The following is a 69,436-nucleotide window of genomic DNA, read 5'->3' on the forward strand; positions in this document are numbered from 1 at the left end:
TCCACGTGGGAATTCCTGGGTGTCGTGTTTGGAGTCCGTCAGTCAGACCCACATCTGGGAACACCAGCCAGCCGCCGCTCTGGAGGTCGTCCACGTGGGAATTCCTGGGTGTCGTGTTTGGAGTCCGTCAGTCAGACCCACGTTCTGGGAACACCAGCCGGCCGCCATCCTGGAGGTCGTCCACGTGGGAATTCCTGGGTGTCGTGTTTGGAGTATGTGCTCCAGTGTGAGAAAAACTGGTGACTTTGTCTCTCTGGGATTGTAAAGGTGCTTGTATTTGGGGACTGAGAAACTAGAAATTGAAAACTAATTGGAGATGCCCGTTCTGGTCACTGGGGGGACTGGGGAGCCATTGATGGCCACAGGGAGCTCAGTAAAGGAGGGGCATGCTGTCCCTCCCATCATGCGCCTATGGGATTAGAGGTGGAGAAGTCCACCTCCTAGAGCCCAGCCAGTCTGAGTGGAGAAGAGAAAGCCTAACATGGCACTGGGTTTGCCGGTTTCTAACCGTGTGGCCTTTGTGAAATGACATTACTCTTTAGAGGCTCAGTCTCCACATCCGTGGGATGGGGGCAGGACTGCCACCTCTGAGGACTGCTGTGGAGATGGGATGAAGTTGTGCACCTGAGATACTGAGCATGGCGCTGGCCCCTTGCTAGACTCATTCGTGGGTAGCTCTTGTTACTGAGGCTCTCTCCCTTGGCAAAGCAGCCAGACCTCAGCGGCTGGCTGGTGGATTCAGAAATCCCTGTCCTGAGCACCCGGCTTGCTGACCTCTGTCAGCGGGGCGGGCACACGCCAGAGCACAGCTTGTGCAGCCTGACGGGCGCACGCACTTCCTGCCCAAATTCTGTTCCGGTTCATTTTCAGAGGCGCCAGGCTGCTTCCTCAGCCCCGGGGCCCCAAGGCGGGAGGCAGGGCCGCACCAGACTTCTCCATCAGCCTCTGACCCGCCCTGCGCCTTTCTCTTCTGAGTCAGCTGTCCTCTCTGCAGACAGGTCCGGCCAGACGGCCGGCCTCGGTCTTGACCTCATTCTCCGTTATCATTGTGTTCTGGGCGGGAATTCAGGCTCAGGAGACCACCCACTTGGTCATTTAGGACCTCTCCCTGAGTACAGAGAGGCCTGGTGCCTGGCTTGTGTGTGCCTGTCCCCTTCAGGGCAGAGCCCAGGGCTGGCACAGGCAGAAAGCCTCAGTAAACGCTGATGGCAATTGTGTTAGTCTTGGCTTGGCCGTAGAGCCATCATTCTGCCCCGACTCACGCTTGACTGTGACCTTGAGTAAGATACTTAATCCCTCCGAGCCCCCATGTCATGCACTTGCCATGTCATGCACTTGCAAAACGAGGGAAATAGCAGTGCGCCTGCCACAGGACCGCTGTGCGGCGTGCCCGGGGCTTTGAGCACACGCAGCTTGGTTTGGCAGAGTGCTAGTGAGCCCTCAGAAGTGGCACCTGCGCCTGGTACCGCTCGTTCCACCTGGTGATGATGCCAAGTGCTTCCACGGTGTTCTGTTCACGTCCTGTTCAGTACAGCAGCTCCGCCAGGGACCGAAGCGGCTACGGCTTCCCCTGAAGCACTCGGAGAGAGGCTGTTTTCCTGCAGCCACGCAGCTGGACTTGACCGGCCTCCCCCCATCGTGCACCTCGCCGCAGGCCACCAGATTTGGAACACGGCATGGCCACAGGCCTCTGAGGAGAGTTCCGGTCATTTAAAAGCCCCGCAGCCTCCTGCAGCCAGGCCCCGCGGGAACAGTTAGGTGTTCAGGTGGTCACTTCTCGCTCGGGGGGAACTCGGAGGGAAAAAGCAATAATTTGTTAGGCGTGCTGGCTGTGCCCCTCCGGGACTGAGGGAGGGTCCCCTGCTCGACCCCGGGAGGAAATAAAACCGGGGAGCAAAATCCCCCGTGAGATTTATTGTGTCATGCTGCAGGGGAGCAACGAGCTTCGGGTGCCACGGTGGAGGGTGGGCATGAGGGTGGGGGCACTAACAGGGCAGAGAAGGGATGATTGGAGACCCGGAACAGGGGGAGAGAGAACAGAGCTGCGATTTTTAAAAAATTATTATTATTATTATTTTTTTTACTGGTGCCAGTGTAAGAAACATCCAGATCAGTAAGAATTTTTATGAGTTTGAGCCAAACTGATGACAGTTGCCAGGAAGCAAAGTTTCAAGGGACTGAGAAAGAGGTCCAGAGAATGAGGGATTTTTGCCCCTTATTTTGTCCATCAGAATCAAAGGAGGAGGCCTGAGGGGCTTGCAGGAAACCCCTCGGTGATGGGCTGGGGGAGGGGAGCACAGTGGGGGAGGTCCCTGGGGTTAGATAACAGGTGGAACTCACAGACCCCTCCTGCCTGGTGGGTATAGGACAGTGAGCAGTCAATGAACATAACAGTGAGGGATTTTCAGTCTTTACTCTGGAGAAAAGGGAATTACTTCAATATTGCGAAGGCATGTTATCAAGTGTGTTATTCTAGATGCCAAAAAGGACAAAGGGTTGGCTCAGGTAGGTAAGTACTGACCTCTGTTCGGGAAAAACACCAGCCTAGGACATGACGCTGCCATGAGCTGCCTTCAGTTAGAACGTTTTCATATCGGACCATCCTGTGTGGTGACTTGTGGCCTCTGAATTTGTAAGGCTGCCACATGGGCTTCCCCTGCGCTTGTCAGGTCTAGGCTGTGGCCCCTTTTGTGTCCACACTGGCATTGTCCTCATCCTCCGTGCACTCGGGCTGCTGGACGTCCTGGCCTCCGAGGCCCCTGGCTTGGGTGGTCTGGGTGGGTTCCTGATGGCGGGCAGTTTGGATGGGTGGGCATGAAGGCCTGGGTGGGCCGGGACAGGACGAGAGGGTGTCAGTGTGGCAGCGGGGACCAAGCCCTGAGCCCGAGCCAGGAGTCTGGGCCCAGGGCCCTGACCTCCAGCCCTGTGACCCCTAAGCCTGCCACTCTGGGCCTCCCTGAACATGGGGAGTTTGTCTGACTTGTCTTCCTTGGAGGGTCTATGTGTATAAACACACTTCATCTGTTTCTTTCATGTTTTTCCCTATATTTCTTTTTTCTTACATTTATTTTTTAATTGAATTTTTTGGGGGTACAGGTTCAGGTGTGAAAGTCAATAAGACATCATCTGCACATGGCATCGTGTGCCCATCGCCCCAGCCAAGCCTGTCATCCCCGTCCCCCTTTGCCCACCTCCACCCACTCCCCACCCCCGTCCCTCTGGCCAGCAGCGCACTGTGGTCTGTGTCTGCAGGAAGGGGCGAAGCCAAACAGACAGACAGACAGACAGACAGAAGAACTTGATCTGTTTTATCTAAGTGTTGTTCTGAACTGGAAGTGACCATGGAAGGGTGGGGAAGCGGGAGGAGTAGAGGGACCCGGACGGATGGCAGGGTGTGGCGGGCAGAGCTGCAACGTGGTTTTCAGGTGCCGTGTTATAAAAGCAAAGGGCCCAGGGAAGGTCGTGAGTGGGATGATGACCTTCTCTGTGTGTTCAGTGTCCCAGGGCCCTGCCAGGAGCTGAGAACCTGAGGGTGGGCGACCCTGGGTACAGGCTGGTCTTCAACCCGAGGGTGGGCGACCCTGGGTACAGGCTGGTCTTCAACCCGAGGGTGGGCGACCCTGGGTACAGGCTGGTCTTCAACCCGAGGGTGGGCGACCCTGGGTACAGGCTGGTCTTCAACCCGAGGGTGGGCGACCCTGGGTACAGGCTGGCCTCCAACCCGAGGGTGGGCGACCCTGGGTACAGGCTGGTCTTCAACCCGAGGGTGGGCGACCCTGGGTACAGGCTGGTCTTCAACCCGAGGGTGGGCGACCCTGGGTACAGGCTGGCCTCCAACCCGAGGGTGGGCGACCCTGGGTACAGGCTGGTCTTCAACCCGAGGGTGGGCAACCCTGGGTACAGGCTGGTCTTCAACCCGAGGGTGGGCGACCCTGGGTACAGGCTGGTCTTCCAAAGCCCCGTGGGGGCAAGCTCACCGGTTGGGGCCAGGGGTCCATCCGACAGGATCTTCAAAGGGATGGAGGACGGTGTTCGGGGTCAATGGTGATTCGGGGAGACTTGTCTTGGGGGCGGTGAGCACACAGTATGACATACAGAGATGAGCTGTGGAATTGTGCACCTGAAACCTGTATACTTTTGTTAGCTAGTGCCACCCCAATGCATTTAGTTAAAAAATAACAATAATAAAAGTTTAAAAATGACTATAAGAAATAAACAAAAGCCGAGAAGACTAGTGACAGATGCTCCAGGTTTCTGTTTTGCTCCAAGGTGAGTCTTAGGCTCCAACCAAAGGTCACAGGTGGCCGCAAGGGCCAGGCAGGGGAGTCCGACAGCTGAGGCTCAGTGGGGAGCTGGGATCCATGTGTAATTTAATTGACAGATTTCCCCCTTACATCTGATGGTACGGAACAATCGTAACCTGTGCCCATAGATGTACATGTGTGCATGTAGGCTTTCATGCTATGGTGATTGTTAATGTTCAGTAATCCATCACATACATAACACTCAGCTGCAAGCTCCTGCTAGTGATAAATCAGCCACATCCTAATGACACTCAGGGATTCATCCATTCACTCATTCATTCATTCACTATTATTGAGTGTCTTCTGTGTCCGTATACTGTCCAGTGGGGGTCGGGATGGAGAAATCTAGTGCTAAGTAGAATCCTGCCCTCTCCCTCACCTCTAAGGGACTCAGTCTAGTAAGAGTATCAGGTAATAGGGTGAAGGTATGTCTGACGCCAAGTAAATTCTTGGTAAATGAAAGAATGGATAGACAGATAAATGAAGATAAGCAAAGGAGTAAAGAAAGCTCTACTATCCCACAGTAGTAAGGTCCCTTAACCCATCCCAGAGTGTGGAAGGCCCTGTCTCGGAGAAATCATCCTGGTGGTGTGACACATTCTCTCACGTGGGAAAGAGTGATTGACTTTCTCCCTTGTGACAGACAGTGTGCTGGGTGGTGATGGGACAGTGGTGAGTCAGGCAGACATGCACTTGTCCCCATGGAGTTATTGGGCTCTTGGCAGATGTTCTACAGGACAACAGGAACATAGAGGAACCTTCCAGGAACGTGTAGTGGCCATGCCTAGCCGTGCCAGCTGGGTGGTCAGCAAAGATATCCCTGGGAGGTGCCATTGATCCTGAAATCAAAAACCAAGTAAAGGTCAAGGGGGGGGAGAGCGGTGTGAGCCTGTGATGGGAGGGGCGGTCTGGGTTACAATTCACAAGGACCCCTTGGTGACTGCTAAGAGATGGGTCTGACATTGGAGGGGGCAATAACGGCAAGCCAGGTGAGGGGGCTGGGACAGGGAGCACCCACCCTGGTTCTTTCAAACAACAGGGGCTGGAAAGAAAGGTTCATTCCCAGAGCTTCCCTTCCCTGGAAACTCAGCCGGGACTGCGCTATCTCCGGCCACTTTGTGTCTCCTCTGTGTAAACACCCCGCCTCCACCAGTGAGCTCTAAATAGAATCTGTTTATAGTCAACACCAGCGGCTTTTAGACAAATCTGGGGTCAGTCTGTAGCTAGATCCTGTTGGTTTTACTTCTATAATAGCTCTAAATCTCTCACTCCTCCCTTTGCGCGCAGCCCTACCGTCTTTCTGGTTCTCGTCAAATCCTGACCATCTCCAGCGTGGGCGGACCTTTCCTTCTAACTTGCGAGTTTACGGTGTTGCATCATTGCTGGCACGGTACGGATAACTTGCGGTTGTATCAGTTAGCTTTCTCTGCCTAACAAAGAGCTCCAAACTTTAGTGCCTCAAACATTTGGTATTTCTCCTGAGTCTGGGCATTTCTTTTAGTCTGAGCAGCTTGGCTGGGGCTTCCCGGACCAGCGTGTGGGCTCAGCTGGGATGGCTGGAATGCTATGGGCTTCCCTCCATTTAATTTCTCATCCTCGGGGCAGGATTGGGGGTGGAGTTGCTCAGGTCTGTTAATGGGGCAGCAGCATGATTCCTTTCCAGCAGCAAGTGAGGGGAAATTCTGAGCATAGCAGCTTGTGAGTCTTATTCAGGTCACATTTGTTAATGACTCATTGGCCAAGGCGAGCAATGTGACCAAGCTCAGAGTCAAAGGGTAGAGAAGTCAACTCTGACTTGCAAAAGGGTGTGCCTAGACCTTTCTGCCATCTTCTGACCCCGTGGCTAAGATGAGGACTCGAACCGGACAGAATGGGGGCGTCCTGTTTCGGTCTGTTCTCTACCACTAACCACCTTCGTCATCCTGGGCGGGTGACTCAGGCAAACCCTCCCAGCCTCAGCTGCCTGTCCACCATCCGGGAATGATCTGGGCGGCCCCTCTGGGATTTCGTGAGCGGAACAGATGAGAAAGCACGCGGTCTGCACACTTCTCCGTGCCTGGGACACAGTCAGAGCCCCGCTGGGAGGCTTATTACTCCCAGAGAAGGTCTTCACAAGCTGTCTCCTGCCCGGGATTTATCTCAGCCCTGATTTCACACCCGGTTTTCACCACTTTCTGCATCCTGTTCCTCGGAGGCTCTGCTCCCAAGCCTTCTCTCTTAGCTAAACTGCATCTCACTGGTACTTTGATGAGGAAACAAGCTAATAAAGACCAACTCCTCTTCAAATTCCTTTCCCTAGTTTGTCATCGTTCCCCAGTTCTCCCAAGCGGCACTTGGGACCCTGGACTCTTGCCTGCAAGGGCGTGCCTCTCTGTCTGTCCTCCTCACCAGGCGGAGCTCCCTGCGGGAACGGATTATGACTTATTCACCCTTTCTGTCTCTGGCCCTTGGTGTTTACTTAAAACATTTGATGTGTAAATTATTGCGGACATGGAGAAACAAGGTGAATGCCTGTTTAATTCTCCAGTCATGTTCGAAAGGCAAGGGGTGAATGAAACGGAGAAAGGAACTTAAACTTCTCTTCTCTTCCCTTCCAGCTGGCACTGTCAGACGCCACCTTTCTGACCTGGAAATGCCCACAGAAGCCGCTCGTGTCACCAGGTGCTGTGCTGGGAAGGCACTTTGAGTTCTGTGGCCAGGACAGTGCCAGCTGAGGACCAGAGGTGGACGGTCCCTCAGCCTCCTGAGGTATGTGATGCACTCACCTTCCCTGCAGGAGCCAGAGGTGTTCTTCTTTCTGGTTCCTCCCTGGATTATGCTGGGTAGGGACAGGAATGTGCGCCTTTGTCTTTTGGCCTCTTTGTAACGCGACCTGTTCTCCTGGGCTAGTCCATAAAGACAGTTCTCTCTCCCTCAGGGAGGAATGCGGCCTCTGAGAGTATGGAGCAACCACTCTTTTTCTTAAAAGGAAAGCCTGAGATTTTGTGAAAACCAGGGAGTCAAACCCTGGATTGGGAACAGTCTAGGGCCTATGACAAGGGCCTGCCGTCCCGAAGGAGCTCTGAAATGACCCTCTGGTGTGTCCTGGAGTGACAGTCAGCAGACAGCTATGACCCACAGGACCAACATGGCCTGGACATTTTGTATAAATAAGATTTTACTGGTGCCTGGACATGCTAATTTAGTTCAGGCATGTCTGTGGCATTGTCACACGCACGGCAGTTATGTGGATACAAAGCCCGCAATACTTACAGTTTGGTCCTCAATAGGAAATGTGTGCCAGCCCCTGGTCTGGAGCTGAGCTGTCCACATGTAGCAGCGACTCTGTGTGTGGCCATTTGAATTTTAATTCCTGGAGTGAAACAAAATGAATAATTGAGTCCTCAGCTGCACTAGCCACTTTTCAAGTACAAATAGCCATGTGGTCCGTGGCTGCACCATTGTGGACAGTGCTGGTTTGAAACCAGGAACTATCGGAGTTCGTGCGGTCTGTTACCAATTCAGAGACAGAGACTGAGTCTTTACAGGGACTTTATTCAGGTGGCTGGCAATCTGGAGACACAGGGGTTACGTTCCCAAATCATCTCAACCCCTCTCTCTGCAGCCAACCTTTTTATAAAGGGGAGAAAAGGATAGGTAGTTGATCAGATTACAGTCGAAGTTAATTGTTGGTTGGTAGTCAGAGGGTGTTCTGTCCTTGGAATGCAAAGGTTTTGCTTGCAGCCCCCTGGGGCACAAAGGGGGGGTGCTCACAGGTATTGACAGGTGTTGGGCAGATAAAATGTATTGTGCTCACTTTGTTAAGATGGCGCTGCCCATGTGGAAGCCTGTCTCCCAGGTGATATTAATGTGTGTTGGGGGTGGGCTTTGGGCAGACAGGATCCTTGTAGCCTGGGGCTTGGTTTTAGGACTAAGCCTTTCCCACCCCTTTTTGTTTGTTTGTTTGTTTGTTTGTTTTTGTGGCAGAGAGACAGAGAGAGGGACAGAGAGGAACAGACAGACAGGAAGGGAGAGAGATGAGAAACATAAATTCTTCATTGCTGTTCCTTAGTTGTTCATTGATTGATTCTCATATGTGCCTTGACCAGGGGGGCTACAGCAGACTGAGTGACCCCTTGCTCGAGCCAGCGACCTTGGGTCCAAGCTGGTGAGCCTTGCTCAAACCAGATGAGCCCGCGCTCAAGTTGGCAACCTTGGGGTCTCGAACCTGGGTCTTCCACATCCCAGTCTGACGCTCTATCCCAGGGGTCCCCAAACTACGGCCCGCGGGCCACATGCGGCCCCCTGAGGCCATTTATCCGGCCCCCGCCACACTTCCGGAAGGGGCACCTCTTTCATTGGTGGTCAGTGAGAGGAGCACATTGACCATCTCATTAGCCAAAAGCAGGCCCATAGTTCCCATTGAAATACTGGTCAGTTTGTTGATTTAAATTTACTTGTTCTTTATTTTAAATATTGTATTTGTTCCCATTTTGTTTTTTTACTTTAAAATAAGATATGTGCAGTGTGCATAGGGATTTGTTCATAGTTTTTTTTATAGTCCGGCCCTCCAGTGGTCTGAGGGACAGTGAACTGGCCCCCTGTGTAAAAAGTTTGGGGACCCCTGCTCTATCCATTGCACCACCGCCTGGTCAGGCCTTTCCCACCCTTTTTGATGAGGGGTGGTACAATCCCATCATGCCTCAGGGAAGTGACTTTGTATTAGAGACTTCCCTATTTTGTATATTGGATTAAAAGGTTTTGATTTCTGCACTATAAAGTGGGGCAGATCAGGAGCTTGCTCTCTCAGTTCCTGAGATTAGCATTAGAGGAGAGAGCAGAGAGGAGAGCAGAGAAAGGCCACATGGAGGAGGCCAGGAGAAGCAGCCAAGATGGCGGAGTGTTGAGTGAGATGCCAGTTTGTGCAGAGTTTGTGCAGGGAGAAGGAAGGAGATGGGGAACAGAGGTGAATAAGTCTGGTGAGCTAGAAACCTTTGATTCTAGGAAACTCGGATAAGTCAGTAGCTTTGTGAGCACTGAATGTGAGTGGGTTTTGGAGCCCAGTGTGTGTTTTTACTTGCCCGCCAGGTGCAAGCTAGGATTAAAGGTAATGGCCCACCAGTTTGTGGCTCTGTTTTTTCATTACCATCTGTCCGAATCCAATGCGAACCTGCACGGGCGGAGCGGCTGTGATGGTGGCCGTGGATACTGGCTTTACAACAGGTTATGTAGGCTGTTCAGGTGTCCCAGTTCCTGGAACAAAGCTTTTACTTGTGTTAACCATTATGCCCACTGACTATAACCAAAGCAACTAGTACTCAAGTGTAAGTCATGGCCACCATCCCAGCCGCCTGGCCCACGCAGATTCAGAAGTTGGGCTCCTCTGCCCCATTTTATAGTGTAGAAATCAAAACCTTTAATCCAATATACAAATAAGGAAGTCTCTGATACAAAGTCACTTATCTGAGGCATAATGAGATTCCTCATGAGAGTGCACCACCCCACATCATGCAATCAGTCAAGAGTGTGGGGAAAAACTTAGTCTTAAAACTAAGCCTTAGGCTATAACGACCCAGCCTGCTTACAGCCTGTCCCCTACACACAATGCAAACTATAAGTAAGCAAATATATGTATCATATTTACAAACTGATTTGACCAACATCAAGCTAATGTGTAAACCCTTGAGTTCCCCCTGTGAGATCGAGAACATTTTTACCTTTGCTTGGGAAAGTTGGCTTGGGAAAATGGTGATCACCCTGGGATGTCTCTATTCACTCTGCCAGTGCCACACTTAAGTCAGCGTGGGTGTAATTGCAACCATTGTGGGGAGAAGGAAGATTAGCTCGTGTGTGTGTGTGTGTGTGTGTGTGTGTGTGTGTGTGTGCGCATTCTATATGATTATTGGCAAGGACCTCTGTATGTCTACCTACCTACCTACATATCTATAAAAATAGAATTACTTTTAAAATTCCTTTGGGCAGCCGACCTATGGTCTCTGTATGTGAGTTGTGTGGAAACTAAGCCACTGGGCCTTGGGATTTATATATACAAATAAGATAGGAGCTTAAGCCCTTCCTAGCCACAGACAGACAAGCATTTGGAGCCTCCCTAAAGGTGCAGACACAATGGCCTCCCTGTCCCCAGGGGCTGAAGATAGAGGCAGGAGAGATAAGAAACAAGGAGAAGGAGAAAAATGAGCTAAAGATAAGATGCCTGGGCATCTTGGAAGAATGTGGAATGACGAGATAAAAGGTGAGGCAGGTGAGATCTGGATTACTTTCCAAGAACCAGTTGGACAGAGTCAGGATGATGACCGACCTTATCGCATCTCAGGACCAACGCACACAGCCTCCCCTGGAGCGTGTCTGGGTCCCCAGCTCCAGCAGGAGGGTGCAGGATATGTATTGAGGAATGCTAGTGTCACTCCTGCATCAACAAATCAAGTCGTTCTGAGCTCTTCTAGGTGCCAGGCACTGTTCTAGGCAGAGACAGACCCGGGGAGTTCACATTCCAGCAGAGAGGGAGAGAGGAAGAGACTGAGAGGCAGCAGGAGATACATTCCTGTGTGCGTGTCAGGCTCTGGCAGACGTGGGGCTGGGGGAGGGCAGGTGTTTGTGGAACCAGCGAGATAGCACACAGTGAGGAGTGCAGGGCGGGGAGGGTGTCGCGATGCAGGGGCTGGCAGCAGGCCGTCCCCGGAGACCCAGGCCTGTTCTGTCCCTGTGTGTGCTTTCCTGAAGAGTCACATGCATGAGCATGAGCGCTCTCTCTCTGAAGACTCAGGCGTTTCCTCCCCCAGATGCATGTTATCAGCTGGCCCAGAGGCAGGCTGGGGGCCAAGGCATTCTGGTTACACAAGAGGACATCCTGGCAATCATCAGATATGAGTGCGGGCCCCAGTGAGGGCGGGTGGGATTTCCACAGCCATAACCTCTAAGAGAAGCGGGGGTCATGTCCCTGGAAGGGAAGAGACGTGGGAGAGCCAAATATCTGAATGGCTGTGTGTGTGTGGGGGGGGGGGGGGGTAAGATTAATTTATACTGCAGGATTTTAAGGGGGAAGTCCATGCAGAATGAGTGAAATTATAGATATTTTAGTTCAGCCTGTTTTCCTTCTTTTTCATTCATTCATTCATTCATTCATTCATTCATTCATTCATTCACAAACACTCCTGAAGCTCTCTGACACCAGACCACACACTGGAGATGAAACTGCCCAAGACGAGCTGTGTCCTCAAGATGTTAATACCGTAATGGGAGAAACAGACAGAGGCGCACGTCAGTGCTGCGCACGTCAGTGCTGCGCACAGAGGCAGGGCTGGGTTTGGTGAGGCCTGCCGCTAATAGGATTCTGCTTTAAGAGAAAATAATCAAAAGTTATAAATTTCAAATAAAGTAGTCCAGGGGACCCATGGACCTGGGGTGTAGGCTCATCACGGTTGTCTACGGGGGGTTTTGCCGGCGTACCTCACATCGTGACCACCTTCTACCAAGGTCAGGGACCCGGAGGCTGCAGCCCTCGGATGTTCCGAGATCCAGCCCTGTGCACAGCGGGGCTGCAGAGCGGGCCGGAAGCAGGGACCCTGGTCTCTTCAGAACAGTCTTCCAGATGACTCTCCGCGGGCAAGCTGTGCTCTCCGCCTCTGAGCTTTGGTCTGTTGGTCCAGCGGGGCCAGCCCCATCCTCCAGGGGGAGTGGCCCCCACAGGTGGAGAGGGTCAAGAGCATGGGCCCCGGAGCAGACGAGCCTGGCTGGCTTCCCCCGGCCGCCTCTCTCCAGCTCTGCGAACTGGGGCCAATAGTTTGTGTCTGTGACTCGGTCCCCCATCCGAGAGAAAGGAGATGCTCGCGCTACCCCCCCCCCCCCCCGGCGAAGGTTCGTCAGGATCGAATGAGACGGTGACTCGTAAAGCTGGGCACGGTGCCGGGTTCACAGTAGATGCTGGCTGAGTTACGGACCGGGCAGCGATGGTACTGTGTATAGCTGAGCCACGCTGGGGTGGGACATATGGCGGGGTGCTGTGAGGGCAGGAGCAGAGCGCCCCCCACTGCCAGGTTGGGGGACAAGGAACATGTCTGCCTACAGCAGATGTTTCTTCCAAGAAAGGTGGGCATTCAGGGGCTACCTGCAGTGACCAGGCCCGGAGGCCTTGACAACACGGGAGGGCCACCAGGGGCCACCAGGGGCGTGGAAACTCCCCGTATGTTTCTAGAAGCTGAACTTATATATCACATCATTCTCAAAACCCTAATTTTTATTCTAGTCATGCCCAGCTGATAAACATTTGGGCTTTTCTCCGTAACCTCTGTACCTTGAGGGCACCTACTGTATCTATCCGCCTTTCAGGGTCAGGCCACTTATGGCAGGGGGGCAGAGCCCACGTTTCATAGCAGGATAGACCAGGTTCACCCGGACCCGGGCCTCACCCTCTCTCCTGGCCCACCCGACCCTCTGCCAACCCCAGAGTGCTCTAATAAGAGTCATATTAAGAGTGCGGACTCTCATTCAGATCACACTTGTGTGCCCTCTCGCGCCAACCATGTAAGCTCCCTGGGTCTGCAAAGCTGACAGAACAGGTGACAGTAGTGCCAACCCCATAAGGTAGTGGTGAGGGTTAAACCGTTCATATATGTAGACGTGCTTAGAACCCTGCTAGACACATAGCCATCCCTGACGCTAGAGCTTGATATATGGCATGCTGCTGGGGTGCCTGGCCACTCGCCTGGACCAGGACGACCGTGGCAGCCCCTACGGACATTCCCCGGCCAGGCAGGGTTGTGGCTGGACCAGGCCTTGTGGTTCTTACTGTGACTGGAAGCTGCACCTCAGAAATTACCATCAGGGAACTATAAACACCTGCGTGCGTACAGAGAGCGAGGTTTGTGACACACACAGGTCCTGGAGGGATGGCGTGCCCTGGGTCCCACAGTGAAGTCAGAACGAGGAGACCAGAGAGCGAGGTTTGTGACACACACGGGTCCTGGAGGGATGGCGTGCCCTGGGTCCCACAGTGAAGTCAGAACGAGGAGACCAGAGAGCGAGGTTTGTGACACACACGGGTCCTGGAGGGATGGCGTGCCCTGGGTCCCACAGTGAAGTCAGAGCGAGGAGACCAGAGAGCGAGGTTTGTGACACACACGGGTCCTGGAGGGATGGCGTGCCCTGGGTCCCACAGTGAAGTCAGAGGGAGGAGACCAGAGAGCGAGGTTTGTGACACACACGGGTCCTGGAGGGATGGCGTGCCCTGGGTCCCACAGTGAAGTCAGAACGAGGAGACCAGAGAGCGAGGTTTGTGACACACACGGGTCCTGGAGGGATGGCGTGCCTGGGTCCCACAGTGAAGTCAGGGAGAGGAGATGGGGCTTCCTCTTTCACTTTCTTGGTGAATTTAACACAGAGGAGAAGTTAACGTAGGGAAGGGAGATCGCTGGGATGGGCACTTATCTAGTTCACCAGAGCTTTCTAGAGAGGCAGCTTCATGGGTGGGGCGGCCTGGCTGTTTATCCAGTTGTGTAACGGGCAGTGTGGCTCTTCCAGATGGACGTCTCTGAAGTGGGTGCCCTGGCAATCAGAAGCTGAATGCCAGGCGCTCGCATCAGAGTCCAACCAGCTCATTGTCAGGGGCTTACACAATAAATGCACGGGCATAGAGATGTGGCTGTGGGTACAGCTATGACTGGAGGCCATGACGTCCTCTATGGCCCTGGCCGGTTGCTCAGTGGATAGAGCCTCGGACCAGCGTGCAGATGTCCTGGGTTCATCCCCGGTCAGGGCTCACGTGAGAAGCCACCACCTGCTCTCACCCCTCCCACTTCCCTCCTCTCTCGCTTCCCCTTTGCAGCCAGTGGCTCGGTTGATTCGAGCATCAGCCTCAGACAATCGGGGCACATGCAGGAGTCTGTCTATCTCCCCTCCTCTCAGTTAAAAAAAAAAAAAGATGTCTCCTCTGTTCTCCTGAGTAACACTCACGTTACATGAAGTGACAGCCCCTTCTTCTTTTCTTCCTGTTTGAGCCAGAAACTCAAGTGTCGCCTCTTCTGGGAACTCTTTCCCCACACTTGCACCCCACCCTCCCGCTGCACCCCCAGACACCCCAGTGCGCTTGGCCACACCGCCAGGCCTGCGTGGCGTCCATTTTCCCTGGGGGACTGGGGGCCTTGGTGAACAGGAGCGCACCTCACTCTTCACAGAGGCTTGTGGGAGACCCACCTGTGCCAGGCAGACCCCTGCAGGTCCAGGACCAAGGATGGACGTACGAAGACAGGCACCGTTTGTCCACTTGTCTCGGCTGCACAGAACCAGCCCCAGCCACTGGGGCGGCACCCATGATGGACAGCTGGCTGACCACTCTGCTGGGTGGACACAGGCCTGGGCCCCCTTTCTTTTTCTCTTTCTTTTTCAGCCCCTGCAGGCGTCCACATCCTCCCAGGCTTCCTGCGAGCTCCATCTCCAGCTTGTGGGGAACTGGAAATGGGGGGGTGCTCCATGTCTGAGGTCACCTTCTCCTTCCGGGTGGCTCACAGCGCAGCCTGGCAGCTCGTGGGGACGCCTGCTGTTTGTAGCTCTGCAGACCTCAGGCCAAGCAGACCGGCCACCCTCTCTGGTCTGGACGGGGCGGGGGAGGGAGGACGTGGAGAAGCAAAGCTGTCTTGTCTGACGTCCAGTGGCAGACACTGTCCTGTGTACCACGCCAGGGGCCGTGCGGGAGGAGGCACGTCACCGCATGCTCAGTGTTCTCCTTGTGAACACTGACTCAGCAGGCACTAAAAATATCCTCTGTGCTGGGGACTGGCCCTCAGAAAAAGGGAAAGACGGGAAGGCCTTTGAGGCGGGAGAGATGGATTTGCCTGTTCTGTCGGGTGACTGGAATGGATCTTGAGTCCCTGGGCTTTGAAACCACAGCAGGTGGACAGCCACTTAACCGGAGCTCCCGTGAGGGCAGGGGCCATATCCTTCCCCAGTGGGTCCCAGCACCTGGAGCAGGTTGGACTCGCCGAAGGAGGCTTTCTGGAGTGGACCTGAACAATTGTATCGTGTGAGGTGGCTGGGTGGGAGTTCCATCCGGGGCAGCACCATGGGACTTAGCCATCGCCCTGCTGCCTGTTTCCATGTGGTGCATATCAGTGTGCATCGTCCTGTGTGGAGTGTGTGCTTTTAACACTGTCCTTCATCCGAACTATGTCCTCGGGGTAACTTCCCGGGAGAGACCTCTGGCCATGTGACCAGTTGTGGCTCTGTCGTGGGACGAGGGGAGGAAGGCAGACTGGGGGACAGACCGGGAGGTGATGTTGCTGGGGCTGGGACAAGGACAGGGCCAAGACCAGGACAAGGACCAGGACAAGGACCAGGACAAGGACCAGGGCCAAGACCAGGACAAGGACCAGGACAAGGACCAGGACAAGGACCAGGACAAGGACCAGGGCAAAGACCAGGACAAGGACCAGGACAAGGACCAGGACAAGGACCAGGGCCAAGACCAGAGGCAGCGGAGACCTTGTGAGGACAAACGGGTCTGTGTTCAGTTGGGACTGGCCTCCAGGTCTAGTCGGGGAGGACCCAGGAGTGACCCTGAGGTGTAGGGGAGGGGTGGGCCAATTCGTGGGGGGACAGGCGGGCAGAGGAACCCTTCCTGGTAGGAGGACACGGGGAGAGCCCCTCCCATGCCCTTTCTTTTTCTTTCTTGGGAGTAGTAAGTATGTCTTGAAGGCAGAACGGACCTCTTGCAGCTGAGTGTAGGCTGGACCGAAACCGGGGCTCCCCTCACGTCTGTTTGTAAAGTTGGACACTGGTGATTCTCGGGAAACGTTGATTCCTCCAGCACACACAGGACCTTGAAGTTCCAGGTGCCTGCAGTATCTGTGAAAGCCACCTCTTATGGCAGTATTTCTGTCCCCTCACCACGGTGAGGGACACTGTGGGGACCATTGCATCCTGGAGTCTCGCCCAGTGAAATGCATGAGCCCACGTGGGAGCGTGACTGTGGAGGCCCGGGGAGCCCCCCGCCCTGCCCCCCACTCCCCTTCCCGTGTCCCTGGAGCCCCCTGCCCTGCCCCCCACTCCCCTTCCCGCGTCCCTGGAGCCCCCGCCCTGCCCCCCACTCCCCTTCCCGCGTCCCTGGAGCCCCCCGCCCTGCCCCCCACTCCCCTTCCCGAGTCCCTGGAGCCCCCCGCCCTGCCCCCCACTCCCCTTCCCGCGTCCCTGGAGCCCCCGCCCTGCCCCCCACTCCCCTTCCCGCATCCCTGGAGCCCCCGCCCTGCCCCCCACTCCCCTTCCCGCGTCCCTGGAGCCCCCGCCCTGCCCCCCACTCCCCTTCCCGCGTCCCTGGAGCCCCCGCCCTGCCCCCCACTCCCCTTCCCGAGTCCCTGGAGCCCCCGCCCTGCCCCCCACTCCCCTTCCCGAGTCCCTGGAGCCCCCCACTCCCCTTCCCGAGTCCCTGGAGCCCCCCGCCCTGCCCCCCACTCCCCTTCCCGCGTCCCTGGAGCCCCCGCCCTGCCCCCCACTCCCCTTCCCGAGTCCCTGGAGCCCCCGCCCTGCCCCCCACTCCCCTTCCCGAGTCCCTGGAGCCCCCCACTCCCCTTCCCGAGTCCCTGGAGCCCCCCGCCCTGCCCCCCACTCCCCTTCCTGCGTCCCTGGAGCCCCCCGCCCTGCCCCCCACTCCCCTTCCCGTGTCCCTGGAGCCCCCCGCCCTGCCCCCCACTCCCCTTCCCGAGACCCTGGAGCCCAGCAAGGGCTCGGTGACCACTCCCCTTCCTGCGTCCCTGGAGCCCCCCGCCCTGCCCCCCACTCCCCTTCCCGCCTCCCTGGAGCCCAGCAAGGGCTCGGTGGTGACCACTCCTGCAAGGCACCCTCACTTTCTCTTCCTTGTTTGCTGGTGAAGACACTGTCTTCCTTTAACCCCCTGATTGGGAACATCTGGCCTCTGGGCAGAAATCAAAGGGGGGCCCCAGAGTGCGGCCTGGTGTGCGGAACCCCTCAGTGCTCCCAAAGGCCCGCCAGTGCTCCCTCCATCGGGGCCCTCTCTCAAGGGGTGCTTCTCTGAAATGCCTCTGGTCAGGAAGCTCCCAGCAGAGACTTTACAGAGACATTTGCATTCAATTAGCTTTTGAAAATACGCAAATATGCTTAGGTTCAAAGGAAGAGAAAGATAAAAAGAGCATCTCCCCAGAGCCCTAGAAGGTGTGAGGAGTCCGGGAGGAGGGCAGGGAGGAGACGGGGAGGGCTCTTACCAACCAGCGGCTCCTTCTGCACCTGCTCCCTGTGGGGCAGGTCCTCAGTGGAATCCTCAGCTGTGCCACTCCCGACCTGTATTCCTTGATTCAGTTAACAAACATGGGTCGGGTCGGGTGCCCGCGTGCCAGGCGGGTTCACTGAGCTGGGGAGCTTCAGGAACAAAGGGCAGCCCCTTTTGGAACCCGCCTCGTCCTGGGGCACTTGTGATAGACTGCAGAGCTAGCAGATTGACCCAAGGAGTTGTGGGAAGGTGAGAAGTGCTGGGGGTGTCGTCGGGGTGACAGCTGGCCACACTGAGACTTGGAAGACGGGAGGGCGTCATCCACGTGGGTCCCTCCTTTGCCAAGCCTGCACGTGGGAGCAGGGTGCCCGGTGAAGCGGAGCTGCAGTCCGCCCGGGGAGCCCCTGCAGAGAGAGGGGCTAGCGGATGGTCGGGCAGGAGCCGGGGGGTCGGGGTCTCCTTGCCTGTGGGTCGGGGGTCTCCTTGCCTGTGGGTGACACTGCCGTCCTGACTTCGCATGGCTGATTCCCCACGCACCCCTCACTCCCCAGCCTCGCCCGCTCTGGGAAGCACTGTTGCTCCCAGCACGGGGCCTGGAGCGTCTCGGGGAGCCTGTGATACCCCACAGTGACCTCTGGCCTCGCGTTCCCAGCCTCAGATGGAACTTAATCTACCCGCCAACCTAAGCCCTTCTGAGTCTTCCTGTTCTCTGCCTGCTGGCTGGGGCTGCTGGCTGGCCCCGGCTCTCCTGGCCTCCTTCCCTGGCTCAGGAGCGCGCCTCCCCGAATGGTTGCTCTTCCGCAGGACACCTCCCTCCTGTCCCCAAGTGCACCCATCTCTCTGCTGCATCAGAATCTGCTCCCATGGGCTCTGCACCCACCCAGCACTCAGCACATTGCTGACAGTCGCCTGTCAGATTCCTGCAGTACACGCGACGCTTCGCAGGGCAAGGGCTGGGTCCCCTTGGCAAGCGGCCTGTATTCCATGAGTGTCACCTTTCCTGCCAGGTCACCCTCCCCAGCAGGAGAGAGGTACGCTGGCTGCTCTTTCCTGTCAGGGTGAGGACCACCCCCCACCACGGGGTTTGTCCCAGAAGCCTTTGCTGCCTGGCCGGCACCATGCCCCCCGAAGCTCCCGTGTCACCCGTGTGGCCCTCTGCCCGCACTGTGCCACCCGCTCCGACCTGGCAGGGTCCCTGGGTCCCTGTGCAGGCTGCCCCCAGGCCAGGAGGGCCCTTCCCCTATTTCTTCACCCAGCAAGTCGTCTGCCAGCCCTTAGGAACTCAAGTTCAGGGCCACCTCCTTGGGAGACTGTCCCTGAGGCCCCAGCTCCTTCAGCACTGCCCCGGCCCTAACTTGGTGTGTTCCCATCCCGCCGCAGTGGACCGGGAGGTTCTGCTATGCCTAAGGACTTGCGTGGCCTCGCCTCAGAGCCTCCCAATCTACAGCGGGGCAGCCAGCTTTCTCTGGGATGTGTTCTGTCTGTGGGCCAGATTTTCTCTGCGGTGGCTGCTCAGTCCTGCCGGTGTCACACAGAAGCAGCCTCCGGTGACAAAAGAGCGTGAGTGTGTCCGAGAAAACCTCAGGGACCAGCACTGTGCCTGACGTAGGGTGGGTGGCCAGGACACAGGGACGAGTGGGGAGCCTCTGAGCCTTGTGACCTGGCCCTTCCCGCTCAGCACCACATGCTGGGGACGAGCTGGGTGTGCTCGCTCGCGGGGGCCCTGGGCCACAGAGCAGTCCCCTCCTGCAGGTGCACCATTTCTGGGCAGAGGCAGGATTTGAACCCAGCAGTCTGACACTGGGGCCTTTGTTCATCACCCTGTGCCAAGCTGACGTGCAGTAAACAGGACTCAGAGCAGGAGGGGACCAGGGTGGACCAAGCTCACCACCCCACCCCTTTCCCCAGCTGACAGCATTGCACAGAGAAGTGTGGCAATTTCCTCAGGCTCACATAGCATTGGGCAGACAGACAAGACTTGCAGCTGGGTGGTGCCATTCCTAACCTGGGGCTTTCTCCACAAACCCCCCCCCCCTTTGGCTTGGGACCTATAGAAACTCGAGGGGCAAGGTCCCACCCGAACCCAGAGTTAAAACAGCCTCTTTCACCTTATTTCCTGTTAAAAGGCAGCCTCTTCTTCAGGAGGTGACAATACACGGGTGACTGTCCTGAGCCAGATCTGGAGTCCAGACTCAGAACTCAGGTGGGCTTGGCCATGGCTCACCCCTCTGACCCTCTGGTTTCTCTTCTGCCCACCGGGGCTACAAGGCCCGGCTTGGCGGAAACTGTTCTGAGAACTAAGCACAGGGCTGACTGAGGACCCCAGCCATCTCCCTGCCCTAGGCCTTCAGCAAAGAGGGCTTCAGGCCCCGCCCACTGGCTGCCCCCTACTCTGCTCCGGGGAACCTCAGTGCAAAACTTCATCCAACGGCCCTCTTGTGAGCGGCCACTGTGACCTCATCTTGCGCAGTATTGCCAGTCCAGGAAACCACGCCGGGCTCCTTCCGGCCCAGGGGGACAGGGTGGGGGTGTGGTGGTCACTTTTTCATCCCTGCTCTGTAATCGCAGGGCTTGACAGTGGCTTTTCTGTTGCCTGTAAGTCCCAAGACTCTCTGTTTCTCTCTGCCATGTAATTGTACCTCAGGAACCCACGGCAATTAGGTCCCTGGTCCCCTAGTGAGTGCCGTTTTGTATGGAGACAGGAAGACAGTAGCTGGTTGAGGCCGCTGGACCACTGGTCAGCCCTTCAATGAGACGGCCACGTGGATTTGGTGAGGAGCCTTGAAGTCTCCATCAGTACTTTATATTTTCCCGCCTCTTTGTCTAGAACAATCTGCAGGAGCCCAGCTCTTGGGTGCTGCCTGGAGAGTGAGTCGTGGGACAGTGACCGTGACCATAACGAGTATGGGGGGGTGATGTCCCGAAGACTCCAGGGCTGAGGGAGTTGTCATGTCAGCACCGTGGGGGGTCAGTGCCTCAGCTCAAGAGTTAGCCCAGAGCCAGGCCAGGGCTCCAAGTCAGGGTCAGCTGGAGGTGGCAGGTGCGTGTGGGTGAAGAGCTGTGTCCTGGGCGACACCGCCTGGGTTTGTGTCCTCGCGCAGACTGGGCGGGTGACCTTGGACAAGCTCTCGAGTGGGTGACCTCTACGTCTCTGACTTTCATCTGTAAGACTGGGATGATAATCACTCACTCCGTCTTCATTAAAGACATATATTTTGAGTGGTCCTAACCCTCGTACCTAGGGACCAGGCTTAACCCACTGCAGGCCTTTAGGAAGGTCCTGGGAATGCCGTGCAGGTTGACACAGCCAGGCCGGTGGCTGGCCACACTGGGCTCCGTCTGTGACGGGGTCCTTCCAAGTGCTTCACGTAAACTCTGATCTGTCCTCACAGTGCCCCTCGGGGATCTGTGCTAGTGTTAGCATTGCCGTTGCCACACAGGGCAAAAAAAAAAAAAAAAAAGGCACAGAGAGGTTAAGAGACTTGCCCAAGGGTGCCCAGCAGAGACTTAGCGTAGCGAGATTCAGACTGTGCGCGGGCAGCCTGGCTCCCGGTCCACGTGCTTACCCTCAGGGCTCACTGTCTGTCGTGTGGAGGGGGCAGCAGCAGCTGTGCGATCGTTTCAACGTGACCGTGGGCTGTGACGGAGGCGGGCACCAGGGCCGGGCTGGGTCTGCCTGTTCTCTGGCAGATGCCAAATGGATCTCCCAATCTGGGCCTCTGTGGTGTTTTCCAGGGCTAAGCAACCCCCCAGGAAGGACTGCGCCCCACCCTCCCCCCAGGGACCCCTGCTGCTTTCTGGGGCCCCTGGAACAGGCAGGCAGCAACCGAGCTGGGTGGGGGCAGGGCACAGACCCATCTGTTTGGAATTAGGCAGGAACTGAGCGCAGCTGGCCAAACACCAGCGCCATTAAGGTGGAAAGCGGAGTTTGGAAACACGCCGCCAGATGTCTAAGCATAGCTGCCTGTGCTCCTGAGACACTGTCCTGGTCCCTTCCTGCCAACTCTCTTTCTCTGTGCCATAGCCATGCTGGGCTGGGGTCAGCCACGAGGAGACCCTGTCCTTGCCTGGTGAGGATGGGGGAGGGCAACAGCAACAATAATAATATCTATCGTGTGCTAACGGGGCACCAGGGGCACTGTTTTACCCATTGGGTCAGTAGTGGGTTTGTCTGCAGTTTACTGATGAAACCTGGACTCCTGCAGGCTAACTAGCGAGACTCTCCAGTTGCTGAGGGACTCCGCTGGGCTTTGGACCCAGGCTTTCTGGGTGTCAGTGCTGGGCTCAGGGCCAGCCGTGGTGCAGGCTAGGGCCCTTCCAGGAAGGGGCGTCACATCGGAAGGCCCGAGTCTCCCCTCCTGCTATGTCCTTATGAGCTGTGTAGCCTCAGGCAAGCTGGTTGACCTCTCTCAGCTGTGACGTGTACTGCATATGACATTGAGTCATGTCCCCACCAGGATGGTGCGAGGAGATCCAGCCACACCAAGCCTGTGACGGTGCTGTGAATGTTCAGCAAGGACCTAGCTGTGCTCCTGGGAGAGAGTGCCACAATCTACAGGCTTGTCAGCTTGGGGGCGGAGAGGGACATGCCGGGCTGCGTGGGGCCCTAGGGAGCCTTGGAGTCTGGGGACAGTGTTCCCCGGCCCTTTCTCCTGGGGAACCATTTGTATTATTATTATTATTATTATTATTATTGACTTTTAAAACTGTTGCTGGGTCTGCATCCTCACGCACACCCTTCCTTTTCTCCCTTGCTGATGTTTTCCATTGTTCCCCTGGTTTTGGTCCGAAGCCTCTGGAAATGGAATCCCATGTCCCGAGGGGGGACCGGTCCTGGGGAGGTTCAGCCAGCGTTAGGGTGCTCAAGAAGGTTTTAAGGTACCTCCATTTTTATAGGTTTTTCTAATGGTAGTTTTATCTTCTCATCATAGAAGTAGCATAACTACTGAAGAAAATCCTGAAAGGAAAGACCCAGGGCAGGGTGGAGTGGGGGGGTCCCACATAAAGGGCTTCCCCCCGGAAGTCCCTGTCTTAGCATGCTAGAGTATTTCCTGCTGCTGTAGTTTGGTTGCTGCCTTGCTAACGCTGTGACTCTGATTCTGATATTATCTCCTTTGTTTCTCCCCATTGAACAGGATGGCAGATGTCTCCCCATGTTAGTCTGCACGAGTGTTATTAATGATGCAGTCTCTCTGTCACATAGCAGATATTTGAACACACCGCAAGGCATTTAATAATTTCCTTATGGAGCGTGTGGGAGCTCTCTGGCATTCGCTATTAAACATGATAAACCTCTGGGCAGCTCACTCCGTCGGCACGCTGAGCCACTTCCTGGAAAAGATTCCTAGAAGGGGAACGATGGGGGGCAGAGACTTCTTGCCCCTTGAGGGCACTTCCTGAGGGTTTGGGTGCCCCTAGGAGTGGTGGCCTTTTGTGGAAGCCGGCTGGCGGGGGTGGGTCTCCTCCGCAGGGGAGTCACGTTTCTGCCCAAAGGGTGTCAGGACCCATTTGCTACGCTCAGAGGAAGGGTACGAGGTGGGCCAGACTCAACATCTTTTCTTTTTACTTTCTTTTAAAGACATTTTTTATTGAATTGACTGCGGTGATGTTGGTTAATAGAATTATAAAGGTTTTGAGTGTACAACTCCATAATACTCCTTCTGTATCCCACTTCGTATGCTCAACACCCCAAGTCTTCTTTCTGCCATAATGTATCACCCCGTTTACCATTTTTTACCTCCTCCGTTTTGCTCCCGGCTGCAGCCCTGCCGCCTGGAGCCTGACCTGGCCCCTAGCAGGTGTCCACGAACGTGTACCAAATGCATGAATGGTGAGTGGGCTGAGCAGAAAGACCCGCTGAGAGGCCCCAAAGCATGATGGGTAGACGGTGCAGCACCCGCCCACGTTGATTGACTGCGTGCTTCATGTGTGCCTGGAGTGTCGTCCTGGACACCTGTTACCGTCCCTTGTGTTTCTGACTCCCACCACCTTGTCACTATAATAGAACCATTTCCCCATGTTTTGTTGTGTGTGTGTGTTTTTTTTTTATTCCTTGTGACCAAGAATTTTTCTCCCTTTAACATATAAAAGAACGTTCTGGAATGTGGTTGACACTCCCTGACCCTCTGGATGGCTCTGGTGTTCCCCTGGGAGTGGAATCCAGAGGGCCTGGCGTGTGCCTCTGTGTAACTTGGCCCCACGCTGCCAGGTAGTAGTTCCCAAGAGCGGCTCCCGAGCCCACATTCCCATCGGCGGGGCGTGACCTCCCACGTCTGCGAAACCCGGCGACACTGGGCCTCCAAGCAGTGCCTGTGAAGTTTTGCCAGGCTAATAGGTGTCAAGCGTTGTCTCACCCTGGTTTTATTTGCATTTCTCTGGTTGCTAGTGAGGCCCGGGCCTCTGTGCCCCCCAGCCTCAGCCTGGCCCCTCACTCACTCACTTTCTCTTCTGCTTGCCTTTCTCCACCCCCCCCCCCAAGCTGCCATCTAGAACAGCAGGCTGTCGTCTCCTTGGTGAGCCCAGCCGGGGACTCTCAAGTCACTGGGACCAAAGCCTGCCAGCACCTGGTATAGGCTGTGCTGCGTCAAGGAAGGGCCTTAACCTCTCTGAGCCTCCAGAGTTCTCACTTGCAAATCAGGGCGTAAACTTGAGCATTCCCTGAGATCCTTTATGCGGAGTGCTTGGCACTTAGTGTGCCCCAGGAGCCTTGGGGAGTCAGGGCCCCTGCAGTCCTGCTTCGTCCTTGTCTGCGTACCTGGCCGGCCTCCGCAGCCTGGGAGGACTCCCAGTGGGGCCGCATGCCACACTTCTCTCTATTTTTAGCTCCCAGCAGTCCTGGGCAAACAGTAAGACCTTGAACCAATCGTGTCAGCCAGCCACGATGAAGGAGAGTTAAGTGTCAGGTGATGGGTTGGCCTCAATGCCTTCCAACCCTGAAATTCTATGATCAGGAAATTACCCAGGAAGAAGGTCTCTTTGCTGGGCCCTTTCTAAGGTTTCTGGATGGGGCTTTATTACACACTGCTGGTAATCGGAGGCTTCCACGGCCGAGAGCTCTGTGTGGCCTCATGGCTGCTCGGTGCGTTTCGGAGGCTATCACCTTTCTGCTGACCAGGGGAGCGGAATCCTGGCAGAGGCAAGGCCTCTCCTTCAGCTGGGCAGTGGGGGGCAGCCCTGGAGGACTCAGCCTCAAGCTGGTGGTCCTCTACTATCTATCCCGGGGGACGTCTGGCCAGCATCTAGTGGCATGTGAATAACATCAGGAGAGTCATGAAAAGCAGGAGCAGAGGAGACCTTGAGAACATCCAGTTCAAGGGTCACAGTTTCCCATGTCCACAGGAGCCACATGGGTAATGCCAGTGGATAAAGAGGTCTGGGCAAGGCAATAGGGAGTAGTGGGGCCTGTGACAAACTGCAAAACTGACTAGGTTCTGACCAAAGGAGACAACTGCTGCTCAGCTCCCGGGGAACTGTGGTTATGGGGAATGTGAGCCCAGGGCTCCTGGACCTTCCCTTCCTTTATCAAGGGAAGCCAGAGTCCAGATTTTTTTGTATGTGTGTGTGTGTGTGAAGTTTTCTGATTTTTACAAGTTGTAGCTAATTCAGAGTTTTGTCAATTGCTGCATGCTGCAGACAAAACATCCCATGAGGCAACAGTATCCATGTCCTCTGATTTAGCACATTGAACAGATTGGGAAACCGAGGACTTGGCAGAAATCACCAGGGAGGTGTAGGAACCCCAAAGGACGTGAAGCATGGTCCCTTTGTGGCTTAGTCTGGGGATGTGCCCACCACCCCGGTGGACTCCTCACCACCACCTCTTCCCAGGCAGGACTCAAGCCCAGCGCAGGAAAGGGTCTTGCTCAATGTCACACAGCTTGTAATGGCTGAAGCTGGGGTTCGGGGCCCTCCATTGAGATGTCCGGTCACTGCACGGCCAAAAATGACCATGGAATGGCTCTCCCAGTGCCGACCTGCTGCCAGTCCGCCGATGGCTGCTCGCACAGCAGCCGGCAGGAAGCTTCCACTGCGGGGAGGTCCGTCGCTGCGTTTGCTGAGCTAACACTTTCAGCCCTGAAGGTTGCCTGGCAACCTGGATTCAGGTCCTGACTGTGCCATCTACTTTCTGCATGCCTGGACACATGACTTCACCTCTCTGGGCTCACGTGCACATGGGGGTGGGGGGGGCAGGTAGTGACCCTAAGGATACCTGCTACAAGGTTGCTTGGAAGATCGACGGGCTTAATTCACATCCAATGTTTGAAACACTGCACCTGTAACTAGCTAACAAATGTTAGCTTTTGTATGGAGAGGGCAGGGAAGGAACAAGTGTTCAGTAAGGACGGCCGCCCTTCTGTGTTACGAGTTACGCCAGACACGTCAGTCGCGCTGCTTTCACAGGCCTCCCGTCTCGTGCCTGTCTACTTCCCACGCTCCGTTCCCAGAAGGGTGCCCTCGTGTGTCCGCCCTTAGTTCTGGTTTGATGAGCGGTTCCCAGATGCCTGTGTGGATCTTTTAACCGCCCCTCACCCGCCCGCCCGGCGATGAGTGCTTCTGCCAGAAATGTGCGAGGGTATCAGAGGGACTCACTTTGGGCGCCAGATTGTGACGCTGGGGTTGTTACGAGGGGACCGACCCAGGCTTCCCGGTTTTTGCCCTCAGTCTGCTGTGGCCACAGGCACTTCTGTTGATCGCTTCAAATCTTGCGGATAAAGGTCGCCAGTTGTTGGTGTCAGTCACATGTGTGAGGACTTGGGAGGAAGGAACTGGAGTGTCGTCTCCTCAGATCCCTGCTCCATCCCCCGTCCTTCCCCAGCAATGGGATTTATCCTGGTCCCTTGCTACTCCTGGCTGTGGTGGCCGCGCCCCGCTGAGGGCCACTGAGCCCAGGCACCTGGCGCCATGGGTGATGAGAAGGCCAGACTGTGCGAGTCTGCGATCCGCCCTCTGTCCACTCGCAGGGACACGGCTGCCTCTGTTTACCAGAGGAGGAGATGGGGGCTCCAGTTGCTTGCACGTTGCCCAGTGAGTGTCAGAGCCAGCAGCTGCCTTCAGAGGCAGGGGGCCCCTCCCAAAGGCCACATCCTGCCTCAACTCACCTGTGGTGACACGTCCACCGGGTACTCGCCACACCGCCCACAGCCCACGTTGTGTGTGTTGGGAGACGCAGCGAAGGGCGGTGGGGCCGCCCCTGGCCCGCGCCTCACAGGCAGCTTTGCATGAGGGCGCCCGCGGAACGCTTTGCCAGTGGAGCTGGTGTTCTGCAGGCCAGCGGCGGCTCCTTCTGGAGGCTTCGTCTCTGAGACTGCACTGTCCCACGTGAAAGGGGGCCCTGGCCCGGGGGCTCCCGTGGGAACAGGTCTGTGGCGGGTTCCCCAAGGACAGAGCTAGCCCAGAGGAAGGAACCAGAAAGGGACATCATGAAGAGCTTACCGTCTCTGCTCATTTATTGGGTGGCAAGTCACAGTCCTCCTGGGGTGACATGACCAAGCCCCGTCTCCCACCTGACCTCATCCTGTGAGCTTATCTCTCTGACTCAGCCGGCCCATACTGCACTGCCCTTCGGGCTGAACAGAGGCTCGTGCCTGCCGGGGGGCATCCCCAGGCCTCTCCCCTGTGCCTGGGCTCTGGCCCCTCGCCCCTGTCCTTGCATGGCCGGCCCCCTCGGGACTTCCCAGTGCCGCCCACTGTCACAGGGCCTGTCTCCTGCTCTGTTGGACTTGATGCGTAAGCTTCGGGAGGAGAGTGAAGTTGGCCTTGATCACCGCGGTACCCCCAGGGTCTCTCTCCATCAGGGCGTGGGGCGTCCTGGGCCCCCGTGAGTCACTGCTCAATGACTGATGGCCTCATTCCAGACCCAAGTCTGGACCAGGCGGTTGAAGATCCTCCCTGTTCTCTGAAAAAATTCTCAAGCTCTAGAACAGTTTGCTGCCTCCTGAGGGGCACGCCTCAGGCCGGCCTCACAGGGCACAGGGGTCGGTCTCAGCTCCTCCCACAGAGCCTGAGGCTGGGACGCAGGTGTGGGGAGTGCAGAGGGGGTGTGCAGGGGGGGGCAGGGAGGGCAGGGGGCGGGCAGAGCTGAGCAAGGACGTGCCCAGCTGGACTCCCCCTTCAGCCTGACCCCCCGGGGACTCTGGAGCCCAGAGTGCCCCCACCACAGGGTCAGTTCCACGTTGAGGCAAAGAGGGCCTGGTATAGCCCCAGTTCTCCCAGCCCGGGGCTGCCCAGGATGGTGGGGGCCAGGGCGGGGCCTCCTGCCAGGTGAGGCATCTCCTGTCTGACCGGGGCAGCTAGGACCTGTGGTAGCCAACAGCCACAGCGACTGCGGGGTGGCAGCCCAGCCTGGAAAAGGCCACGGGAGAAGGTGCCCCCAGTGTCCCCTCTACAGGGACCTGGTGCCCGCCAGGTAGCCTGACTCCAGCCGAGGAAAGGAAAACCTGAACCCTCCCTCTCCGGGTGAGGTGACTGCCAGGGTCACTGGGAGTAATCTGCTACCTGAGGAAAGTCCAGCTGCTCCTGCTTGCCACCCCCACCCCTCCGTGCCACGGGGGGCGATGGCTCACTGAAGGATGCTTAGCTATGAGTGACAGGCTGGTGGTCCCCTAGCCAACGTATTTATGGCCTCGAGGCTCACCTGCTGTTGGGTATGCCGGGCCATGTCCTGCCAAAGCTTCTGGCGAGAAAGGGAGCAAATAACACATATTGCTTGTTCTGGAAAGTTAATTACTTTCAGCTAAACTGTATTGTGATTTTTAAATCCCTCCTGACACGTTGTCTCCGTGGAGTGCGAGAGAGGCCAGGCCCAGCCTGGGCACTGACTCCCTTCCGCTGACCGGGAGCCCCACCCTGTGTAATGTTAGTGCCCGCGGGCCTCCGGGTCATCCATTATTGATGTGCAGAGGTCAGTGAGCTCCGGGGAAGGGACAGAAAGAAGCTCAGGCTGTTTTGATCGTTGAGAAAGTTCTCCCACCCCCACCCCAGGGGAAGGTATTTTGCACAGCTCCCGGGGTACAGGAGCCAAGGCGTGGGGCTCAGGCTGCTCTGGGAGTCCACAGGGTTAGTGTTGATCCCAAGAACATTCCTGTTACCCTTTGTCATGGCTGTGCACGGTGGGCCCCCACTCAGTGTTCAGGAAAACAGCTAAAGTGACAACACCACCTTCCTATCCTCAGATTCAGGAATGCTACCCCTTGACCAAATGCCCAGCTGTCTGCCAATTAGAATATTCCACAGTCAAGGCCCGCCCCCTGCCCCATGTGATCTCGGACTTCCCACCAGCCCACTTATAGGTGTCACCTGCCCAGACCTCTGCCACAGAGGGAGGGTGGCTTCGACTTGACAGAGGGGCTCCTCGCGCCCCTTAATTGCCCATCGGATCAGGGACCCCGCCGAACCCCTCTGCCTTCTGAACCTTGGTCTCCTCCTCCGTCCGACGGGGCCGGAGCTACCGTGGGGATTGCCGGGAGGTTTAACGGGGCAGCTCTGCCCGGTGCCTGGTGCAGGAGAGAGCTCAGAGTTGGCGCGCACTCGCCTCTGATCCGTCTCGAGCAGGAAGTGGTCTGAGAGATCACGCCGCAGAGCTTTTAACAACAGCTTGCAACTCAGAGCCTGACACTCAGGGCCCCTGGCTCCCACCCAGCGCTCCGCAGGTGACTGCTGTTCTGTCCACACCGGGCGGGCGGCCCAGTGGGGCTGTGTCACCACTCACGAGCCCTGACTATGTCCTTGGAGTGTCTGAGCTGAGCGCATTTCAGGCACGCTCCAGTGAGACCTTTCTGTCCTCTTTCTGCGGTAAGTCTGAACATGCTCTCCCCCATTTTTCAGATGAAGAAACTGAGGCTTGGAGAGGCTAAGAAACTCCCCCGAGGCCGCACAGCTGGTAAGTGGCAGAGCCGAGATTTGAACCCAGCTCTCTCTGGCTCCAGAACCAATGCTCTTAATTGCCTTGCTTTGTCTGCCTTAAACCGTGTGGAGATGATTGTCCCCATTCCACCCAAACATGGAGGGCCTGTGGCTTGGTGACTGTGTGTCCTTGTGCCTCCTGCAGTGCCGAGGTCACCGCGGGGCTCTCCCCTCCTGCAGAGTGTGTCGAAGGGAATGCTGTCTAACCCCCTGTGGTCGGGCAGTGTTCAGGGAATGGGATGTTCATCTAATCATTAGAAAGTTCTTGTTAACCAAGGGTTTCCTCTTTTTGTTGCATTCGAACGCATCAGGTCTCCAACAGGGACAACCTGAGGAATGTGTTCTGGCCCCCGACTACAAAGAGGACATTCTCCATGGGCAGAGTGTACCTATGTGCTGTTTTGAAGATCAATGATTCTTTCTTTGTGCCTCAGGAAGTAGGACCCCTGGCTTTGTGCTAGAAGGAGGGTGGGGCAGGCAGTGGAGGTGGGGTGTGGCGTGGGGCCCCCACACCTCATCCAGTTAGGCGCCCACCAAGTGCTGACTCTCCCCAGCAGCCTGTCCTGGTCCCCTGCGTGCCTCTGGCTCTGTCCTGGTCCCCTGCCTCTCAGGTCCCCCCTCTCCCATCACCAGGAGCGCCTGCATCCTGTTCCCCATCTTTGAAACCTGCTCTTCTTTTCAGAAGATTTCTTAGAACCTGTTTCTTGGAAACCTTGAAGAGTGAACTGGCCCAATTTAGTAACCTGGCCGCAGATTAACTGCCTGACTTGGTCTCTGGAGTCTTCAGGACTCCTTGTGGGTGGGGGCTGGAAGTGGGTGTGACATTCTGGGGCCGCCAGCATGGGCATTGGTTGTTGGCTATGAAGGGCTTTGGCTTGCAAACCACCTTGGAGGCAGCGAGGAGGCCCAGCATCAGGGCTTGGGGACCCCCACACCTGCTTCAACCGGAAATACTCAATTTTAGTAGCTGGATTCTGACTGAATGTGTTGTTTTGGTTTCAAGAACATTTGAAAACCACTGTCTAACGGCAAATCTCGTCCAGAAGTCTAGAAAGCAGGTTCTGGGTCTGGCTCTGCCAGGTGACACTGTCAAGGGTGTGCCAGCCCCTTCCCTTCACTGGGCCTCAGTTTACCCTTCTGTGCTGTGGGCCATGGAGCAGATAGAGCTAGAGTCCCTGAGCCGCCGTGCAGCCGGGTAGCAGTGAGCCTTGGGTGACGCTCCTGCAGTTCTGTTCGCTGACAAGGCAGAGGTGTTGGAACAGAGAATTGGGAAGGGGGTGGGTGACATGTGATGAGAACAGTGCCACCCTCCATGGGTGTCCTGGTCAGGGCAAACCCAGAGCCTCACTGCACCTGGGTTCAAGAACAAGCCAGCACGCTGACACAGGCCACGCCGCAGCTCCAGGGAAGCCTCACTGTGGCTCCAGGTTGTCTGGGAACAGGCTCGTGGGCCCCCCCCCCCAGAAGTTAGGTGCTTCCCCATGTGCTGTGTGCCCCACATCCTGCCCAGCCCCCAAGGAGCCGGTGGGCGGGACTCACACGGTCTTGTTACAGCTCTGATTGGCTGCACAGATCACAGTGTGGTTTGTCGTATTTTTAGTTTGTTGTTTTTGCAAAAAGCCAAAGGAAGTCTGTAGACCGAGCTCTGCCTCTCCCCTCCCTGAGGACGCTGATCTGCTCCGCCGGGGACAAGCAGAGCTCAGCCGGGGGAAGAAACCTCAAACCCAAGGTCCAAAGATCAGACGCTGTCCCGGGCTGTGCCTAGTCAGGGCCGACGGGAGACTGTTACTGCCACCGTCCCATTTCCCCAGGAGGACCTGCAGCCCAGCAGTGACCGGGACCCCCACCTTTCACTGTGCACAGGCCAGAGTGACCCTGGGCTCCCGAGCGGGGGGCACTTTTCACTCTGCCTTTAGTCTCCCGTATGGAGTGGGCAAGAGGAGGGTTACGGTTGTTTGTATGGAAAATAACAGAATAATTAATAAATACTCACCACTGTACACTTCCTTTTGCCCACTCCTGTATTTGTGGAGGGTCTTCCACTGTTCTCAGCAGGGGGAACGCAGCAGTAAGGGGCACAGGTGAAGGGGAGATGAACTAACAAGGAATTCAGGACACACCAGAGTGTCATGTTGTGATGAAGGCAGTGAAGGAAAATGCAGCCCAGCAGGGGGATAGTGACAACAATGACGATGTCTTAGAGCAGGGGTCCCCAAACTTTTTACACAGGGGGCCAGTTTATTGTCCCTCAGACCGTTGGAGAGCCGCCACATACAGTGCTCCTCTCACTGACCACCAATGAAAGAGGTGCCCCTTCCGGAAGTGCGGCGGGGCTGGATAAATGGCCTCAGGGGGCTGCATGCGGCCTGCGGGCCCATAGTTTGGGGACGCCTGTCTTAGAGTGATCAGGGAAGGCTTTCCTAATAAAAGCATCTGGGCAAGAGCAGGAGTGCAGCAAGGCAGAAAGCATGGATTTCTCCTAGAAAGTGGATTCTAGGGTAAGAACATTCTAGGTGGCAGGGACAGCATGTGCAAAGGCCCCGGGGTAGGGAATGTGTTGGTTGCAGTGTGTTTGCCTCTATGACTCTATACTATAGTATCCCCTCTATCTGTCACCTCTTAAAAGTCTGCAGAGGGTATGACAGGGATAGTAGTGTGGAGCAAGAAAAAATCCAAAAGAATCAAACGGGGCAGAAAGAAGGTGTATGTCCAACAGGAAACTGCTTATCTCTTTCCTTCACCCTCTCTGTACAGTTCACTCTCGGGTGATGTTTAAAATAGTTTCATATTCTTGCTTTGTAGTTTTTGTCAAAACACGTGCTTTAACCAAGACCGTAAGTCTTTAGCGCACTGTGACCCACTGTTTCAGACCCTCTTTCCAAATAGTGCAGGAACTTGGATTCCAAACCTGGAGAAATAGAACCAGAAATTGTGCTGGAGCTCACTGCTGACCTTAAGCTGACCTCAGGAAAGGGCTCCAGCAGGCAGAGCCGGGAGTGCACGCAGAGGCGGGGCACACAGACCTCTGTCCTGCTGTGGCCGTTCACAGGCTGTAGTCTTGGGCAGGCCTGTCCTGTCTGGGGGTCAGTTCTCCCCGCCATCTGTGTTGGCATTGGCGCCCACAAGCTGGGCAGCTTGGAAGGGACATGCTTTGGGAGTTAAGATCTCCAGGTTCTAGTCTTGCTGCCACCAAAGACTCTTTTATCTCCTTGGACAAGAAGTCACATCTCCTCCCTGAGCCTTGGTTTTCTTGAGTGGCAAAGGAAGCAGAAAAGTGTGGGCCCCTCTGTGTGCCTCTGATCCCTTTGACTTCATGGAGCACCCCACTCCCCCAGAAGGCACCACCCCTGCGGCTGCCTCGGGCACTCGGGGAAAAGCTTCAGGCCTTTCTCACCTCGGCCCCATCGGCACCGTGGCTGCCCGGCCAGACTCACATGTCGGCAAGCAGAGGAATGTCTCTCTCCTCGGGGCCCACAAGGAGTTACTAAGTCTTCCGTTAGCTGGATCTTTGTTCAGCTGGAAAAATAATAACCAGGAAGAAGTTCTGCCTGGTTACCAGCCTGTGAGCCTTTTTGAAAGTTTCTTATAAGGAATGCTCTCAAAACTTCCGCCCTGGCAGACTCAGAAGCCTGGTCCTGCCTGGTCCTCCGCAAGGAACGGCCTGGTGGTCGACCAGCGAGCCCGTCATTCATTTGCCCATTAAACAGCTCCCATGAGGGGCCAGGCTGAGGGCACAATGCCAGACATCCAGGACCAAATAAGACACCATCAGAGCCAGCCACACTGAGCTCACTCTCAAGTTATAAAAATGCAAACATTAAGAAACCTTCCCCTCTCTGTTTTACCTGTTTTCCCCAATGCCTACCCCAAATCCATGCGTTTAATATGTTCTATATTAACTAACTGAAGCCAATGCTTCTCTTAAGATCAAACCAATTTTCTTCTGGTCCCTTCCATGGGACACATGTGGATCACCTATGAATTTGGGGGACAGGGAGGGGGGAGAGGGACTGAGGGAGGCCTTCCTGGGGAAGGCGGTACTTGAGACAGGATATTCAGCAGCTGGGAGGAGGCATGAGGCAGAAAGTTGTTCCTTCGATGACAAGGACACTTTATTGATAATAAAATACTTTTAATGTGTGGAAAATAGAACCGTGCGGGTCTTTAACTCTGGAATTTGATTTTATTTTGCTTACAAGCTGATAAGTCAGCCTATTAGTGTTTTGTGGATGTTGGCAGAAGACATGAGGCTCCTGGGTCAGAGACCAGGGACATTATTACTCACGGCACGGCCCCAAGTGTGAGTGTGAGGTTTCTGTCGGCTCCCCTCTGCGCCCCTGAGTCCGCGGGGGCCAGCCATAAGGCCCAGACAGATGCCGGCACCTGTGGTGGGCTGCACTATATAGACCAGCAGCGGGGAGCTGGGGGAACCCACTGCGTGGAGCAAACAGAAAGCAAGCCTTTCCTCATGGTTCATGACGTCTTGTTGCAAACACCACCCTAGAAAATGTCCCACATAAGAGCAGTTAGAGCCTTTTGTTGGCTTCTCCCAAACACACATATGAACACGAGACCTGAGGAAGGGCATCTTCTGACCCGAAGTCGGCATTGAAGAAGTCTAGGATTTGAACTCCAGGCCTCACGCCTGCTGACTGTGAGGTGAGGCGGACTGCACCCTCTGGACTTCTTCTAGCCTCGGCGTTCTCATCTGTGAAATGGGGATGATACCTCCCTTCAGGGTGATTGTTACAGTGGAGGTAAGATCCCTCTTCTGGGAACCCAGTAGAGAACAAGAGAAAGTCTCTGAGGTCAGGGAGTCGAGTTGCATGGAGAATTTTTTCGGCTGAACATAAATATATAATGTCGGAAAACAAAGGCAGGGGAAACAGAGGGGGTTGGAGGCGCCCGTCAGGGATCGGGGATGCCGATGGCTTGGGGTGGGGATGCCGATGGTTCAGGGATCGGGGATGCCGATGGTTCAGGGGGCAGGAGGCGCCCGTCAGGGATCGGGGATGCCGATGGTTCAGGGGGCAGGAGGCGCCCGTCAGGGATCGGGGATGCCGATGGTTCAGGGGGCGGGAGGCGCCCGTCAGGGATCGGGGATGCCGATGGTCCAGGGGGCGGGAGGCGCCCGTCAGGGATCGGGGATGCCCATGGTCCAGGGGGCGGGAGGCGCCCGTCAGGGATCGGGGATGCCGATGGCTCAGGGGGTGGGAGGCGCCCATCACGGATTGGGGATGCCGATGGTTCAGGGGGTGGGGATGCCGATGGTTCAGGGGGTGGGAGGCGCCCATCAGAGATCGGGGATCCCGATGGTTCAGGGGGTGGGAGGCGCCCGTCACGGATCGGGGACGCCAATGGTTCAGGGGGACGTCTTCAAGGCATGGACATGACCCAGCTTCTTCGTATCTGTGGACAAAGCTAATAGACTGTGCAAAGGGCTCCGGAGGGCAGCTCAGGACCCTCTTGGGATCTGGTCACTCACAGCCTACCCCCCACGCTGTGCACCCAGAGAGAGAGCTGGTGCTAGTGTCCCTCACACACAGGTCCGTGTGTCCCTGCAGCAGCCCAGGCACCCACGGGCGGGGTCTGCATTGACCCATTGACAGAGGGAGGTTTCAGGAGGTCACCCTGCTGGCAAAAATCTAAGCGCTGGACCCCGCGGGGGGCGAGCCCTGCCTGGGGTTGCGTGTGCTCCGCCACAGCCAGAAACACGCCTGGACTCGCCCCCTGTCCAGCTTCGGGCTGGCCGAGACTCAGGGTAGCAGCCTGCCTCTGTGACATCCACCTTTCTCCACTGCGATTTGGGCAGAGATGAGGGAAGCAAAGTGAGCAGAAGAGAGGTTTGGAGAGCGCGTGTCCCCTGAGGAGAGGCCTCTGGTGTGCAGCAGCGAGCAGGTCACGCAGCCTCCCACACCCAGCCTCCCACACCCAGCCTCCCGCCTCCCACACCCAGCCTCCCACACCCAGCCTTCCACACCCAGCCCTCAGGAGCCAGGACAGGACCGCCCCCTCCCTGGGGTCCCCTGACCACAAGGGCAGTCGCCGCCCTGGGGGTCAGCATCTCTCCCCCTTTCTCCTGCCCGGCTAGCCCCTCCTTGGGGTAGAGGGTGAATGGCAGCTGTGAGCACCTTCGGGGAGGGGCAGGGGAGGAATCGGAGCTGGGGGTACATCCTCCTGCCTGTGTGAGCACCTTCGGGGAGGGGCAGGGGAGGAATCGGAGCTGGGGGTACATCCTCCTGCCTGTGTGAGCACCTTCGGGGAGGGGCAGGGGAGGAATCGGAGCTGGGGGTACATCCTCCTGCCTGTGTGAGCACCTGCAGGGGAGGTGACAGGTGGTGGCTCTGGCCAGGGCGCCGCCTGCAAGACCAGCTCAGACTGAGACCTAGAGGTAGACACTAAACTGCTTGGGTCCCTTTAAGCTTTGTTCTTTATGAAACATACGGGCCCTGGGCCTCCATTCCTCACCTGTAAAACGGGCATATTAGTTGAACAAATGAGTTCATGGGATTCAGGCTCTGAGACCTGCTCTTGGCAGCCAGTACCAGGGATGGCCCCTGCCCGTGGGGTTAACACTGAGATGGAGCAGGCAGGCCAGTGGCCCCCACTGAGGCAGAGCTCCTGGCTGTGGCCTTGTGTTCGCAAAGTGCTGTGTTGCCCTGTTTCTGTTGTGTACACAAGGACCAGGTGTGGTGTGGACAAGCAGCTTGTTCTGGTCACACAGCTAGTCACAGTGTGGAACCGCAACCCCTCCCCATCACCTTCCTCCGTACACCTGGGCCTGAGTTGTCTGCCTCCGTCCACTCTGGCCCGATGAGTGACCCTGCGCGGGTCCTTCAGCTGCCTGAGCCCCTTTGCCCCAGAGGTGCTAGACGATGAACCACCTTGTACCTGCTAATGACAGAAGGTTGGTGGGGGCGAGTCTGGGACACCGTGAAGCCCCAGCAGGGGGAGAGAGCCTTCTGGGTGTTCCCCAGCCCCTAACATCCCCTACGTGGTTTAAAGTATAGTCACGGCAGGACCGGCCACCACCATGGGTACAGCGCCAGCTCTGACCCTGGGTTGAGCCTCAGGTCCGTCACTCACCTTTGAACAAGTGCCCTTGGCTTCTGCCGAGGAAGATGAGCACACCGCCTTGCAAAGCCGTGGTGACAGTGCCATGAGCACCCCAGGAGAAGCGCCCAGGCCCGTGGACGTTAGGGACGGGTCCCCCAGCGTCCTTCCAAGACGTGTGTGTGCACGGGTTTCTTCTGGGCACACCGGCCACCGGCGGTACGTGCAAATGAGGAGACGTCAGCACTAGGCTCTCACTGTCTGTGGCTCCGAGCGCCCTGCTCCCCGGCTGCTCCAGATTCTGGGGACGCCTCCTCTGTCCTCCCACCGTGTGCTGGGCCACTGCTGGCCTCTGCACCCCGCTCTCTGGCATCTGCTGCCCCGTGCCCCCTCGCGTCTCCTGCCCGAGCCTCTCCAGGGCCGGCTGGTCTGCCCCATGCTGCCCCGTGTCTCCTGCCCGAGCCTCTCCAGGCCGGCTGGTCTGCCCCGTGCTGCCCCGTGTCTCCTGCCCGAGCCTCTCCAGGGCCGGCTGGTCTGCCCCGTGCCCCCTCGCGTCTCCTGCCCTAGCCTCTCCAGGGCCGGCTGGTCTGCCCCATGCTGCCCCGTGTCTCCTGCCCGAGCCTCTCCAGGGCCGGCTGGTCTGCCCCGTGCCCCCTCGCGTCTCCTGCCCTAGCCTCTCCAGGGCCGGCTGGTCTGCCCCGTGCCCCCTCGCGTCTCCTGCCCTAGCCTCTCCAGGGCCGGCTGGTCTGCCCCATGCTGCCCCGTGTCTCCTGCCCGAGCCTCTCCAGGGCCGGCTGGTCTGCCCCATGCTGCCCCGTGTCTCCTGCCCGAGCCTCTCCAGGGCCGGCTGGTCTGCCCCGTGCTCCCTCGCGTCTCCTGCCCTAGCCTCTCCAGGGCCGGCTGGTCTTGGCGACACGGACGGCTCCCTGGCCCTCGTGATGCAGTCCTTGTCCAGCTGCGCCAGGCACCAGGTTCCCAGTCCTGCCTGTGGACCGCCCCCCAGGCCCTTATCAACGGGGCAAGGTCTTCCTCTTTCTGTGCCCCAGTATGGGGCTCGGGATGGAGCTGGGGCCAGGGTGCTGAGGAGCTGAACGGGTGGCTCTTTCTGCTGGCTGTCCTTCTCTCCTCCTCCTCCTCCGACAGCCCTGGGGGATGGGGGACTGGTCCAGGGTGGTTCCATCCCAGGGACTCCACTGGACACTCTTGACACCCCCAGTGCCTGGTTTCTGGGGATGGTTCACGCCAGACACACGCTTGTCTGGGGCCGCAGCCTGTCTTGGCACGTGGTCGGGTGCTGGGCCCCTCGCCGCTTTGCCGCCAGGCTTATCCTGCGCCCCAGCCCCCCTGCTAGGTGTCTCCAGAGTGATGCCCCTCCACCCCATCAGGAGCCTTCTGGATCCCCTGTTCATCGTTAGAGTTAAACATCCCCCATGGAATCAGGGGGCCTGGAACGAAAGTCATTTCTTGAAGTCCCACGTCAACCATCCAAACCTCCACTCCAGACTAGCGAGGGCCCCAGCGCCCACTCAGGCGTAAACGGTCAGGGCCAGCGGCCGGCCCCTGAGGAAGGCTCGTAGGTCTGAATAGTCTATTTTTTGTCATAACTTCTGCGCCGCCCCCCCACAAGTTGGAGACATCCCCCTTTTTCCCCCTGGGGGCTGCTGTCAGCTTGGTCATGCCCGCAGCGCGACTCCCTGAGTCCCTGACTGCATTCACGCTCTGCACGTTGTGTGGATGCCTCCCGACTCCGAAGTCAGCACCCTCGTCCGCCACACATAAGAAGATTTGTGGATTTAAATTCCTTCTGTGCGGCTCCAGATATGAAACGCATCCAGCGCCTGGTCATGTGACCCCGGTCCTGGATAATCTCGGGGGCACTCCCCCAGAGCGCCCGAGCTGAGCCCGTATTCATGCTGCGGGGGACCTCCCTTTTCTCCCCCGGTGCCCGGGAAGGAGCAGGTGGGAGGACTGGCAGGCCGACGGAAGGCTCTCCCAGCCTGCCAGCAGGTGTGGGGCCATGGGCCAACATTCAAGTCAGTGCAGGAAAGAGGGGAAACTGAGGCCTCAAAGGAGATGGCTTCCCGAGGCACCGCGGGGAGGCAGGGCGGCTCCCCAGACTCCAGGAGTGTCATGTGCACGTGCTCCAGCCCAGCCTCCCTGTGCTAACTGCACCTGACCTGTCAGCTGCTCACAGACTCTCAGTGGCTCCTCTGTGCCTTCACCCCCAAGCCCACCTTCCTGATGACTCCCGTGAGCGGGCCCCCTCCCCCTGCAGCCAATCTAAAGGGCACCCTGTTTTCCTTAACAGCGCCCGCCCGGTGCCCCCATTGCCGTGGCCACTGCCATGTGCTTTGGAGAGCTGCCCCATTCTCTCTGCTTCCCTCTGTCATTGTCAGCCTCCCCGACCTCAAGGCTGGGCTCCACGGCCACCTCCCCAGAGCCTCCTCTCCCTGCGGCCATCCCCTATTTGCCGCTGTCACATCTCTAGGGCCCTTGGTGTTCCCTTTGGAGGTGCGGTCTCTGGTGAGCAGAGTCACAGGGATGACTGCCCTGTCCACCCCACAGGCCTCCCCTCCCGAGGCTGGGCTGCTCCCGGCTGATGTTTCTGCAGGATCGGGTCTGGCTGCCACTGTGGCCGACCCGTCCTGACTCGGGGAGGAGGGAGTCGTAGCTGGTCCGGGGCTGAGCTGCAGGCCTCCCAGCGGCCAACGTCGGGGTGACTCAGCGGTGGAGCTCAGCTGGAGACAAGATAGAACAGGGGAAGGAGGGTTCAGCTTGGCCGTGCCAGGCCCTGAGCCCGGCCACCAGCATGGAGCGGGCACGGTCCCCGTCCCTCTCCCATGGATCAGACACCAGGCTCGGGCAGGGAAGGAGCCCCAGCCGGACCCCACTCACCTGGCTCAGTCTGGGCTGCAGTCCCAGCTCCTTGGCAGGTCTCCGGACCGCCAGAGGGCTCCGCTGCCAGTGCCAGAGCTGGGATTGTGGGCGCAGGCAGCTTGAGCCACTGTTGTGCTCAGAACAGGGGCTGGCGCAGAGAAAACCCCTCCGTAAATGGCGACTGTCCTTCCTGTTAATAGATTAACAGATTGATTAGTGCTCTGCATGGCCACCTTAGAAGCAGGGATACTATTTAACTGCTGTTGTACAAAGGAGGGACGTGCAGCTCAGTCCAGGGGACGTCCCTGGTGTCCCCCTGCCGAGGGCTTTCAGATCTTCCCTGCAGGGCCCCGCCCCCGCTGCAGCCAACAGGCCCCTCCCAGACCCCACCTGCAGCTTGGCCTGCTCTTTCTCAGTGTGGTCTCCTGCACGACGCCTTCCTCGCTCCTTCCCTGGGTCACGCCACACGTGGGGAGCCGGACACATCTGGGAGTCTGCAGCCTGGTTCTCCTCTCAGCAATGGCCCCCTTTTGCTGTGTGTCACCAAAAACATCTGTTCCCCTTTCTAAGCTTGGCCTCCACATCGGTCAGATAAAGTGGGGCCACAAGGATGGGGGTGGGGTGTCCGCTTGTTGGCACTCCATGCGGGACGACGGAGACCCCTGGAAGAAAGTCGGGAATGAAACTGCACATTCCGGAGCACGCATGACATGCCAGGCGCACAGTGGGCTTCCCCTGCACGGACTCCTGGCCTTGGCACAAACCTGAGAGGTCGGTACCAGGCTTACGGATGAAGGAACGGAGGCAAAGCTTCAGGCTGTTGCGCAAGGCTGGGGGTGTAAAACGAGCCCAGCTAACAACTCGAGTTCAAGACCTACCAGGTCAGCCAGCGCCTGTGGAACCGAGAGCCTGGGCCAGAGGGAAACAGGAAGAGAGTCCTAAGTGGGCACCTCTTTCCCCTTTGAAGGCATTTGCCAGAACTTGAGGTGCTTGGATCCAGAGCCTAAGAAACCATGCTAAAAACAGCTGCCCCAAGGCTAAAGACTAGACTGGGCTTTTGACCACTCCTCCCCACCCCCACCCCAGTGCAGGGGAGATAGAAGTTAGAGATGACAGTCTGCTTGGTAGGCGTCCCAGCTATATCCTTCTGGAAGGGCTGTGCCTCATTAGCAGGGGTGACCCAGAAATACCCCATCATCGTCGGTGACAGAGGTGCAGCCCCCAACCTCCCGACCACCAGGTGGAACGAGGTAACGCGACCCCCGCTCGACCTGCCGACCAGGAGGAGACAGCTTCCTCTCTGGATGGGGCCAGCCTCCCCCAGAGCCTCTGCGTTTGCTGCCACGCAGCTGCCACGCCAAGGGACAGAGCCAACGACCAGAGAGAGAAAGTAGACCCCAGATGTAGACCCAGCGTGTTACCCGAAGGTCACAGGCCTAGACGTGGGCTTCAAGGTGAATTGGCCAGACTGGAGAATTTCAACGAGGAAACTACAACTTACACAAAAATCACTCCGATGGAAATGCTGGGACTGAAAGGTGCGACCACCAGCAACGCAGGTGATGTAACTGAACCTGACGTGTCAGACGCAGCAGGAGAGAGGAGGAGAGAGGAGGAGAGAGGAGGAGAGAGGAGGAGCGAGGCCGGAGAGAGGAGGAGAGAGGAGGAGCGAGGCCGGAGAGAGGAGGAGCGAGGCCGGAGAGAGGAGGAGCGAGGCCGGAGAGAGGAGGAGAGAGGAGGAGAGAGGAGGAGCGAGGCCGGAGAGAGGAGGAGAGAGGAGGAGCGAGGAGGAGCGAGGCCGGAGAGAGGAGGAGAGAGGAGGAGAGAGGAGGAGCGAGGCCGGAGAGAGGAGGAGCGAGGCCGGAGAGAGGAGGAGAGAGGAGGAGAGAGGAGGAGCGAGGAGGAGCGAGGCCGGAGAGAGGAGGAGAGAGGAGGAGCGAGGCCGGAGAGAGGAGGAGCGAGGCCGGAGAGAGGAGGAGAGAGGAGGAGAGAGGAGGAGCGAGGCCGGAGAGAGGAGGAGCGAGGCCGGAGAGAGGAGGAGCGAGGCCGGAGAGAGGAGGAGCGAGGCCGGAGAGAGGAGGAGAGAGGAGGAGCGAGGCCGGAGCCGCGCCAGGAGGGCGGAAAGACAACAGATGTCCAACCCAAAGGAAGTGTCGAGAAAGCGAGTAATACCGAGGGCCGGGATGGGTGGAGGGGCTACGTAGAGACCCGGGAGGAAGGCGCAAGCCTGGGTTATCGTGCTGGCCCAGCCTCCGTTTCGCTGTGTGTCCCTGGACCCATCACTGGCCTTCTCTGGACCTCAGTTTCCCGTTTCAGGGCGCTCAGCCGGATGACCCGTTTCGCCCAGTTGCTGTGAGGGTGGGTGTGACAGCTCTTCATTAGGAGGGCTCATATTACCGCCAACCTACTGGTCCATTTGGTCACTTCACAGCTCCCAGAGCGCGTAGGGTGGGGGCTAGCGAGGGGCCCGGAGGGAGTTCAGCCTCGTCATCACCGCTGCACGGCTCAGCAGGGGCTTTCGCTAAACGTTCGGAAGCCCACACTGTTCATTCCTCAGGTTTTCCAAGGGTCTGAGGCAGTGCTCGCAGGGGCTGGTCCTGGCAGCCCCTCTCTGTTGCCAGGGGAGTTGGTCTGTATTAGGGACCCTCCGTAGGGAAGTCTGTACTTTCCCCGTCTTTGTATTGATTGGGCTCTGACATTTGTCAGCCTTGGGCTGCCGGTGACCCTGTTAGATGGATCACGTAACACCCTCTGTGCTCTGCCTGCAGAGGGGACAGAGGGCCGTCCCCCCCCTCTCCCCTCCCTGCTCCCTTTGTCTGGAAGGAGTGACTCGCTTGGCAGGCAGAGAGCTTGGGCCGTGTGGCCTTGGCCCAGGTTCCGTTCCAGGGAGCCAGGGTTGGTGCTCCCCTGGCATGGCAGGCCGCCTCACCTAATGGAGTACAGGGAAGTCACCCAGGCCTCCGCCTCTGTTCTCCCCTGGGGGCGGGCAAGGGGCGGAAGTGCGTCTCGCTTTCCCGGTCTTTCCCGGTGGTTTTGGAAGCAGAAGCCCGTGCTGTGTGCTGGGAGGCGGGAGCCCAGTGGGCACCTGGCCTTGGAGGTGCGGCTCCCCGGGCAGTGCCAGACGGAGCGGGCGGGTGTCACGTCCCTGGTTCTGCCGCTCAGCCTGGCCCTTGGGCTCATTCCGTCCCCAGCACTCAGTTTCCGCCTGGAGCATTCCTACCTCCCACAGAGCTGGGACGTGGTGGGGGGCCTAGCCTCTCCTCCAGAGTCCTACTTGACTCACGCGGCTCCACATCTATGTCAGTGAATCTGTCTCCACCCCGGGCCTTGGGGTACACAGTCAGTGAGAGCATCATGGCCCCTGCTCATCACAAAGACAGATGAGGTGAGACCGTGTCACTCCTCAGCTCAGACCCTGCAGTGGGCTCCTTGTCACTCACAGAAGACTTAGTCTTGGGAATGACTTCCACAGCTGCACCCCCCCCCCCAATCCACGCCTGCTCCTCTCCTCCCCGCTGATCAAGCACACCAGCCTCCTTTCTCCCAGGGGCCCTGGGGCCTTCCAGAGGCTAAAGAAACTCCCACCTTAGAGTCATGTATCATGTGTGCCCACCACCTAACCCAGTGCCTGGCACAGGGCAGGGTCCAGCACATACAGAGTGAGTGAATTGGATGACGGATGGACAGGTATTGCTTGATTGACAGCCCTGAGACACGAGCAAACTCTCCAATTTCCAGTTATGGGAATGGTTCAGAGAGGTTAGGTAACTTGTTCACAGTTACACAGCAAATGGGTGGTGCAGCCTGGTGAGAAGCACTCTTGGTCTGTGCTCTCTTGCTCAGACCTCTGAGTCATCAGCCCTTGCCTTTCCCTTCACTCACTTCTGCATTCCTTCATGCCACATGTGTGCCAGGTGACAGGGCCATAGCACGTGAGACTGAGTGTCTTTCTGCATGGAGATCCTGGCCCAGGGAGGAATGAGAGAGGGAAGTAAACAGTGCAGACAGAATGGAGCCAGGACTCAGTGGACACACAGAGAGGCCCCTCCTCCTGCCAGGAGTGGGCAGGCCTTCCTCTAGGAGTCAGTGCCAGTCCAGCCCTCACGAATGAGTCAGAACCAAGCAGGGTGGGGTAGCTTTTCTGGATACCGGGGCAGCCTGGGCTGAGCCCAGAAGCAGGAGCCAGTGTGAACTGTGGGTCAGTTGTGTTGCTTTAAGTTACAAGTAGTCTGCTTTACACAATAAAGGGTATTTATTGTTTCATGTCACTGAGAGGTTAAAGTGTAGGGTGGGCTGCAGGTATGGCTAGATCAAGGGTTTGACACCACTCATCTGGTCCTGTTCTGCAATCCCCTCTTCCACGAGCAAGCAGAATGACTAGCATGACCCTGAATTCCACATCCAAACATCCAACAGAGCAAAAGACAGATTCCTCCCTCCGGGCAGAAGTCGGGGTTTACTCTGGATGGAATTAGGGCACATTCTCATCCTTGGACCATCACCCATGGTAAGAGGGGTGGGAACCCACCACCAGCCAGGTGAGAGCAGAGAGAGCTCGTCTTTGAAGGTTGATCTAGCTCAAATGGCAGAGCTATTGATGGAGGGGTGAGGGAGGGCGTGGAGAGGGGGACAGCTAGAAGGGAGAAGTGTGTCACCATTAGGTTCTCAGTACAAGCCAGGCTGTCGTGAAAAGTGGAAAATGGAGCAGTAGGCAAATCAAAATGGCCTTGCCTACTGAGCTGAGGCCCTGAGGAAGCTGCGGGGGGTTTGCCACACCTCTTGGGCCTGGGCCCCGATGTCTCCAGACAGTGTTGTGGATTTGGATTTAATAATTTCTGAGCAGCCCTTCTTTCTACCAAGAGGTAATCAATATCCCTTCACACTTCACTTTCCTGGAAAAAATATATCCTACTCGTTGATGATCTACAGGTTGAGGATGGGGAGGCAGACAGAGGGGCATAGTCTAACCGAAGACCAAAGGGTTCATGCTCAAGGCAGAGGTGTCATCACAGCTGTTCTGTGCAGAAGCCAGAAGATATCGTGTAGGCTGGGGACTTGTGTTATGGGCTTTCTCTATATCTCTGCAACTCTGGTCGTCTGAAGACCAGTTAACATACAGGAGGCTGCCTCAGGAGCAGAGCCTCAATCCCTGTTCCTGGTGTCCCCCACCCCCACCCCCAACCCCATAGAATCAGAGGATTGTGGGTCTGGATTCAGATCTGCCTGCTCCTTCCCCCATGACCTTGAACAAGTCATTCAATCTCACTGAATCTCAGTTTCTTCCAAGAACAGAATGGGAACCCCTATCTGGCTGGTGGGAGACTTTGAGGCTCATCTGGGCAAATGGACTTGTAGGAAGAATGTGCCATCCTGTCCAGCTTTTAGTCGGACATCCGAGAATAGTCATTCGTTGAGAGAGGAAGGTTTAGCAAGCGGTTGCCCAGTAGATACCAGAAGCTCGGCAGCAGCCATTTTATCTCCTGATGATAACCTAATCGTTCTGTAAGTGGAGGTGGTATTATCCCATTTTACTGAAGGGGATACTGAGGGCCAGGAAGGTCGAATGACTTTCCCCAAGGTCACACAGCTGGTAAAGCAGAACTTGAACCTGGGCCATCTAAAGCCCCCTCTATGGGACCAAGGATGATAAGTGGTTTCCGCCAGGGGAGCCAGGACAACCCCCTAACAGACCCTTTCTGTTGTTGAAGTAAGACTAAAGAGAGAAAGTAGTGTGGATTCTTAGCAATCTCTGTGTGCGTGCGTCCTTGGCTCAGTTCTCAAACTTTGGGTGAGTGCTTGAATGTACGAGGTTCTGGTTGCAGAAACCATGGGCGGGACCCCTTCTGTGTCCCTCACCAAGGACACTGCCGTCCCATTGTGCATGTGCTCCCACACCAAGGCTCAAGAGGGTAAAAGAATCGTCCGTAGTCACCCACCATGTCGGCTTGACAACAGAGCAGAAGATAATGGAATTCATGCTGGAGGAGGTGGGGATGGAATTATTTATTTTTAAATAAGACGGTGATATAATTTCATCCTCTTTTCTTTCTCCTTTTAGATGACAGGCAACCCCCTCAGTGCTCCCATCAAGCCCCCGGCCTCACCGCCACATCGCTGGGGACAGCATGGGCAGACTGAGTTCTAATTAAGGACCATCACCTGCCATCTTTTTCCAAAGGACAGTGACAGAGGCAGCTTCCCTCTGTCCTGCACCGTGGACCTTCCTTCCAGGTCCTCACCCCCCGAGGGATCCAGTCCTGTCACTGAGATTAATTACCCTCAACCACTTTGGATGGGAAAGGAAATCACTGGCATTAAGTCTGATTAACATTTCATCGAGAGACATTATTGGCGGTTTAAGGATTGCTGATGAAGCGGTCTACTTTCTTTCTGGGAGAGGCAAATTTTATGCAAGAAGAGTCATTCTGAAAGGTCCGCTTAGCCTGGGAGTGTCACAGGGTGATGTCCGGTGCACTGGGGGGAGCGTCACCAAGCGGAAGTGGAGTTGGCCGTGGCAAGCCTTGAGCCCTCGCCCCCAACCCGGAATCCCTGCTTTGCCTTGTGATCAAAACTCCATCTCTGGGACATTCCTTCCAAGTTCCTCCTCAGTGAGGAGGGACTTCCTCCTGCTCGTCCCCCGGGAGGCCTCATCCGGAAACCGGGAATGGCGACCATCCGGCGAAGGACCCTCAAACTTCTCACCCTCCTCATCCTCTTCATCTTCCTCACCTCCTTCCTCCTGAATTACTCCCACACCATAGTGGCCACCGCCTGGTTCCCCAAGCAGATGGTCCTCGAGCTCTCGGAGAACTTCAAGAAGCTGGTGGCCTACTCTCACAGGCCCTGCACCTGCACCCGCTGCGTGGGCCAGCGGAGGCTGTCGCCCTGGTTCGACGAGAGGTTCAACTGGTCCATGCAGCCGCTGCTGACGGCGCAGAACGCACTGCTGGAGGAGGACACCTACAGCTGGTGGCTGGTGAGAGTGCGGGCTGAGTGCGGCGGGGGCGGGCCGGGGGTGGGGCCGGCCCTGCGCGTGCACCTGCGGCCCTGCGCGTGCACCTGCGGCCCTGCGCGTTCACCTGCGGCCCTGCCCGTTCACCTGCGGCCCTGCGCGTGCACCTGCGGCCCTGCGCGTTCACCTGCGGCCCTGCGCGTTCACCTGCGGCCCTGCCCGTTCACCTGCGGCCCTGCGCGTTCACCTGCGGCCCTGCGCGTGCACCTGCGGCCCTGCCGGCGCTTTGCAGGAATCGCGGTATCGGCCGTTCATTCCAGCACGACGTATTGAGGATCTGCTACTCTATAAACCAGAGCAGCGGGTTCTGCGAGGACCCTCTGGTCCTGAGCCCTGTGCAGGGTCAGGGTGCGCAGGGGCCGTTCCTGGGGGGGAAGGCACCTCCCCAGAGGCTCCTGCAGGGGAGCTTGGCCGCGGCCACCACCCCAGCTGCTCCCCACACGAGCAGCGGCAGCGCCTGGCCCGGGAGCCTGTCGGTCACGTGGGACGGGAGGCCCCGCCCAGCCCGACCGCGGGGGGGGGGGGGGGGGGGGGATCAGCGCCTAGTGAGGTCCAGGGTGCTTCCCCATTCAGGAGCTTGGAGCTGCCACAGGAGGTCTTCTCAGAAGCACGTGTTCATCGTGGATCAGTGCTTTCCTTTTATTGCAGTGCAGTCATATTTAACATCTTACCCATTTGTAGGTGGCATTACATATGAAACAGTCCCTGCTCCTCCAGCGCTGCACCTGTCCCTGCTGCCGCCCCTGCCCCAGTCCCTGGCAGCCACCATTCCTTCTGTCCATGGGTTTGAGTCCTCAGAGCCTCATATAAGTGGACTTACGCGGTCTTTGTCCTTCTGCGTCTGGATATTACACTGAGCAGAATGTCTTCAAGGCCCCTCATGCTGCAGCGTGTGTCAGAATTCCCTGCTTTTAATGACCGAACGATATTCCATTGTATGTGTACTCCACAGTTTATAGTCTGTTTACCTGTCACTAGACGTGGGGCAGAGCCCTCTTCTGTCCCTATCTCCACCCCACCCCAGCCGGCGGCAGCACAGCCAGGCTGACCCACCTCCCCCTTTCCCTGCCCGTAGAGGCTGCAGCGGGAGAAACAGCCCAGCAACTTGAGTGACACCATCAAGGAGCTGTTCCAGGTCGTGCCCGGGAACGTGGACCCCCTGCTGAAGAAGAAGTCGGTGGGCTGTAGGCGCTGCGCGGTCGTGGGCAACTCAGGCAACCTGAGGGAGTCCCGGTACGGGCCCCAGATAGACAGGCACGACTTTGTGCTGAGGTGAGTGCCCGGACAGCCTGCACTCCAGGCCTCCTGTCCTCTCCCGGGGTCCCTCGGAGCTGAGGGAGGTCAAGTTCTCAGCCCTGGTGTGCCCAGACTTCCCCCAGGGACCCCAGGCCCTTTACTATACCCTCTGGGCCCCAGTTTCCCCATCTGTGCAGGACAGGATGCAGATGGGCTCACAGTGCTTCTCGGGATGTAGAGAGGACCAGTGGGCTGGAAGCTTGGCACCAAGAGGCCTGACGAGACGGCAAGATTAATTAAACGACTCTTGTTTAATCTTTAAAATTCATCCCATTTGGCAATCAATCTTAGGCCATAATATGTAACTATATACTTTTAACATAAAATATATTTTCCTGTCACCAGGTAAAACAGAAATTCCAGGAAGATGCCCACATCTCCTGGGTTTCTTGTAAGCTCCCTCCACTCGGCTCAGGGCACTAGTGCCCAGAGTGAGAAACGCAAGCAGCGGTGGGGCTGGCGATCGTCCCACCTTCTAGAACCTTCCTCCGTCTCTGTGATCTCTCTTTATGTCCTTAGACCACTCCCGTGGCCTCTCGGCATCTCGACATGCGCCTGGCGTTCAATGGGGACATCCGTGGTGAGGGGCACGGAGTCAGGTTCACGGTCAGATGGACCAGAGTTCAAGGCTGCCGCTGGGTAGCTGTGTCCTGGGACAGAGTCTTTGCTCAGATTTCTGTGACCATAAATAGCCTCCAGGCACGGTCATCACCGTAGTTTAATGGGGTGTGCCCCTCAGCCCCGGCAGTGTCCTGCACTTACTAGGTCGTCAGTGGTGGCATTGGCTAAGCTCCCTTGGGATCATATAAGAGAACAAAACGACAAATCTCTTGAGCTGTGTGTTAACTGTCTCCATTTCACAGAGGACGGATGTGGCAGAAGGAGACGCTGGCCTGAGGTCACAGCAGGCCCCTAAAATCGGTGACCATGTGATACAATACGTGTTCTTCTCTCCCTTCTCCCCCCAGGATGAACAAGGCCCCCACCACAGGATTTGAGGCCCACGTGGGAAGCAAGACCACCCACCATCTGGTGTACCCTGAGAGCTTCAGGGAGTTGGCAGACAATGTCAGCATGGTCCTGGTCCCCTTCAAGACCCTCGACCTGGAGTGGGTGATCAGCGCCACCACCACGGGCACCATCTCCCAGTAAGTTCCCTCGGGGTGTCTGGGTGGAAGCGGGTCCACAGCCTGGCCCCTGACTGCTCCTGCTCACCATGTGGGTGCCTCCTGGCCCCTCGCCATGCTGCTCCCTGCACCACAGCCTGGCCCCTGACTGCTCCTGCTCACCATGTGGGTGCCTCCTGGCCCCCCGCCATGCTGCTCCCTGCACCACAGCCTGGCCCCTGACTGCTCCTGCTCACCATGTGGGTGCCTCCTGGCCCCCCGCCATGCTGCTCCCTGCACCACAGCCTGGCCCCTGACTGCTCCTGCTCACCATGTGGGTGCCTCCTGGCCCCTCGCCATGCTGCTCCCTGCACCACAGCCTGGCCCCTGACTGCTCCTGCTCAGCATGTGGGTGCCTCCTGGCCCCCCGCCATGCTGCTCCCTGCACCACAGCCTGGCCCTTGACTGCTCCTGCTCAGCATGTGGGTGCCTCCTGGCCCCCCGCCATGCTGCTCCCTGCACCACAGCCTGGCCCCTGACTGCTCCTGCTCACCATGTGGGTGCCTCCTGGCCCCCCGCCATGCTGCTCCCTGCACCACAGCCTGGCCCCTGACTGCTCCTGCTCACCATGTGGGTGCCTCCTGGCCCCTCGCCATGCTGCTCCCTGCACCACAGCCTGGCCCCTGACTGCTCCTGCTCACCATGTGGGTGCCTCCTGGCCCCCCGCCATGCTGCTCCCTACACCACAGCCTGGCCCCTGACTGCTCCTGCTCACCATGTGGGTGCCTCCTGGCCCCCCGCCATGCTGCTCCCTGCACCACAGCCTGGCCCCTGACTGCTCCTGCTCAGCATGTGGGTGCCTCCTGGCCCCCCGCCATGCTGCTCCCTGCACCACAGCCTGGCCCCTGACTGCTCCTGCTCACCATGTGGGTGCCTCCTGGCCCCTCGCCATGCTGCTCCCTGCACCACAGCCTGGCCCCTGACTGCTCCTGCTCAGCATGTGGGTGCCTCCTGGCCCCCCGCCATGCTGCTCCCTGCACCACAGCCTGGCCCCTGACTGCTCCTGCTCACCATGTGGGTGCCTCCTGGCCCCCCACCATGCTGCTCCCTGCACCACAGCCTGGCCCCTGACTGCTCCTGCTCAGCATGTGGGTGCCTCCTGGCCCCCCGCCATGCTGCTCCCTGCACCACAGCCTGGCCCCTGACTGCTCCTGCTCACCATGTGGGTGCCTCCTGGCCCCCCGCCATGCTGCTCCCTGCACCACAGCCTGGCCCCTGACTGCTCCTTCCCCTGGAAGGCCTCCCTTCGCACACTTCCTCCGGGGGCACAGCCCGAGGCCACCCCTGGCTCTCAGCTCCCCATGGCCTCTCATCTCCTCTCATCACTTAACACAGCCCGGACTTCCGCCTTTGTCCTGCTCGTGAGCCCCAAGTGGGCCGCCATGGTGTGCTTCCGGAAACCCTGGGAACTTCCGGGAGGGCTCGGCACATCTTAGTCCCAACCCCTTGTCTCTGCGGTGCTCCTGATGGTGACAGCCACTGCTTCTCAAACTGAAGGTGGCCCTGGATGGGGACGGGGGTGGGGACAGGGAGATGACGTGCTGAGCATGTAAGCTCTGACACGGGGCGTTCGTGTGCCACCAGGAGACTGGGGAGCTCTCCTCTTTCGGACACCACACTTGGCAGTGGGCACATGCCGTGTGACCAAGTTGTCACAATAGTCATTGTACCTCCCTTCTGCCAGGGAGGACCCTCCCTGAGGCTTGGCCGGGCGTCCCTCCCAGGGCTCGAAGCTACATGGAGCCAGGCTCACACCAGGTCCACTTCCTTCGTCCCCACTGTTCCTGAGGAGAATGGCTTCAGTGTCCAGATGGCCGAAGCCTCCTTGTGTGAGGCCCAGTGAGGCCCGGGTGCAAGAGACTGGAGGGGAGGGTGCCCTCTCAGGAGAAGGCAGTGAGGGCGGCGGGCTCACCTGGTGGCCTCGGCTCAGCTACCCTCTCCTTCCACCTGGGCCCACCTGCTCCGGAGCCTGAGTTGTACCAGAATTAGATCCAAAGTGAAGCCTGGAGGCCTTTGTCTTGGCTGCCTTAGACCCTTGCAGATGAAAAAGAGGCAGTGAGGGCCTCGTGAGCCAGCGCCCCAACAGTGGGGGTGGGTGCCCTGGCCTCCACATGCTCCTGTAGGCTCTGGGGTGGGATGGGGTGCTTGGAGCGAGTCCCCTTTCCTAACCTTTCAGGGAGAAGGGACATAAATAGCAGAAGGTCCTTGAATGAGCCAAGATCGCCCTCTGGTGTCTACAATGGGCCACTGCAGGGCTGTGGCAGGGAGGCAGTGTCCATGAGAATGAGTATGCCTCCTTGGCCTGGCCTTGTCACCCCCAACTGCCCTCCAACACCCCCCCCCCCCGTCACCGGTCACCCCAGAGCTGCCTGCAGGCGCCCGCCCTCTCTCACCCTGACCATCTGCTCTTTCTCCACAGCACCTATGTCCCTGTCCCCGCGAAGATCAAAGTGAAGAAGGACCAGGTGAGTGGCGGCCCAGGCCCCTTGTCCCCTGAGCTCAAGCTGATTTGTAGGCTCTGCCAGATGGGAGAGAGAGCCCTGTGCCCTCCTCTGCCTGCATGTGGCTGCAGAGAGCCCCTGGGCACCAGGCCGGTGGTGGTCCCTGCTGCAGACACTGGCATTGGGGAAGTCTCTCCAACGGGGCCCTCCCACAGCATCACCTGGGGACCGTCACGGGGTGGCTGTCTCCAGACCACACCGGCGTTTCCATCTGCTCCTGGTGCGGGGTGGCCAGGAGCTCTGGGCAGAGGGCAGAGGGTGAAGGAAGGGAAGTGGCCACCACACGGGTCCTTTGCACACGCACTCCTGTCGAAATTGGGGGGAGCAGGGTCAGAGAGGCAGGCAACCTGCCCGGGACCCTCAGCCGTGATCGCGCAGGAACGGAGCCCTCCCCTGACCCCAGCACCTGCCTTTGGTGGGGTCGCAGTGCTGCGGGGACGGGGCCACATGGCACTCTGGAAGCAAGGACGGTGGCAGGGAGGGCCCCCCAGGGCGGCGGCAGCGTGAGGCCAGGCTGAGGGCTGAAGAGGTCGCTGGAGACCAGCACTGTCCCCCTCGGGGCCTCTCTGGGGCGCTGCGCTAGCTTCCTGTACCTGCGTGCCTTCTGCCGCCCCACAAGCCCCCTCACTGTCCTCAAGGCAGCCACGGAGGTGGGACCAAGGCCACGCCTGATACCAGGACACCCCCAGCTCGGCCGCCGCTGGTCGTGTGGCAGGGAGCGTGTCATTAAGCCTCTCGGCCTCAGTTTCCTCATCTGTAACGTGAGCACATAGGGTCATATTAGGGACTGGAGACCATTCAGACCAGACCAGGTGGACTGGGTGGCTCAGAGGCTGAGTTTCCCTGCAGGGTGACTGGCATGTCCTTGTTCCTCCCTCGTGCTGTCCCTGGACGCCCCTCCTGTGGTCTCACCATCGCGCTCAGTCCCTGGCTCAGTCCCTGAGATGTTCCCGCTCTGCAAACCTTCCCGCCCCAGGCTTCCTCGCCGGCCGCTTTCTGCCTTATTTCTCTCCGTGGTCCCAGCGTTCTTTCCTGGTGTCTTCTGTCTCTTCATGGCGTAGGTTACGGTCTGTCTTTTCCTGCTAGAATGCAAACCCCGTGAGTGCTGGGGGCATTCGTTCCTGTCACATGTGTGACACCTGTCGGTGGTGGCACCTGTCCCCACCTGTCTCTCTAAGGGCTGTGTGCTCCCTCCCACAGATCCTGGTCTACCACCCGGCCTTCATCAAGTACGTCTTCGACAACTGGCTGCGGGGCCACGGGCGGTACCCGTCCACCGGCATCCTCTCGGTCATCTTCTCCCTGCACGTCTGTGACGAGGTACGCCTCCCTCCCCCGCCTGCCGGCCATGCCGGGGACCCGGCTCCTCGTTCCCTGTCCCCAGGAGAGGCGAGAGAGCATCTGTGAGCAGGCTGACCTTGACCCTGAGTCGGCCCCAGGGGGCCCACCAGTGCCTCTCTCGTGGGGCGCTGTAAGGAGTCGTGGAGGTCCACTGGATCCTTGGGAGCGAGTCCTGGCTCATTCTGTTTGGGCTACCCGGGCAGAGAGAGCCAAGGCCAATGGGTGCAGGCGCAGTTTGGGGGTAAAACAAAGGACTAGATTGTCCTAGATCTGTGTGAGACGGCTTCTCCGACCTCAGAGCTAAATCCCAGGATCCGGGCCCCACCCAGCCCACATCCACCAGAACCTCTGAGAATGGGAACCGGCACCCACTGTCCCCCAAGCTGGTCAACCAGAGCTCTTGGGAAGTGTGCGTTCCCCGCCATGGACTTTCCTCAACATCCGACGGCGGGGGCAGGTTTCCATCAATGACCTGGGCTGTTCACTGCCTCCCTGGGTGGGGTGGGGGGCACAACACTCCCCATTCTGCCTGCTTCTGGGATCAGGCAGGACACTGAGATGTCCCTTCTTGTCACAAGCAGCCTGTCCCCATCCCTGGCCTGCCTGACTCTGGGTCCACTATCCCTGCCACTTTAGCCAGAGACCTGGACATCCCTCCCAGAAGCCAGATCTCTCCCCACCCCCCACCTCCAGCCAGCTGGTCATAGACGCCCTCGGGGCTCTGTCTCAGAAACACTGCTCCCGTCTCTTCCCTCCTGCTCTGGGTGGGCCCATGTGCATGCTGGCATTGACTAGAAATGCTGTCCCTGCCACGGAGCTGCCTCTGTCCCCAGTCCGTCCCCGTCCCTCAAGCCTGTCACCCATGCCACAGCCCAGAGAGCAGCTCCCTCCCTGGGACCCCGTCCCTTCCTGACCACCTCCTACTCATTCTCTAAGACCTGGCTCCAAGGTCACCTGATCCGACTAGCTCTCTGCCCTCTCTGGTCACGGCCCCACCCACCTCTGTGCTGTCAGAGCCCTGACATTAGCTCCTGTCTCTCACAGGCCGCTCAGCTGGTGCTTGTCATAAATTATAAGTGCCAGAGGCTGAGGCCTGGCTCCTATGTCCCCTAATGTCCTCAGCACCCACCCGGGTGGCCCTGATGAAATCTGAACTCTGATACACTGAGTGTAGTGCTTGGCTCAGAATAAGCGCTCAGTCAGTAATAAGAAAGGCCCCACCCACTGGTCCAGTGAGGGCTCCCGACCCAGATGGCTGTCAGCCTGACAGAAGAAAAGGGTCACCTGCCTCGCTCTGGATGTTACTCTTGGCCTCATTTTCTGGATGCAGAGAATGAGGCTTAAAGAAGGAATGTGGCACTTGCAGTGTCCTCCAGGGAGTGGCGGAGCTGGGGTGTGGGGCAGCCTGGTCCCCACTCCACTCCGCGCCCCCCCCCTCGCTCCTCCAGCCTTGGGGAAGAGGTGGTACTGCCCCGGAGGTGAGACCCCGCACACTCAGGGCCACCCACAGGCAGTCGCCTTCTGACATCGAACTTGACTTTTACTTAACACACTCCGTGACACCTCGCCTGGGAGTTCTGGGAACCTAGAGAGGGTCTCTGTGACCCTCGGAAATGGTGTTTGCAGATTTGGGGGTGCCTGCAGGCTTCCCCTCTTAGAGGTCTGCCCGCCGCCCTCCTGTCCGCTTCTCACCTCTGCTTGGCCCCTGCAGGTGGACTTGTACGGCTTCGGGGCCGACAGCAAAGGAAACTGGCACCATTACTGGGAGAACAACCCCTCGGCGGGGGCCTTCCGCAAGACCGGGGTGCACGACGCAGACTTTGAGTACAATGTGACGGCCACCTTGGCGTCCATCAACAAAATCCGGATATTCAAGGGCAGATGACGCCGGGAAGGACCCAGGACACAGCAGAGCGCGCCCCTCCCGGCGGCCCCTGCTGCTCGCCAGGGCCCTCCCGCTCCGTCCCGGGGGCTTCCAGGGCCAGCCTCGGGGGTGTGCCCAGGTGCCCCTCGCAGCCTCTGGCACCCCAGCACTTGACAGCATCCACTCAGCAAGGTCTCCAGCGGCACCAGGGCCGCAGAGCGCGACTCAGCACCGGCTCGGGCGGGGAGGCCCTGCCTGCTGTCCCTGAGCTGGGCCGGTGAGACGTGGGAGAAGTCCATTCTTCAAACAGGGAGACAGATACTGAAGACGCCCTGTTTTAAGAGAAAGGACAGATTCCCAGGGAGGACGGGCAGAGGGTTTCCTCTGCCTTCCGGACTCTGCTCCCAATGGGGGTGTTTCCTGACGAGGCCCCCCAGACAAAGCCATGTGGGCGCGTCAGCACTGGGGGCAAGACGCCGCCTTCCTCGCACGATGCCCGGCCTCTCTCTCACTTGGCGTGACGACCAGCTCCCCTTTCTTCCTCAAACTCGTGTTGCTGGCCCGGAGAGGCGCCCCACCCCGAGGGCCTTCGTACTCGGCAGGGTGCTCCTGACTTGACCGCCGTCTTTCCTCGCTGGTCTTCTCGGGCAGTCAACCTCCGTCGTTAACACAACGGCTGAGAGCAGTCTGCCCACTTCCATGTGCCTTTGTCTTTGGGGGAGAAATGCATGTGTTGGCTGAAATGGGGCAAACACCTTGACTCAGGACAGGGGACCCCTGGCCAACTGCCCCCCTTGCGCGTAGCTGCGGGCATCTCTTCCGGTTTCCTCAGCCACTCCCTGAGTTGGAACAAAGCTCAGATGACACTTGGATGACACATCAGCCATGAAATGTCACTTCTTATTTTCCCAGACTGTTGGACCTGGTGCCCAGGGAGAGGGTCTCCGTCAGCCCGGGGAGAGGGTCTCCGTCAGCCCGGGGAGAGGGTCTCCATCAGCCCAGGGAGAGGGTCCCCGTCAGCCCAGGGAGAGGGTCTCCGTCAGCCCAGGGAGAGGGTCTCCGTCAGCCAGCGTGTCCCCGGGGGCCCGCGCTCTGGGCCCACTTCCTGCGGGCCACCTGTGTGGTGTCCTGGGGGTTGGGGCGACCATCCTAGGCATGTGACCATCAGAGCGGGCAGTCATACCTCATTGTCCCGCTCCCTCCTTGTTCACCCTCCTGATTATTTATTGATTTTGTTGTTGTTGTTGCATTCAGCTGACACCTGTGCACTTTCCGGCTCTGTTGTTGGTCCTGGGCTTCTGTAAGCTTTCTCCTGCGCCCTCCAGCAGCAGGCTCCGTAGGGATCCTCGACTCAGCGCCCAGGGTTTGGCGGCTTGCCAATGGGCAGCTCCCAGAGTGTCGGGTTGGTGGGTTGGTGGCCTGTCCTGTACCTCTTCCTCCCAGCCCCCACCATTGTCCTGTACCTCTCCCCCCAGTCCCCACTGCGCTTTTTCTCATGCGAACTGGGATTCGGTCTCAGGTGAGGACTCTCCGAAACCCAGGGGGAAGGGAGGGAGAAGCAGAGTCCAGACACAGGCAGGACAGCGAGGGCTGGTGGCTCCAGTTACGGACATTGCGTCAGAAAAACCATTTTTCTCCTGTTGAGAGCGCTTCCCAAAAAGCCACTGCTGCTCTGAGGAGGCGTGGCTGCCTCCTTCCTGGTGGCGTGTGGAGGACGCCAGTCTCGGGAGCCAGGGGACCTGCAGCTCTGGCCTGCTCTCCTGGCCTCAGTTTTTCCCTCTGCAGAGGGGGAGGGAGGAATTGTGGGAGCTCAGGGGCCACAGGTGGTGACAGGCGATTCATACGAGTCCCTGGAAGTCGCGTGCCACGTTTTCCCCCATCTGTACACGTGAGCCTTTTCCTGGGGAAAGGTTCCACGTTTCCCCCCATCTGTACACGTGAGCCTTTTCCTGGGGAAAGGTTCCACGTTTCCCCCCCATCTGTACACGTGAGCCTTTTCCTGGGGAGAGGTTCCATGGAGTTTATTAGATTCTCAGAGATTCAGAATTCAGAAAGCATTTAAAAAAACAAAAACAGACCTGTTCCAGCTTTAAAATCCTTCAAAGCTTACAGCTCTCTTGACGGGTGAAGGCTCGTAAATCGCTGTGAGTTCAGACCCTCCCAGGCTCGGGCTCACAGCGGCGGTTGACATGGGACGTGAGGAAGCCACCAAGTCTCTGGCAGCTAGGTTCGTCCCAGGGGCCAACAGACCTGCAGACAATGGTCACTGGGGCCAGGAGCAGTGTGGGGTGCACCTCCTGACCTCTCTCCCCTTCTTCTGCAAGCTGAGTCTGCCCCGGCATGCCCCTTTCAGAACAAGTCCCCGGCTGAGTCCAAGCAGGTCCCCAAAGGGAGCCCGTGTCCCCAGCTGAGCTGCATGCCACCCAGATCCCCTGCCAGGTCCCCGCCCCATCTCCCTCTTCCCACTAGGCTGTTCCAGCTCTTGGAATCCGGCACTCCCATTTTACAGATGAGAAAAGCAAGGCCCGGAGATGAGACAGGCTGTGCAAAAGTGAACTCATTGCGACAGATAGCGCCCCTTACACATTCTGAGCAAACGTAAGACATGACTGACTCCATATTGAAGACATCACCGCCCCACCTGGGTCCGTCTGCAGCTCTCAGCTCTGTCTCTGGCTGTGACCTTCTGACTGCTCTGCCTCCAGGTTCCTCTAGAGGAGGGGACAAGTTAGTGTACCCCCATCGTCCCAACAGACATCTCTGCGTTTAATTGGCTTAGCACAGGGGACTTAACCAAAAATAAATGCCAGTCACTGCTGCTGGGATTAAGTGTGCTGATTGGCTTACGCTGGTGAACCCCACACAGTGGGTAAGAGTAGCTAAGAGTCTGCGGTGCCTTTGGCAGGAAAACAGGAAGCAGCCAGGCGGAGAGGTTCTGGCCTGTCCCCCACACGGCTGAGCTCCCTGGGGGCCCCTCGACCCAGCCTGGGGCTCGTGGGGGTAGGAGGCAGACTGGCAGCCTCTGCTTCCCCAGCGATCTGGGACAGAGAAGGAAGTTCTTCCATGGATGCTTGCGGGACCCTGGTGTCGTCGGGATTGTTGGGCAAGCTGTGTGGGCAGGGCCCACTGGGAGAAACCGGATGAAAGAAGGTAGGACACAGTGGAAGTCAGACAAGGGGAGAGGGCGGGTGCCGTGCCACTCAGTCTCTGCTGTGACCCCAAGGGGCAGCGAGGGGTCATTCCTACCTCAGCGTGAACGGGGCCTCTGGGCCGAAGGTGAGATAGAAATAGAAGCGATGTTTTGCTTTAACCAGGTTCTTCAAGGCTGGGAACGTTCTTCCCCGAACGCCAGGGAAATGGACATCAGAGAAGAGTCACTGAACCTCTCTGATCCATACCTGCCTCATCTGTCACTCACTGTCCCCATACCTGCCTCTCTGTCACTCACTGTCCCTTGCCTGCTTGTCAGGGAAGCCCAAACCCTGCTGGACTGCTGTCCAGCTTAAGACGGCTGGACGCCAGCCATGTGCCATCTGGAACCAGCACTGTCCTCTGCCTCCAAGCGCGGGCTGTCGTCGTATCCATGACAGGACATCCGGGCTGCAGCCAACGTGCCACAGGCCACCTGCTGGTCACCCTGCCCTGGCGCCTGGGCTGACAAGTACTGACACAGAGTCAGCTTTCCTCCTCTTGCTTGTCAGGAAAACACCAGCGCCCTGACCCGTGGGGTGCCATGTGACCCGTCTGTGCAAGGAAAAGAAGAGGGTTAGGAGGAACAGCAGCGCCAGGCACAGTGCATCCTACCAACGTCAGGGTAGTAGCGATTTCTAACAATAGCGCCTGGTCATCCCTCCGGACCCGCGTTCCCCAGTGTCGGTCACGGGACAGACCTGCCGTTTGCGGCCCCCCTGTCCAGGGCCCCAAGCGGGCACCAGCTTTAATCCCCGGCCTGTGTCAGGAACCCCGCCCCACGGGGGGGACCCGGTGCCCATCACGTTAGTGTGTCACTGAATTCACGTCCAAGCCAAAGCTTCCTGAGCACTTTTTCTGTTTGGCAATCATGTTTGGTTGTTTGTGGGTGTTTTAAATTTGCGTTTTCCTCCTCCCCCTCCCCCACCGCCACCCAGCCTTGCTCACGTGTGTGGCAGCCGAATGAGCGTTAACCTGGGTGCGTTCTGAACGCCATTAGCAAGTCTCCTTCCCCAGCCTCCACTGTGCTTTATTTATTGTTGAACATTTCCAATGACCTGAATCAAAGTGAATTAAAAAAAAAAGAGCTATTTTATCGTTTGGACGTGTGTGTGTGTGTCGTTTTTCTGGGAGGGCTGAGCCCTTAGGCTGCCTCAGTTTCCACTCGGTCCTGAAAGGACACAGGGCGTCCTTCCCCTCCCAGGGCCTCCTGGGTCAGCGTCCGCTCTCCCTGCCGTGTGACTGCGGGGAGTCCGCTCCCCTCTCCGAGCTCAGCCGTCTCACCTGTGGAAGGGGCCCCAGTGCCAGCGGGCAGAGGGGGTGAGGTCAAGAAGGACAGCCAGCCCCAGAGGCCCGAGGACACTCCCGCCAGCTGCCCCGAGTGCCCTCCGCGGGGAAGGGCCTGGCTAGCATGGCCGATGGTGACTTGAGGGTGTCCCCTCTGCAGAGCCGAGGCTCCGCCACATCCCGGGCAGGCGGGGAGGGGACCTGCGGCCATGGAAGGAGCAGGGGGCGAGGAGCTGGAGAGCCCCGAAGGGAGGGGCCACAGCTGATGGGAGCAGGGGGGCAAGGAGGAGAGAGAGGCTCAGTGCCGGGGGGCAGCAGAGCTGGGACGGGGTCCGCGGAGATCAGGACGTTCACAGGAGCCGCTCTGAGAGTTGGAAGCAGTGGGCACCAGGCATCTGAATGAGTGGCCTTCAAAATGGGGTCCCAGGTAACGGAGAGAAGGCGAAGGGAGGAAGGGGGTGTAGACACCCCAGGTCCAGGAGGGCAGGTGCTGTGCTTGAGGACGCTACCGTCACCAGAATAAGGGTATATGGGTTGGTTGTAAACACACTTCACGCACAAAGTCGGCCGTGGGGGCGGGAAGGTAGGCAGGCAGCAAGGTGCCCGGTGCCCTTGGTAGGAAAAAGGCTGAGCACTAGAGGCAGGTGAAACATGGGGGCAGGGAGCGTCCAGTCCGGAAACACCAGGGGGTGTCCGCAGAGACGTGGTCCTCACCCCAGACCATGTGCTGGACAAGCACCGCCAGAGGTGTACCTGCCCAGGTACGACTCAGAAGTCAGGGCAGGGAGGCTGCCTCTGTGTGGGGCCCTGACACCCTGTGAGGCCACGTACCTGGCCCAGGTCCTGGCCACAGCTGACCGTAAGCAGAGGGTCATGATGGCAACCGGTCAATTCAGAATAGCCTTTCTGGAGCCTTCCGGAAGGGGTGCTCATGGACAACCTACCGCTGCAGGCGCTGAATGTCCCAAAGGCACCTTCCAGTCCACAGATGTCCAGGTTCGGCCTCAGTGGCCCCCGCAAATTCTGAGAACTTCTTCCCTTCCTTGTGCTTTAGCAGCTGGACTGGCTTTCCTGAAACTTTGTCCAAAACAGGGAGGTATCGTTGTAGGTTTGTGGATTTTTGGAAGATTCTTTCTCTTTCAAAGTGCCCCCCCCCAAAAAAAGAGGGCGTGGCTGGCTCACGGGCACGCCCAGGTCCCGGGAGGCAAAAGCCTGGGTCCGGACACAGACCTCCTCGGTAAAGTGGGAGCGGTGGCCCCTGGTTTTTCTGCCTCATGGGATTGAGTGAAAACTAACGTACTTGATGTATTCACACATCTCATTGGACAGATGTGTTCCGGGGCCATGGGGGGCTGAGGACACGGAGGTGGGCAAGTCACAGGCGAGCTGAGGGGTCAGGCAGCCAGTGGCAACACCGCCAAAAGCTGGAGATTATCAGTAAGGACCATGGCAATAGTTCTTGCAAGAGGCACTGTTCCTGCTGTGGAGAGAGTTTGATGAAGAAACTGAGCCTCCCGGAGGTGAAGTAACTAGCCAGGGCGGAAGGGGTGTGGCCAGGACTTCTAAAGCAACGTGCTGAGTTCAGGGACGCTGGGTGAGGATTATAAACCTCCGTTCCTCTCAAGAGCACGAGGACACTGGGTTCTCAGCCTTGCTCCAAACCCAAGAAGCCCTTTGGAGATGAGCACCCCCCCCCCAGTCTGTCTCGGCGTGGTAGGTGCCCCCGGCCCCAGGAATGCTCAGAGATGCCGAAATGTTCCTTTATACCAGTGGTAGTCAACCTGGTCACTAGGGGGCGTTCCAGCTTTCATGGTGGGCGATAGCGGAGCAACCAAAGGTATACATAAAAAGATAGATTTAACTATAGTAAGTTGTTTTATAAAGATTTATTCTGCCAAACTTAGCGAAAATCTGACATAAAGTACTTGGTAAGTAATTTTTTTTTCCTTTTTGTATTTTTCCGAAGCTGGAAACGGGGAGAGACAGTCAGACAGACTCCCGCATGCGCCCGACCGGAATCCACCCGGCACGCCCACCAGGGGGTGACGCTCTGCCCACCAGGGGGCGATGCTCTGCCCCTCCGGGGCGTCGCTCTGTTGCGACCAGAGCCACTCTAGCGCCTGGGGCAGAGGCCAAGGAGCCATCCCCACCGCCCGGGCCATCTTTGCTCCAGTGGTGCCTCGCTGTGGGAGGGGAAGAGAGAGACAGAGAGGAAGGAGAGGGGGAGGGGTGGAGAAGCAGATGGGCGCTTCTCCTGTGTGCCCTGGCCGGGAATCGAACCCGGGACCCCTTGCACGCCAGGCCAACGTTCTACCACTGAGCCAACCGGCCAGGGCTGGTAAGTAATTATTATTATATGCTTTAACTTGCTGTAACTCTGCTTTATAAATTTTATAAAGTAAAGTTACTTTCCTACTTTATAAATCACCATTACTGTAGAACCTGTGGGCGGTTAGAAAATGTTACTACTAACAGAGATACAAAAGTGGGCGGTAGGTATAAAAAGGTTGACTACCCCTGCTTTATACATTGGCCAGAACCAACCAGGCTTCCTACTGGTGATGGCCACCAGAGGGCGCAAGGGACCCACCTTCAGCCAGTTTGTTCGTTCCACACAGGGTTTGCTTGGGACCCAGAAAGGGTTTGAAAACCATGTAAGAAAACACACACCCATGCATAAGGCCAGTAGTTAAAAAGGCTTGGCCTTAAGTGTCATCGAGTACAACACTCTCCAGATAAGGAGATGCAGATATCTGCCACTGGGCCAAGAGGAAAAGTCTGAACCAAGCTGGGAAAGGCCAGAACCGCAAGCAAGTGGACTGGCTGGATAGCCTTCCGTGGTGTCATGTTGCCACACAGTACAGCTGGCCCCAGGTCCGACCCCCAGACCCTGGAATTTCACTGGCTTCCCCCTCCCACCCCTTCTCTGTGATTCATTTGCTTTGTAACCTAAAGGCAAAACCTGACCTCTTGAAACCTTAGTTTCTTAATCTGTAAAATGGGGAATGAGTATATTTGAATCAAAGAGGACAGGAACCGTTTTCTGATTCCTTTCTGTGCCAGGCATTTATCATGCATGTTCTCACTGAACTCTCGCAACAGCCCCGTGGAAGAGGTGGTTGTCCCACCGTCATGCAAGACCCATGACTCAGAGGTTGTGCACGATTTGCCCGTGGCTACACACCCCACAGAGATCAGGAGGACTGAAGGCCAGCTCTGACTCCATCAGTCAGGAAGGGACAGGCTAATGCCGCCATAACAAATAAGCCTCACATCCCAGTGACTTAGAACAGAAGACAAAGGTATATTTCCTGCTGGGTGGGGTCTCACGGGTTCTCCTATGTGGTCCCTCCACTGGGTGACCCAGACTTTTCATCTTGAAAGAAGTTCAACTTCAACTCCAACATGTGGCCTTCCAGGTCACTATGCAAGGGGGAGTGGGGACAGAGATGGCTCACTAGCTTTTAACTGTCTCCACTTGGAGTCAACACCTGTCATTTCCGCTCAAGTGGGCAGAACTACCCCCATGGTCCACACCAAACTATGGGGGGGGGGCTGGTCAGAGCCCCTGGGATAGTCAGGGTGCACTAACTACCTATGTCTCTCTCTACCCTGTCAGTCCGACAGCACCTGGGCTCAGGCCTAAATCATTGAAAACAGGCATTCAGGTCCGTGAATGTTCCTCACAGCACTATTCACATCAGCCGACGGTGGAAACAACCCAAGTGTCTGTCAACAGGAGAATGGACAGATGGTGACATGTCCACGTAATGGAATATTACTCTGCCGTGAAAAGGAACGTGCGGCCAGGTGGGAAGATGAACCCCAGAAACTTCCTGCTAAGCGAATGAAGCCAGACCAAGGGATCCACACCGTGGGATTCCATTCACGCCAACCCTCCGTAACCGGCAAATCCAGAGACACAGAGAGCAGGCTGGGGGTTGCCAGCCTGGGGGTGGGGCGGGGCGGGGCGTGGGGAGTAATGGGCCCAGGGCTCTCTTCTGGGCGATGATGCTAATGTTCGGGGACTGGGTGGGGGTGGTGGGTGCACAGCATTGTGAATGTGCTACATTACACTACGCAGTCCTACACTTGAAAGAGTTCATGACATACTGCGTGGAGTGTACCTCTGTTTAAACAAGTTTTAAAACAAATAAGTCTAAAATAGTAGTACATAGAAAACGTTTCCGATGGGTTCTTATCTGATCAAATGAGCCTTGTGAGGTGGGCTGGCTGTGCGTGACGGGTGGGGACATCAGGGCTCAGGGTACTGAAGAGACTTGGTCAGAGCCTCACAGGGTCTTTGTTGCAGGAGGAAGATCAGGCCCAGCTTCCGTCCCTCGCTGGGCCCCCGGCCGGAGGGAAGGTGACACGTGCCCCCTCTGGGCTGAGATTCTGAAGCCTGGGCAAAGGGTACAGGGTACAGTGACACATCCCCAGCTGCCAGGCCTCAGGGGCAGAAAGGGAGGGAAGGCGAGAGAGGGGGGACAGAGAGGGTCAGACCGGGAACAACGAGGGGGAAGCGCTGAGCCCTGCCTTTGTCTGCTGGCCTGCCGGGCTTTCATGGGTTTTCTAAAGAAATCGGAGCCGCAGAACCAACCGTTCCAGAAATAGAGCTGCAATTGCGTCGCCCGTCCTGGAAACCGGACTTCCTGCTCCATAAACGAGCTTCCCTTTAGCAGCCGAGCTTTCCGAACAGAGGTGGGAAAGGCAGAGCGCAGCCCCTCCGGGCCAGTGCTGGGTGGACGGCAGGGGCTCAGCGTCCGGCCGCCCCTAGGGCTGAGAGCCACAGGGTCAGAAGAGCAGAGCTCCTTGGGTGGTGCCCGTGGTCAGATCCTCCCCAGGACCCCTGCCCCTGGGAGAGCAAGGCCCAGCCCCTCACCCCCACCCCCACCCCCACCCGACCTCCGGCTCAGCTCAGCTCAGCCGAGCTCCTGGCCGGGGCGGGTCCAGCTTTCCTGCTTAGGCACGAGCTGTCTGGACTGGGACAGGAGCAGTCTGCCGGACCCTGGAAGCCGTGGCTGCCCTCTCAGCCTCGGCTGGTGGGCCCATCACCCCTTCCCTGCTTGCACCCCCATCCTCTGTCTCACCAGCCTCCCGGAGCCCCCGGGACAGCCACCTGCCCGCCTCTGCCTCCCTGTCCGCCTCGTTCCCTGCAGAGCTCTCACTCAGAGCCGCGTGAGGGCCCCCTGTGCTCCCTGTGCCCAGCACGGTGCCCGACGGCTGCAGGACCGCCACCTGTGCGGGCTGACCAGAAGAGGGCGTCACATCTGAAAGTGCAGGATGCGGAGGTAGATGGATGATCTGTCCTTCTCCCCCCTTCTCCGTGATGGCGAGTGTCGAGCGTGACAGACTGGATGACAAGTGAGATTAGGGAGGCGTCCCCACATCATTCCCGACTCACTGGACAGCCGGAGGGCCGCCCTGCTCGGACTCCAGTCCTCTCGGCTCCAAAGGCAGGGGCTTGGGTGGCCCGACCCCGAGGGACACTCAGAGCCTGCGGCTTTAGGTGGGAACGAGGGGCCTTCCCCCGGCCGAAGCCTCAGGGCAGAGGAGTCGGGGACAAAGGCCTCGCTTCCGGGGGTCCGCCTAGAATAAGTGGGTGCTTTGGGCTAGGAGTCAGAGGTCTCCCAGGAGTAATGTGACATGTTCCTAATTCCAACGTCCCCCTGATCCGTCCGTGGTCACCTTCCCACTCTGCTTACAGTCCTTGCAGAGGCCACCAGCTCCACATTCGGGGGCGTGGGAGTCATACCCAGGGCCCCGCAGCAGAGAGCATCACTGTCCTCCCTCAGGCTCTGAAGGTCTCTGTCCCCATGCAGAACCAACCATAGAGAAGGTGCTCATTAAGCCCAGGAGCCTTTATGTAAGCTACCTGGCATGCCAGCCTCAGCCCCCCTGCGTTCTGCAAGTTTGGGAGCTATCTGAGGATGGGGAGCAATAAGGTGACCGCTGAGAAAATGGCGGGAGCAGAGCAGGGACAGAGGGGGGGACAAGGTCGGTACCAACAGCATCAGTGGGGCAAAGACGGGCTTCTCACTGAGGAGGGCAATTCCCCCCACGTGCTCCCTCCCGCCACTGCGAGCTCTCTGCTCTCAGCTCTGCACAAGCAAGCCCCGGGCTCTCCCATCTTCCCTGCCACTGGACTCGGAGGCAGCCGGAGCTCCCGGTGAGACCCCACAGCGGTGCTGGTGCCATGCCGACCTCTGCTGCCTTCGGCGTCGCCTGTCACCTATCTCCCCGCGTGGTCCCCGCACGGCCCCCTTCCTCCCTCCTGGTCTCTCCGCTGCCCCCCCCATCACCCATCTCCCCGCGTGGTCCCTGCCACGGCCCCCTCCCTCCCTCCTGGTCTCTCCGCTGCCCCCCCCCCGTCACCCATCTCCCCGCGGGGTCCCCGCACGGCCCCCTCCCTCCCTCCTGGTCTCTCCGCTGCCCCCCCACCCGTCACCCATCTCCCCGCGTGGTCCCCGCACGGCCCCCTCCCTCCCTCCGGGTCTCTCCGCTGCCCTCCCCCCGCCCCCGGGGCCGCGCCCCTCAGTGCCTGGGCCCCGGCTGCCCCCTCCTCTGGGCCCCGGCTGCCCCCTCCTCTGGGCCCCGGCTGCCCCCTCCTCTGGGCCCCGGCTGCCCCCTCCTCTGGGCCCCAGCTGCCCTCTCCTCTGGGCCCCGGCTGCCCTCTCCTCTGACGCCCTTCCTGTGTTCTCCATGATGTTTCCCTTTTAGTCCTGGTGTCACTTCCCAGCCAGAGCCGGTCGGGCCTGCCCTCTGTCCCTCTGGGTTAATGGCAGTGCGTCAGATCAGCACGCCTGACAACAATGCTAAGACAGGTGGCGCCCCACCCCTCTCAGCTACCCGGTCGCCAGATGTTTAGCCTTGAACCCTCAGGGCTAACTTGGCACACTGCCCTGCAGTGGATTGATTCTGTAAAACATGATAACAGCCAACATTCGCCGGGTGCAGACGATGGGCCAGGCCCTGTACCGATGAGTCCATTGACCGGTCACGTCAAAGGGCCGGGATGCCACCGGCCCCGGACACAGAGCAGCCGCCGTGAGCAACGAGCCGCAGGCGTGGCCACACATGGTGAACTGGCCTGTGACCTGGATGTCATCATCGTCATCATCATCAGCCCCATGAAGAGTGAGAGAGACACAGAGCTTCCATGACTTGCCCAAAGTCACACAGCCAGGAAATGCCAGAGCCGGGTTCAGCGGGCCCTCTGACCCCACGGTTCCGGCTCAGTGCTGTGCGGTGGTCCACCGGGCCTGCCTGCCAACGCGTGCGCTCCGAGTGTTAGAAGCAAAGGACGAGTGGATCGAATGCCTTTGGGAGGAGAGAGCGTGACGAGGCGTGTCAGGCGCAGTGTGAGTCAAAACGCGTGGACCTGGATCAGACGGTGCCCTTCCAGACCCAGCGGTGTGACGAACCTGATGTTACCTGTGCTTCTCTGACTTCTGCCCTGTCCTCCGCCTGCCCACGGGCCTTCAACTGATGTAGCAAGGCCTGACCCTGCCACATACATCTTGTGTGGGATTTGGGCAAATCTCTTAATCCGTCTGAGCCTCAGTGTCCTGATCTGTAAAACATGGACAAGAATGGCGCCTTCCTCGTAGTTCCGTTAAGGGTTCAAGGACACCAGGCAAATGAATTGCTTAATCCAGTGCCACAGACGTTGTGAGGGCGTAAGAAATGGTTGGAGGAGCCGAACATATTTTTGATAAACACGGCGATAGGTACAGGGTGGACACTGTAGCTCTCTCCCTGCTCTGAGCGAGTTCCGGAGGGCCGACTCCTGCTAAACGCATTTCCCGGACCCCCCCAGCTGGCCTCGCCACCTGGGTTCAGCCAACGGGAGACACCGGTGGAGGAAAGAGGGCGGGAGGGAGGAAGAGGCTACGGCATGCCTCCCCTTTCTTCAGACACCCTCTCCCTGGCGTCAGCCCCAGACAGGCAGTCCCTGCCGGGGTGCCAGCTCTGTGGGGCCGTCGCAGCCCCTGGGCCCTGGTAACAGCCCTTCTCCTCTGTTTTCCAACCCCAGGGAGAGTCCTTCCTGCTCTTGCTAACCGCTAGGCTGCCCCAAGTCCCATGTGAGTGGAGTGTACCACAGTTAGTGAATAAAAGAAAGTCCTGTTAAATTTGCAGTTCAGCTAATTGTGTATCTGAAACACAAATGTAATGGGCTGTCCTGTATTTTCTCTGGCAACCCTACCTGTAAGGCTTCTTGACCCTTCTGACATCCCTGGACCTCATTCTCTGTATTTAAATAAAAAAAAAATTTAAATTTATTTATTTTAGAGAGAAGAGAGAGAAAGAGAAAGGAGGAAGGGGAGAAGCAGGAAGTATCAACTCTGCTATGTGCCTTGACCAGGCAGACCTGGGTTTTGAACCTGCGACCTCAGCGTTCCAGGTCTATGCTTACTCCGCTATGTGCCTTGACCAGGCAAGACCTGGGGTTTGAACCTGCGACCTCAGCGTTCCAGGTCTATGCTTTATCCACTGTGCCACCACAGGTCAGGTGCCCCTGACTCTGTATTAAATGTCCTCTATTAAACTCGCTGGTTGGGAATCTTTTATTGCTGGATCCTGCCTGATACAGGTGATGGGTCCAACGTGGGCCCCTGGCATATATTTCTGGAATCCTGAAGTTACTCTTGTGCCCCTGCCTTCTGTTCACCTTCCAGCTCCTCAGGAGCTCAGAGAGAAAAAATAATACAGACTTCAGAACTCACATTAACGGAGTATCTATTATGTGTTAAGTACTCAGAAGTTTTGGCAGAGATCAAACACTGTGCCGTCTTCATCGTGGGCATTGAAACACCCCTCAGAGAGAAGTCTAGCTCGGGCAAAGACTTTCCCCAGCCACGAGGGGTGGGATCTGGAGACCACGAGGGCGGAGATGAGGACCAGAGAAGAGCTGGCTAGCCTGGTAGGCTTCAGAACATGAGGGAAATCTTTATTTTTGCCTGAGAGAGAACAGGGGAGGGATGTTCCCAGTGGCACCGTTCCTGTATAGCAAAGCACCTCCCCCCCAGCGCACTCCTGTAAACCCACTGTTTTATTATGCTCAGAATTGTGTAGGTGGGGAATTGGGACAGAACACAGCAGGAGTGTCTGTGTCCCCCTCCAGGAGATATGGCCTCAGCCTCCATACAATGATTTGTCTCAACAGCAGGTGGCTGGGACCACAAAGGCAACTGCATCTGCCAGCGTGGCAATGGTGGTCAGGAGGTGCTGGTGACCAGAGAGTCCCTCATGGCCTCTGCGTGTGGTCTGGGCTTCCTCACAGTATGGTGGTCTGAGGGGAGTTGGATTCCTTACATATCAGCTCAGAGTGAGCAAATGCAAGCATCCCAGTGCCTGAGGCTGAAGCCACATTGCCTTTTATGACTCGGCTCCGGAAATCCAGTAACTGTTGCTTCCTCTGTGGGCTTTTTGGGAGGAGTCATGGGTCTTCCGGAGTCAAGAGGAGAGGAGAGCAGTGCCCCCTCCTGGCCGGAGGATGGTGAGCTCACACAGGTAAGGAGCGGGACAGGTGGGAGATATTGTTACAGCCACCTTCAAGGGGAGGGGGAGGGGCAAAAGGCACAACCTACCTCAAGAAAGGAGGGAGAGAAGAAAGGAGAGAGGAGAGAAGGGGGAGAGGAGAGAGGGGAGGGGACAAAGAAAACCAGAAAGCTACCATGCAATTAGGGTACTATGTGGAGGGAATGGACAGTGAAGAACGCCCAGGCAGAGGGCTGGCCCTGTGGATCTAGAAACGGGTTGTTCACTTCAGTTGGAAGTTGCACACATTGCTGTGGGGTCAACAACCTCCTCTGCCTTCCACAGACTTTAGTCAAGTGTCCTGTACACACGGAGGCCCCTGGGGCTTGGATGTGTGTACGTCAGTGGTCCCCAACCTTTTTTGGGCCACGGACCGGTTTAATGTCAGAAAATATTTTCACGGACCGGCCTTTAGGGTGGGATGGATAAATGTATCACGTGACCGAGACAAGCGTCAAGAGTGAGTCTTAGATGAATGTAACAGAGGGAATCTGGTCATTTTTTAAAAATAAAACATCATTCAGACTTAAATATAAATAAAATGGAAATAATGTAAGTTATTTATTCTTTCTCTGCGGACCGGTACCAAATGGCCCACGGACCAGTACTGGTCTGCGGCCTGGGGGTTGGGGACCACTGGTATACGTGTTCACAGAAAGGGAAGTCCAAATTCCCGTGGTGTGGGGCCACAGGGAAGTCTGGTTACCTTGGGACCACAGACCATTTGGCGATCATTGCAGAGGGAATTTAAATCCATGCGCTCACCTGAATCATGGCCCTCTCTCCAAAGACATCCCCATCCTGACCCAAGAACCCCACGAATATGTCACCTCACTTGGCACGGGGGAGTTTGCAGATGTGATGAAGTGAAGCTTATCACGTGATGGGCAGATCG

At 57.8% G+C, this 69,436-nt stretch overlaps 1 protein-coding gene across 2 annotated transcripts; it reads left to right on the forward strand.

Annotated features, from left to right (window-relative positions):
• The first annotated feature begins 6,901 nt into the window (after window positions 1-6,901).
• On the forward strand, window positions 6,902-58,819 carry ST3GAL1 (ST3 beta-galactoside alpha-2,3-sialyltransferase 1). Of its 2 annotated transcripts, XM_066265619.1 has the most exons (8): window positions 6,914-7,052; window positions 29,338-29,392; window positions 45,404-46,321; window positions 47,433-47,629; window positions 48,622-48,801; window positions 51,239-51,284; window positions 52,521-52,640; window positions 54,373-58,819. In XM_066265619.1, the coding sequence occupies exons 3-8, from the start codon at window positions 46,010-46,012 to the stop codon at window positions 54,544-54,546; spliced, it is 1,029 nt and encodes a 342-aa protein (XP_066121716.1). In that variant the 5' UTR covers window positions 6,914-7,052; window positions 29,338-29,392; window positions 45,404-46,009; the 3' UTR covers window positions 54,547-58,819. The 2 variants fall into 2 exon arrangements, with proteins under 2 accessions (XP_066121717.1, XP_066121716.1); XM_066265620.1 differs by lacking the exon at window positions 29,338-29,392 and having other exon boundaries at window positions 6,902-7,052.
• The last annotated feature ends 10,617 nt before the right edge of the window (window positions 58,820-69,436 follow it).

The sequence above is a fragment of the Saccopteryx bilineata genome, chromosome 3, assembly GCF_036850765.1.
Source record: "Saccopteryx bilineata isolate mSacBil1 chromosome 3, mSacBil1_pri_phased_curated, whole genome shotgun sequence".
Taxonomy (NCBI): Eukaryota; Metazoa; Chordata; class Mammalia; order Chiroptera; family Emballonuridae; genus Saccopteryx; species Saccopteryx bilineata.

Coding starts and splice junctions, on each gene's coding strand:
- ST3GAL1 (XM_066265620.1), top strand. CDS start 46,010: ATGGCGACCATCCGGCGAAGGACCCTCAAACTTCTCACCCTCCTCATC. Junction 48,802..51,238: donor ACCACGGGCACCATCTCCCA/GTAAGTTCCCTC, acceptor CTTTCTCCACAG/CACCTATGTCCCTGTCCCCG. Junction 51,285..52,520: donor TCAAAGTGAAGAAGGACCAG/GTGAGTGGCGGC, acceptor TCCCTCCCACAG/ATCCTGGTCTACCACCCGGC.